Source organism: Notechis scutatus, chromosome 4, assembly GCF_049901735.1.
Source record: "Notechis scutatus isolate UNSWTSFEM ecotype Mainland chromosome 4, rNotScu1.2, whole genome shotgun sequence".
NCBI classification, from domain to species: domain Eukaryota; kingdom Metazoa; phylum Chordata; class Lepidosauria; order Squamata; family Elapidae; genus Notechis; species Notechis scutatus.
Window position 1 is genome coordinate 117099338 of NC_142012.1, and position 72089 is coordinate 117171426.

At 35.4% G+C, this 72089-nt stretch overlaps 1 protein-coding gene across 7 annotated transcripts; it reads left to right on the plus strand.

Moving 5' to 3' along the window:
* Positions 1 to 14703: 14703 nt before the first annotated feature.
* Positions 14704 to 44871, plus strand: GPAM (glycerol-3-phosphate acyltransferase, mitochondrial). Of its 7 annotated transcripts, none has more exons than XM_087964544.1 (22): positions 14704 to 14923; positions 15951 to 16047; positions 18571 to 18701; positions 20389 to 20511; positions 21003 to 21076; positions 23836 to 23949; positions 25172 to 25318; positions 25794 to 25890; positions 26823 to 26959; positions 27940 to 28039; positions 28701 to 28913; positions 29239 to 29352; positions 30336 to 30421; positions 31358 to 31473; positions 32065 to 32135; positions 34471 to 34735; positions 34875 to 35017; positions 36258 to 36335; positions 38903 to 39043; positions 40645 to 40834; positions 40947 to 41005; positions 42254 to 44871. In XM_087964544.1, exons 3-22 carry the CDS (start codon positions 18600 to 18602, stop codon positions 42368 to 42370), a joined length of 2487 nt encoding a protein of 828 aa, XP_087820670.1. In that variant the 5' UTR covers positions 14704 to 14923; positions 15951 to 16047; positions 18571 to 18599; the 3' UTR covers positions 42371 to 44871. The 7 variants fall into 7 exon arrangements, with proteins under 7 accessions (XP_087820670.1, XP_087820672.1, XP_026523610.1 ...); XM_087964546.1 differs by having other exon boundaries at positions 38906 to 39043; XM_026667825.2 differs by having other exon boundaries at positions 18597 to 18701.
* The last annotated feature ends 27218 nt before the right edge of the window (positions 44872 to 72089 follow it).

The window sequence follows — 72089 nt, forward strand, 5'->3', positions numbered from 1 at the left end:
GGATATTGGTAACTTGGTGTCTTATTTTATCAGCTTCATCTGTATTTAATTTAGTTAGGCTGGATTCTATTGCACATATGATGGATTCTGTGGGGATTTTTTGGGGTGCTATAGCATAATTGAATCCTTTGGTTAGAACATCTGTTTCTGTTTTGGTGAGTTCTCTGTTGGAAACGTTGTGCACTAATTGTTTCAGGTGTTGTTGTGAGTTGTTGGGGGTTTTCTTGTCATGTTCTAATTTCTTTAATTTTTTCAATAATTTTTCCTGTTTGTAAATGCCTTCAGAATCAGCTCTCCAAGTTGTAAGTTGTTTTATCTTGTCCCAAAGTAGAGGGTGGATTTGCTGCTCAGTTCCAGGTGTAGTGCTAGCAAATCTTTGTTTAACTGATCTAATCGGAATCTCTTATTGTGGAGCTCGTTCCATAGTAGAGCCATTTCAGTTCTTTTCAGGATACGTTTAGTGGCTGCTGTGCTTTGATGAAATGTTAATTTGAAGCAGGTTGGTGTAGTATTGTTGTCTCTGCAGCTGCGTAGGAATTGGAGGTCACATAGTATTCCTGCTCTTTTAATTTCCAGTTTCTTGTAGGTTTTGATCTGGCTGTTTATTTCCTCCCCGTAGAGGTTTGATATTTGTTTTCTTAAGCCAAAAAACAGACAGAAGATATCAGAGACACCCATCAAGCAGAACACAGCAAACTCCGAGACCAATAAACACAGACCAAGACTCCCAACCAATCAGGATGAAGAAAAAACCATTCTGGCACAGCAATAGGCTGCCCCAAATTTAAATCTGAAACCACTGTAAAAGCCTGACCCACAGACGGACACAATACAGAAGCCTGATGATGGCAGATGAGATTCTGCTGAAACGTTGCTACAACTTTAAAAGAACTACAATGACGTGGGAGAATACCCGAACCAAGCCGAACACCACACACACACACACACACACACACACACACACACACACACACATATATATATATATATATATATATATATATATATATATATATATATATATATATATATATATATATATGGTATTCAGCTTTGTTCGGGTATTTTCCCACATCATTGTAGTTGTGCTTTTAAAGTTGTAGCAACGTTTCGGCAGAATCTCATCTGCCATCATCAGGCTTCTGTATTGGGAAAATACCTGAACAAAGCTGAATACCATACATACATACACACACACATACATACATACATACATACATACATACATACATACATACATACACACACACACACACACACACACACACACACACACACATATATGTTTTCTTAAATTTCGCAGGTACTTACCTGTATGGTATTCAGCTTTGTTCGGGTATTTTCCCATGTCATTATAGTTGTGCTTTTAAAGTTGTAGCAACGTTTTGGCAGAATCTCATCTGCCATCATCAGGCTTCTGTATTGTGTTTGTCTGTGAGTCAGACTTTCACAGCCGTTTCTGTTTTAAATTTGGGGCTAGCCTACTGCTGTGCCAGAATAGTTTTTTCTTCATCCTGATTGGTTGGGAGTCTTGGTCTGTGTTTATTGGTCTTGGAGTTTGCTGTGTTCTGCTTGATTGGTGTTTCTAATATCTTCTGTCTGTTTTGTGGCTTTTTTTGTCTTGATTGGCTGGCAACATTGTGTTCCTGTATTGGAGGCTTTTAGTGCGGCTTGGCTCTGAGTAAATGGACGGCTATCACTTATTAGGAAGCTACGTTTTATATGGGTGCCTGGTTGGGGTGTGGAGATATTTTTGAGCTGGAGGTATCAGGGGGGATCTGTTTGTGCCCAGGTTTTTGCCTGGCTTGTGGTGTGGAGATATTTTTGTTTGTGAGTGCAGGCTTCCAAATAATTGACAGTCTGGTGGAATCATCTCTTCTGTTCATGCTTTCAGGTCTTTTTTCAATCTCTATGGCTTCTCTGATCATTCTGTAGCTGGGGTTTTCTGTAGTGGCTAGGGTTTTGGTGCCATTGAAGTCTATGCTATGACCTGTTGCTTTCATGTGTTGGACTAGTGAGGAAGTGTGTTCTAGCTTTTTTACTGCATTTTTGTGTTCATCCAGGCGGGTACTTATTCTTCTATTGGTCTGTCCAATGTGGCAGGGCATGATGCACAGGGGACTTCATATATACCTTGGTTTTCCAGGTCAATTTTATCTTTGGGGTTTCTTAGGATGACTGCTATTTTTCTGTCTGTTTTGAAGGCAGTCTTGATGTGATGCCTGTGTAGTATCTTACTGATTTTGTCTGTAGTACCTCTTATGTAGGGCAGATTCTGCCAAAACGTTGCTACAACTTTAAAAGCACAACTATAATGACGTGGGAAAATACCCGAACAAAAAAAGCTGAATAGCATACATGTAAGTACCCATGAAAACTTAAGAATATATGTATGTATGTATGTATGTATGTGTGTGTGTGTGTATATATATATATATATATATATATACATACATACATACACATACACACACACACACACACACACACACACACACACATTTTGTAGATTTTCATGGGTACAGGTATGCAGGTCTTGATGTGTTCGGATCTTTTCCCATGTAAGATTGAGAGCATCTTGGCAATGTTTTGGAGCTGCCATCTCGCTATATGTACTGGTGGGGAGGTTGGCTGAGTTGTCATTTCTTGATTGGTTGATGGAGTTGATCTGCAAACTGCAAATCTGCAAACATCAACTCCATCAACCAATCAAGAAATGACAACTCAGCCAACCTCTCCACCAGTATATATAGGGAGACAGCAGCTCTGATCACGCTTTGCTCGCACAAGCACGAAGCTGAAAGCATCAGCCTGAAGATGGCAAGTGGAACCTCATCGAAACGTTGCCAAGATGCTCTCAATCTTACATGGGAAAAGACCCGAACACACCAAGACCTGCATGTGTGTGTGTGTGTGTGTGTGTGTGTGTGTGTGTGTGGTATTTAGGTTTCTTTGGGTATTTTCCCACGTCTTAATATTTGTGTTTTTATTATAGCGACGTTTCGGCAGAATCTCATCTGCAATCCTCATGCTTGTGTATTGGGTTCTTTTTAATCTTGTGTGTCAGGCTTGGCAGCTGTTTTTTGTTTGAATTTGGTGCTAGCTTTCTGCTTTATTTGAATGTTTTTTCCTCATCCTGATTGGCTGGGAGTCTAGGTCTGTTTTTATTGGTCTTTGAGTTGCTGTGTTCTTGATTGGTTGGCAACATTGTGTTTTGTGCATTGGGGTTTCTTAGTGCAGCTTGGTTTCTTGTGAATGGCTGATAATTATTTATTAGGAAGCTAGGTTTTATTTGGGTAGGTGGCTGGGGCGTGTTTGGGCTGCAGGTATTGGGGGGGTCTGTTTGTGTCCAGGTGCTTGCCTGGATTGTGGTATAGAGATTTTTTGGTTTGTGAGTGCAGGCTTCCAGATGATTGATAGTCTGGTGGAGTCATCTCTTCTATTCATACTATTAGGACTTTTATCAATTTCTATGGCTTCTCTGATGATTCTAGCTGGGTTTTTTTTTATGGTAGCTAGGGTTTTGGTGTCAATATTCTCATTGTTCTAATACTTTCACACAATTGTTTTATACTAGGCATTGATTTTTTTTATCTAACAGGATACTTAAGAAATGATCTGCATTGGGGGTCTGCAGTTGGACTTTCAGATGTTTTGGATTATCTAATAAATATCATGGAGAGGAAATAATATTGGAAGGCACCAGACTGGCGGACAATAATTTCCTGAAGAAAACTGTCCATACATATGTTTAATTCATGAATGTTACACAGATTGTGAGTTACAGTACAAACTACTTGTTTGAATATTTGCATGAAGAGATTGTTAGTATTAGCAATATTGTTAAGACAGCAATATTATTAAGACATTTATTTAATGATATTTGTACACTGGTATTTGGGGTAAAAGAAGATAGTTGGTGATGCATTATTACATGTTTGTTTCTCCTGTTCAACAAATATTCACTACTTTAATAATTATATAGCAATCTGGACTTCCGGTTGCATCTCCTTCGAGGATGAATCTAAGACCGTGATCGTGCACGTCTTCAATCCATGTTGCACTTCAGGGCTCCAAATGGGGATAGAACCACCTTGGAAGGGTGGGGAAGAAGGGGGAGACCGCTTGTCAGGTCAAGGGGAGGCGCATCTCCCCTCCTTGGCTAGGTAAATTCCCCCTGAAGACAGGCTGCAATGGTGGTTATATATGGCCACCCTGAAGAAGGAGAGCTACCCGGAACAAAGATTGTGCAGGAATGCTGAAGAAGTGGACAATGTTGGAGACCAGGCAAAGTGAGCACAACATTTGAATACAATGTTTTAAATATTAAAACAATAATTTTAATATTTTTTAATTTAAAAATTTTAAAATATAAAGATTTTATAATCTTTATATTCTAAAGATTTTAAAATAAAGAGTCTTTTTAAAAAAAGATTGGAACAGTGGCGACCAGAGGAAGTGGTGGTGGTGGGGGAATGGAGACAAGTGAAAATGCTTTGGACAGTAAAAGAAGCAAATTGAAAGAGTGAAATATCTGTGTAAAATATCTGTTATATTAAATTATACAATTGTCACTAAATAGGCACATTTAAAAGCGAAACTTGAAGGTGCCAAAAGGAAAAAAATGTATAATAATTGGATCTACTGGAATCTTTTTTAATTTAAAAGTCTTAAAAGGGAAAGGAAAATGGAAAGAAAAGGTGGAACTCAGACATAATAGAGAGCGCCACCTAATAGTAAAGGAAAACTTTCGATAACTTTTTTTAAAAAAGTGTTTGGTTCCATAAAGACTGAATCTTGCTACAAAGTAAGAAGATTTTTTAAACAATATGACAAAAATCCTGAAAAGTGAATTTTATCATACTATGGAGGAAGAAGAAAGAAGTCTGAATTCTGGGAATATTTGGTGACTTTGAAGAAAATTTAAAACTCAACAGAAGGAATTTAACAACAAAATATATGAACACTTGACTATTTTGACCCTGGAAACATGAAACAGGATTTAACAGAAGCAGATGGTTAGAAGCTGGACTAAACTAACTATTGGATAACTGGACTGGATTTAATTATTGAAGAAAGAGCTAACAGAAAAATTAAATTTGAAAGAGATGCACAAAAATGGCAGAATACTTTGTGGAGTTAAAATTGGACCTAAGAAGCATAAGGGAAATGATATGGGAAAAAATAGAATTGTGCAATATTGCTTTGCAAATGCTAGAAATGGTATCATTGGAGAACAAAGACGAGAAAGGAGAACCAGAAGGGGAGGAGCTGATTAAAGAAGAGGCCAGCTTAAATAAACAAATGGAACAATGAACATCAAAATGGGGGGGGAGCATGGAAACTAAAAATTGGAGGTTTGAGGGGATAATTAAAGATAATTAAAGAGGGTTATGAAAGTCAAATGAAGAAAAAAGAAACAACAGAAAGGGGAAACATAGGAGAAGTTTCAAAAGAGGGAGAGGGATAAAAAATGGAGTCAGAAAGGGAGTGGAAAAATAAAAAACAAAGAAGCAAAGGGAACCTGAAATAAGGGAACGGACCAGAAGAGAAGGGGATATAGAAAGCTAAAAAGAATGAAAAGAAGACATATGGCTAGAAGACCTAGAGATAATGGGTGAATTGGGGGGAAAAGGTAATAGATAAAGAGGTAATAGATAAAGAGGTATAAGAATATAGATTGTAAAAAATGGAATGATTGGAACTGATGTTTTCATTTTTTATTTTAATTGTTTTGATTATTTTCCAAAAATTATTGCTAATATCATAAGAATGTTAATTACATTAAATGAAAAAAATATATAATTAAAATGAATCATGATACTAAAAAGATAAATATCAGTTCCTTTACTTACCTTAATGTACTTAATTAATGTATTCAAAAAATAAATGTTTTAGAACAAAGAAAAGAATACCATGTGGAATGCAACCTAAAATGTATATGTGACATGTAGTATTTAGCTGATAACTAAAAATGATTATGTTATAGTAATTCTTAGCATGAGATAAAGGGAAGTAAATTGAAGGATATATAAGATAAAAAGGTGGTGCACTCAAATGGGTAATTAAAGGGGAAATCTTTGAAATTATTAATACTAAGATGTAATTTATTGATTAAGGAAATAAGAAAATGTGATGAAATGGCAAATATGACAGATAAAAGCATAAGAATATAGTGAATATAGAATAAGAAATAAAGAATTTTAAGATATTATACAAAGAAGATAAGAGTATAATTAAAGAAAAATAGAATAAGTTATATGAATTAAAATTGGATAAAATAAAAGTTAAAATATAAGAATATTTTTGAAAATTTAGAGAAAATGGAAAATGTAATGATAGGATAAGAAATTAAATATGTAAGATAGATATGTAATTATGGTCATATTTGTATGGAAATGTAAAAACCTGGAAACACACTGTTCACTAAAAGCGATGTAAAAGATTAAAAATAAAAAACTTTTTGGAGAAAAAAATAATTATGTAGCAATCAGATTGGCTAGCGTCCTTTCCATAGAACAGACATAAACCACTTATTTACCTGAAAGCCATTGAGTAAGGATAATTTATTCAGACGCAATTACCAGCAGAGAAAGACTCTGCCAGTTTATCAAAATACTGTAAAGATAAGCTGTTATGAAGCTGCTGCTGCTTGCTAACTCCATATCTATGGCAGCTTTCCAGTCCTGCAGGAACCCTGTCCAGCAAAGACATTCAACAAGAGCAAACAGGCTTTAATATGCAGGCTGGCTGCCAGTCTGAGAAAATCTGTCAAATGAATGAATAGCACAAAGAGTCCATTTTTCCTCCTTTTATCCACTAAAATGCCTTTTAACTGAAAATTGGCACTTTAGAGAGATAGCAAGAATGATATAGATTATAAAAGAGCTGCATTTTGCTAAGACTAGGGACACTTATCAAATATTACTTATTTGACTGGAATGCTGCAGCAATATATATCATATATCTGATATTACCACATGAAGACAGAGATACTTCCTTATTTCATTTCTTCCAAAATATATTAATTTTTCTACCATCCTTCATTGTTATTTTCATTACTTAAAATAATTTTGGATTTATTGATTTCTTACTAAGATTTCTATGCTGTTCCATTTCAGGCTGGTTCTCAGTGGCTTACAAGAAAAGCCAATGCATTACAATCATTAAAAAGTAGATGAGGACCAGGCAAAGAAATTAGTGAGGCCAGGATAAAATGCCAATTCTTTACTGCTAATTTGATTAGTCGCCATGATTTAAAGTTTCCCTTTTTTTGAATAGTTTGGAGTGACTGTGATATATAATTCACATTAAACATTTTATTAGAAACACAGGTTAAACTTGGTTAATAATCCAAAAGAGTTATTGAGCTCCCGTTATAGACCGGAAGTTGCACAACTTGCCTTGTGGTGTAATCGGAACAATCTGGAACTAAACACACTCAAAACCGTACAAATGGTGATAGACTTTAGGAGAAACCCTCCTATACTATCACCTCTTACAATACTAGACAACACAGTATCAACAGTAGAGACCTTCACATTTCTAGGTTCTATCATATCACAAGACCTAAAATGGACACCTAACATCAAAAACGTCATCAAAAAGGCACAACAAAGAATGCTCTTTCTGTGCCAACTGAGAAAGCTCAAACTGCCCAAGGAGCTGCTGATACAGTTCTACAGAGGAATTATTGAGTCTGTCATCTGCACCTCTATAACTGTCTGGTTTGGTTCTGCAACCCAACAGGACAGACAAGACTTCAGAGGATAATTAGGACTGCAGAAAAAACAATTACTACCAACCTGCCTTCAATCGAGGACCTGTATACTGCACGAGTCAAAAAGAGGGCTGTGAAAATATTTACAAACTCCTCACATCCTGGACATAAACTGTTTCAACTCCTATAGAGCATATAAACGATGCTATAGAGCACTGCACACCAGAACAATGAGACACAAGGACACTTTTTTCCCGAATGCCATCACTCAACACTGTCAACTATTTACAAAGTCTGCACTACTATTACTACTAATCTTCTCATCACTCCTTATCACCCATTTCTTCCCTCTTGTGACTGTAACTTTGTCGCTTGTGTCCTTATGATTTATATTGACTGTTTCCTAGTATGATTTGATTGCTTATTGTACCCTATGACTATTATTAAGTATTGTACCTAATGATTCTTGATTCTTGACGAATGCATCTTTTTTTAAAATGTACACTGACAACATTTGCACCAAGACAAATTCTTTGTGTGTCCATTCACACTTGGCCAATAAAAATTTTTATTGTAGCCACTTGAGTCAAGAAATCTGGCCATCAGGGTCTATAATAGGGGTGTCAAACTTGCGGCCCATGGGATGGATGCATCATGTGCTGGCCACACCCACCACCATTTTACAAAGGGGAAAGAGTTGTGATACGTCATGTGATGACAACGTGATGCCACAAGTACAGTAACATTTTCACTATCTACTTTTTGAATTTGGCCTTCAACTCTGCAATAATTGTCTATCCTTGTTCATTCTGTTTTTAAAGTCAACTTCAATGATGAATATACACCTTCTGCAATGATGGAGATATTAAATACAATTTTAATATTAAATAGAAAAAATATTAAATATTAAATAGAAGCCAAGTCATACATTGGAGAAAACAAACAAGCCTAGTTTATTAGTCACTATTAGTTTGAAAATTTAAGTAATCTCTTATGAATTTACGGTTCCTGCTGACCTGGACTGATCTCTAATCATCATGAATCAGGCATTCATTCAGCAAGTGCTTTATTGGAGAGCTTTAGGAAGGAAAATGGGGTGCTTAGATCTGGAAACAGCAAAGGACCCACCCGCGGTGCCTCTGCCAATCAAAACGAAGCTTGGAATGCAGCCCTCCTGAGCTCCATTTTGGTGGCAGAGAGTTGTAGGAGCCATCCTAGCTGAAAATGGAGCTCGGGAGCCCGTTTTCACTGATAAGAGTGCTTGGGTCCCCACAGGTGCCCCCAAACACCAGTGATGTCAAGTTGGCCATACCCACCTTGGCCATGCCCACCCCGGCCCCTTGAGGTCAAACACAATCCTGATGCAGCCCTCAATGAAATCGAGTTTAACATCCCTGCTATAGAACAATGTTTTTTAAACTTCCAACTTTAAGATATACGGACTCCAATTTCTAGAATTCCCTGGACAGCATGAGAAATTCTGGGAGTTTAGTTAGCACATCTTAACATTGAAAATACTGCTATAGAATATCAGGAGAATCAGGAGGAACTTATGTTTTTTTCTTTTTAAAATCTGTTTTGGGAATTGGCCCTGGATTCACATGATCGGAAAAGAAAAAAAATTTACTGAACAAACATTAAAATCAAGTGCAGCAGGAAGTCTGGCAGCCCCCAAGGAGTTAATTTTTAAGATAGTAAGGTTAGTTGATTCCTATTTCAGATGAGCTCAATGGAAAAGAATGAAGTTGATTTGTTTTGTATACTTGTGTAGATGAATTTATTAAGGCTTTTTGTTTTGTTTTTTTACAAGAATAATATTTAAATTCTAGACATATATAAATGTACCTATTGCGTTTATAAATGTTTATGCACTGGCCCAATGCTATTCAATCTAACAGATTAGATTATGAAATAATAGATATATTTACCATAATTGAGCCAAATTAACAAAAGTGGTGTTAAATTTACATTACTGTTCTGCTGTTCACTCCTAAAAGCAAAGCTGTTTATTCAATACAAAGTATTAAAGATCAGAATACAAATAAAGTACTACATTAATTAAAAATACAGTATGAATGCATAAATAAATAAAAAGGATGCTGTACTTAAGTAAGTGAGTGACAATTTCATAGTACAATCTAGTAGTACGTTCTGTTAACACAAGGTTCTGATTGTGGTGCAAATCACTAATAAGTAAATCATCTAGAACTTAGTAGAAGTGATCTCCTTCTTTTCGTTTTGTTTCATTTTTCAGTTACAAGAAGGATAATGAAATAATTGAACCGTTATAATACGTACTTATAATCAAAGAAATACCGAACAGCTTTATCAGACAATAAAATATTTAACAATCCACAAAGGTCCACAATCAACAATGTTGATGTTGGAACTTTTGGTTGCATAAATGGGACTGTTTGTACTTTGGCAAGGATACAATGATGCCTTTGTTGATTAGCTCGGCATTCTTCATTTTCCTCCACTGTATGGTTTTTTTTAAAAAAAATTCTGTTATATCCCATAGTTCTATAAATCCATACTTCTTTTCCCCATGTAGCAACAGTTCTGTTGCAATTCCAAACACAAATTGCTAATTTGTAGGAGAAGGCTTTAATAGAGATACAGGAAAGATATAAGTAAAAATCTTCACTGAAAACATTCTACAAAAAAATCTTTATAATATTTTGTGGTCCATAGGTTTATGCATCAATATATTAGAATTGCTTCTATTGCTCACTATGTCAATAATGGAAACCTTGCTATTAATTCCAATACAAACAGATTATAGCCTCTGCTAAATAGCATCAAAGGACAATGCAGCTGAATTTCTTAAAAAAGAAATTATACAGTTGAAGCAGACTTCTCTTTAGGAATACTCTAAAACCGTACTCATTTGTTTGATACCATAGCAACATCACACACAAGAAACAATCTTAGAATACAAAATTGAGAGCTGTCTATATACAATAAGGAATCGCTTGTCCAATACTTTAGTTGATTTCATTTGTTTTGAAGTATGGCATTTCTAGCAAACCACTTCAAAATAAAAACATTCTCCCAAGAGTTTTTTTTAAGCTACCAAAAGGAATTCAACATAACAAAATCAGAGTCCTGGAAAACATAAAAAAGCAATCATTTAGTGTCCTCAAAATGAGTAGAATAACATTATTTCCATAATAACAATAAATATGAATTTAAACTTTGAACTTTAAAATCTGGTACAGCAGGAAGTCTGTCATCATCTAGGAGTCTTTAAGAAAGTAGTATTTGTAGGAACTTTGTTGATTCCTAGTTCAGAGGAGCCCAATCTCTAAGGAAATGAAGTTGATTTGTTTTTGTATAATGATTCATTACACTTTTAATATGTAATTTGAATCATCTTCTAATATGGCTATATCTTTTTCTAAAGCCCATTATCCTGTCTCTTATTAATGACCAACAATTTTGGAAGAATTCAAATGTCTGTGTTTCTTGTTATTTATGTAACCCCACCAAGATTCACTGAAATTGGAAGTGAAAGAAATATCTGCTTTATGAGATTACAAGAGGAAAGAGTAAAATGTGTAATTAGGTGAAATAATGAATTTATCCACACTTAAACTTGGATTGGGTGTGGTATAGAGTCTGTAATGCCTGACTTGCTTATATTTCAGACCAACTTGGTTTTCAACAAAAATACTCCGGTGTTTTCGGAAATCCTTCAAATATCATGATATACTAGATGCCTAGAATGGACCTCTGAGTGGGCCCATCATTCTTATAAAATGTGGATGATGGTCAACACCATCATCATGAAAACTGATCAGTCCATGACAAGGGACACAAGTAAATATTCCCTAATATCAGATTGTATATGCTCTGCTCTGACATAAATGCCAAGTCCAACATGATCTGAAAGAAATTAAAAATTGAAATGGTGATTATGAGACTGATTCCCAAGTAAGGGATGTTAAAATAATCTAGAACTAGCAGCTTAGGTGAATTTATAACTGCCCATTCAGTGATACTAAACAGCTTAAGGATGTTGCCCATGTATTTGTGAGAAATGGTACAGTAACAGCATTCCCAACATGTTCCTTAGAGTCAAGTCACATATAGCCATTTGCAGATAAGTGATCTTTCTAACTTACAAGACCTGGAAGAAAGATATGGAAGCTACTTAGAACTGAGTGAAAATAATGATGAAAAATGCCAGTCTCTGGAGCTATGCTTATGGTAAACGTGAAAGAGATATTTGATAAAGTGAAATGTGTCTGAATGAAAAAATTACAGAATGATTAATGGTAGAAAGATACCATCTAATGTACCTAAGGAGCAAAAGGTAGTACTATATGATTAAAATGTCTGATGACAGAAAGAGTGCTGTTATTGCTTCCCTATACAAAAGTAGCAGGAAGGAATGCAAAAATCCCAAAGGTGTTTTTTTCAAGAGGCAACTGGACTTCTGGTTTTTCCTTGAAGACATTTCGCTTCTCATCCAAGCTTCTTCGGATCTCATTGGATTGTGGGGAATGGAAGGATTTATATTCCTTGCAAATAGTCATTTGCATTCTTTTAGAAAGTCATTGAGGCACCACTTGGAGGTTTATATGTGTCCTCAGGGTCATCTGAATAGTGCAAATGGGTGTGGAGCCTTCTTGGAACTGTTGAAAGGACTGTTGTAGACTGCAGATAGATGATATTGTATCCCTTCCCATCTGTTGAGAAGGGCTGTTCAATTTTGACATAGATAGCCTCTTTGACCCCTCTTTCACAACCATGTTAAATGTATCTGGAAAGGTGTTTGGCTTCCAAATGAAAGGTTATGAGAGATTGAGCAACATTTGGACTTTGGCTTGATGGAAAGTACACAGACCAAATTTCTGTCCTTTGGGTCACTGGGAAAAGTTTTACTGCAAAAAAAAAGTCATACTTTGTATGTACGTTTGTATAGAGAAAGTGCATGATAAGTAAGCAGGTCTGAATTGTGCTATATTTTGTAAATAGAAAATATGACTTGAATGCTGTATGCTAAATTCACTGATGGAAATAACAATGTCGTAAAGTAAGAGGAACACTCAGCAAATAGTTCAACGTTAAGTGAGAAGTGAAACAAAGTTGGGTGGTACCATTTTCTGCAATTCTGCATAATAGTGCATATCCTGCATGACAGATATAAAAATGGTACTAGAAAATCCATTTTCCCAGTAGGAATCTTCCATTCACATGCACATGTAAACATATTAAGTACAGACACTGAAACAAGAAATACTTTCACAAGGATGTTTCACACACATCTTTGAGCTGGGTTTAACTTGAGGATTAGTTCATTCTAATTTCTGTATTATCTATCACAATGAAAAAAACAATACTTCTGAAAAGGAAAAGGAAAGCTGAGAAAGCAATGTTAGATTTAGATCCTTGAAAGAGTGAGGCAAGACATTTAGAAAATAAAGACAATGCAAGAACTTCTCTACGGAAGCAAAGATGGTTTGCAACAGTGGTGGGATTCAATTTTTTTTTTACTACAGGTTCTATGGGCGTGGCTTGGTGGGCATGGTAGGAGAAGAATACTGTAAAGTCTCCAGTCAGAGGTGGTATTTGCCGGTTCTCCGAACTACTCAAAATTTCCGCTACTGGAACTGGTCCAGAACTGGTCAGAACCTGCTGAATACAGGAAATGCAAGCACGGAGAAATATGGAGATAAATTGTGGATGGTGTTGGTATATGGTGCTGCATTTCCTTTAAAAAAATCTTTTTATCTTTATTTTATTTGCTTACTATTGCTTTTTCCTTTTTTGTGTTTTACACAATATTGCTTCCCTCAAAAGGAAACAGGGTGATAGGAATACATAAACTTCAATGAGGTGATTAGTCTGTCAGAACTGATTGGACAATGATCTGCTTAGTATGGATGTGCATATACTGTATCTCCGAATCCAGCAGCAAAAGCTATTTGATAGAACTTACAACCGAAGGTGAAAAGTGAAATGTGGTTTGTCTGCTTATGGCTTAGCATGATGTAGAAACCCAACTAGAACTGTTGATAAGCAGTTTGTGGCTTAGTAGTGTATGCAAAAACAGCTAAAAATGAAAATCAATATACAACATTCACTCTTTGTATTTATTGCATTTTCAGCAAAAGAGCACCAAACTTCCACCTAAACAAATGACAGGGCAAAGTTTTTTGTCCTTTTCTAGACAACTCGGTACACAAATCAGAGAAATTATATAAGTTAACAGTACAAGTAGCAAGATAAGTCCAAAGAGACATCAAAGCAGCCCTTGTCTTTTCTTGCTTCTCTCTCTCTTCCCACACCCTGGTTCATATTAGTTGTTATTGGAGGTGCCTGGGATTGTCCAGGGAATCTTGGTTTGATGAGCTTTTTCAATTTGAGCCTTTCAGGTTTTGTTGCAGGGCAGAGAAAGATCAGATTATTATCTGACTTTCTCTTTCCACCAAGAGCTGCTAAACGGCAGCTATCTTAATACATATTATCATTAGGCACATTAGGCACAATTTTTAAAATCTTAAAAATGTGCACACACCTATACACTTTTTTTTTTTTGCTTCAGCACTCACTATGGTGCCCTTCTAACACAACTTTGTAGAATAATCGGAGACTGCCTTTGTCCTGGAATAAAGCAATTTTTCCAATTCCTTTTACACCTAAAATTGACCACTGCTCTGCACAGCGGAAAAATGTGATGATTTCCGAGTTTCCCTTCAAGTCGGGCTCACCACCCAATCTCCCCAACCGCTTGATTTCACCAGCCAGGCCTGATGGCAACCCAAGACACCTAGAAGACACCACCCAGGTGGCCACGGGGCACCTTTTCACAGCATGCAGAGGCGCTCCACAGCTCGCTGACTAGAGCGCAGCCCGGCCTCTTCCCTGCTCGCCGGCGCCTGGCGCTCAGGAAATCGCGTCAGCATCTGCCCTCCTTGTTGGGGCGGCGTGAAAAAGTCAGCCTGCCCGCTAGTTTGCTAGCAAGGTCTCGCTGTGCTGCAGCTGGCGTCGGAGCCGCGTTGATGAAGGGCGAGCGTCTGCCCGCGCCGCGTCCGCCTGTTTTCCCCAAAGGGTCGGAGATCGGAAGGTCAAGGGATAGAGGATCCGGCGCATCGGGAGTTTTTGGAGAAATTTCGGCTACATATTTCGAAAGGACATCTTTAAAGCCTTTCCCGAAGTTGATCCTCCGCTGGTATCGTCGCTGGAAAAAAGAAAGTAATTGGAGGGGGGGCGGCTGGGATTGGGACCACTGTGTTGATGGTGGCTCTAGGAGAACTAGGCTGTTTATAAAATATTTAGACGGGAATTATTTTGAGGCAAAAAAAAAGAGAGGTTGCAGTCGGTCACCGTCCGTAAGTAGCAGTATTTTTGCTGCTGCAATCTTGGCTGAGCAACTCATAAATCAACCGTAAGATTAACGTGGGACAAACCCTTGTACGCACTAATTACAATGGGAGGTATTTTAGGAACTAGCTTTTGAAAAAAGGAGCGCATAGCATACCGAACTTGGCTCTAGGCCCATGCTTGAATGAGATAGCAAGTGAAATGAACACAGCGTGAAAGAAATGCAGACTAATCTGACTGATAAACGTGTTCCCTCCCTCCTTTCTTTTGCAACATATTGTGAAGAGGTGAATGGGAATATCGAGAAACAGCATGGTACTACAAAAAGTATTTTTCAGATTTATCCCTGAGCCCATGGACAATTAGAAGAAGTCACTGCATGGTGGAAAGTTCCTACATGTGAAAAGTGATTGTGCAGTTATTTGTATATGTTGTGTTGTGTGAAGCAAGCTAGTATATGGAAATACTTTATCATTCTCTTAACTACAGCAATCTGGCTGACGAATCTGCATTAAATTCAAAGCAGGTCCTAATAAATACCCATTTTCCTTTTTTAGATAGGCTGCTTATTTTCTCCCTTTTCTTTCAGTCTTTCACTTGCATTCCATTGATGTACTTAACTAACTCTGTGTGAAAGTCTCTTCTGTCATTCAGCCAATTTGGCTTAGATTGCTAATGTTCCCTTGGTGATTAGTTTGAACAAAATCTCTTTGGCAGTAGCCTTCTCTTGTACAGGGACACCCAACATTTGATACTGGTGTTTAATACAGTAGTTGATCTGTTATTTATAGAAGAAAGTTTAAAGTGACTATATACTTTCCTAGCACTGCTTGTTCATGCTATTGCATATAAATTATCTAAGCACATTCTGAAGGAGATGCCTTTTTTCTTCTTCTAGTATTTTGTAAAAATTGAAGCTTCAGCAATTTGCAGCCCAGCCTCGTGTTCATATAATTGGAAATAAATCTAATTAATTCAGTGACATTTACTCCCAGGTAAGTTTATCCAAAGATCCAGTCTTACAGGCTATTGCTTCTATGGACACTTTGTTCTATTTTATCTTTCAGCAGTTGAGGTATGTATGTTATCAGATAAGCAATTAACATGCTGTCTTGGTGGTTTGGAAATTTTAATCCTTGATATCTAAAAAGCATAGAATTGAATATGCTTGAGTTGCATGATATTTTATTGCCAGAATACTTGAATGCTCCAAATAATCGAAGCATTCAGTTACAAAATCCGGCAATAACAAAAATGTTTAGGAATTCCAGTGTAAGTACTGCAGTAATATCATGGTTTTAAGTTTTCCCATTTCTGTTTCTATATCTGTATCTTTTTCTATTTTCCTATCTCCAGTTTCTGGAACAGTTCCAAATAAGATTTTATTTAAGATTCAAGTTTACATTCTATAGCAGTTAGACTTGGTCAAATCACCATCAGAGATTCTAGTAGGTGTTAGTTATGATTTGTCCCAAAGGTGACAAGGTAATACTTGCTGTAGAAAAAGTAAATATGGTGTTTTTCAATTGGAAACTAGACCATGAATTCATCCTATTCTAGATGAAGTTTCTCATAAAAGTACAGCCTGGGATAATTCTTTGATTCTCAGTGAGATTCCCTAGATTCCCAGGTGAGAAAGAACACGTTTATATGCCAGCTATGATTCTCCTTAGCCAATTGAATTTGACAGTGGTTGTCCATACTGTGGTCACATCCTTTCTGGACAATTTAAATTTATGTGGGACTACTTTTGAAAATGTTTTGAAGCACTAATTGATGTAAATGTGACTGTTGAAATATTGCATTAGTTGTCAAAAGTGTTCAAAACTGTACATACTGTACAGCATGATCATCTGAAAGACTATGTCTTCTGCTAGAAACCTGTTTGAATGCTTTGATTTACAATAAATATGATCTACTGCTTTCCATAGTCAGTATCAAAGATTCTCAAAGTTTCTCAGTTAATGGAGTACTTATATCTCATTATGTTTTTGTACAATATTTTACTTTCAAATATTAAGTATTTCATAGTACCCCTGTAAATTTGTTAAAAAAAAAAACAGCATCACAGTTTGGGAATTACAGGTTTCTATATTAGACAAAAGGAGAGGCCTTTCTTCCTCATAGTCCCCAGCTATGGAATATCAAGTCTGCATCTCTTCATTCTTAGTCCAACATCTTAGTCACAATATCACATTAGTTTTCTTAGGAGATTATGCTTAAAGCTCTTTGAAGAGCAGCCAGGATTCATCACTTCTTTTAAAATATCTCTCATTCCTGAAGCTTTAAAATCCTTGTATGTTGTATTTTTGTATTTTGCAGTTGCTTTCAGCTATCATAGTATATTCAGTGTAATTAGAACGGCAAGGAACAAAATTATTCTCTCCTGAAAACTGTTCCCTATAATTTCCTGAGTCCCTGAAGAAACTTCTGGCTGTATCTTGGGAAAATGCATGATATTGAGCTTTCCCACTCTGAACAAATACATTTGTTTATGTCTTCGTGTTTTTTTATATATGCATAGTATAGATGAGAAGCTCATTCGTTTTTAACAAAAAGTGCTTATGGTTAGAAAAAAAACCCGTATTTTTCCTTATACTTGTTTTACTGACTGTATAGTGTACTAACCCATGTTTAACTACCTTTATTTGCCTACATTCATACAATGTAAAAAAAACCCTTAACATTTACAATGATTTTTAAGCATACTGCAGTTGTTAATTTATTAAGGACTTGCAGTCTTTCACATCTCATCTGTATAACTAATCTGCCTTCTCTTCTTTCTCACCCTTCCTATGCTTTATTCCAATTTAAGTCTTACATCAGTCTTGCTACTCTATGCATTTTATAAAGAGAGCTGCTCATGAAAACTTTTGCCTTTCAAAAAATTTGGTAGTCAAAAAAGGTGCTACTACATTCCTTCTGATTGTAGACTCACACAATGTGCTGAAATAAATTGGCTGTGCAAAACACACTGAGTAGCTAACCAGACATTTTATCCTTGCTTGATTTGAGAACATAGTGTCTGTTCCAGCTTTCGGAAGTCTGATTGACTTCAACTGTATTTGCCTAGAAGCTTATGCAACAAAGAAGTGTATATTAGAAAGAAACTGGTCTAAATTCCTTTCATTCATATCTTATAATAATTAAACATGCATTTACTTTCTGAGTATCAATGGAACAAAAATTTAATTTCCTCTGATCAAAACCAATTCTGGTAATTATGAGCAACCTGTAGATAAATTTGAAGTATAATTATATTTTTTTCTGTAATAAGTTACCGTATCCTGAATGGACAACTGAAAGAGCAAGTTATAGTTATATGCTGGACTATATAGTTATATAGTTGCATCTTTTTAATTGCCAATTGTAGTTGTACCATGCACTTTCTTAATTTGGAAGTAAAGTCTATGGATGTGCCAAGGATTTCAGCTTTAGAACGACATTTAGGATAAGTGAATTTGGTTATTTACAAATACACTTAATTCTTTAATATTGAAATTATTTTCTTCTTTTAGCTCATGAGCCTGAATTTATATTGTAGATCATGGATGATACCGCATTGTCACTTGGAACAATAGATGTTTCCTATTTGTCATCTTCAGCAGAATGCACTGTCACAAGATGTAAACATTCCAGTGAAGAATGGGTAAGCAAAATGCATGTTTGTTCAGTGCTTCTGGCTTCTTAAGATAAAATGCTAGTGTCCTTTTGAAAGGTGAAAAAGTAACATAGAGTTATACTTTAAAAAATTAAGAATGTTATGTACGGATAGTCTTTGCTTACCAAACACTTGTTCAGCAATTATTCAAAATTGCCACAGTGCTGAAAAACTGGTACTTGTGATTGGTCTTCTAAGTTCTGACCACTTCAGCATACCCGTAGTCACATGATTGTGCTTGGAAAACAGTTGCTTGGCAAACAGTTCACTTGATGTTGCATCAGCCTGCAGTCACTTAACTAGTATTTCTGATTTTCCCAATTGGCTTACACAAGCAAAGTCAGTGGGGAAGCCGACAGAGAAGTTTCTCTAATAGTCCAGTAAGTTCCTTCAGGCTCCCTATGCTCTCACCCTTCTGTACCATCTATCTTGCAGCTTTCCTGCATGTGCACGTTCCTTCACTATCCAGCCCTGCAACTTTCTGTGCTTGTGTACAACTTGTGCTAGGCCTCACAAATTATCCCTTGGTTCCCAACTTACAGCCTTTGCCAGCCCTTCTAGGGTTCCCTCACTCCCCTGGAATTCCCCGGAGCACCCCTAGGCTTCTTACCTGGGACTTCTGCCACTTCCACCTTAATGACCCCTGTATCTTGAGATTACAATGCAGCTGGGATAGCTGGGACTGCAATTGCTAAGCAATGCAGCCACATGATATTGTGTTTTATGACTGTATCCCTTAGCAACAGCAATCCCAGTCTCAATTGCCATTTTAACCCAAGGACTATCTGTAGTACATTTAGATAGTTTTGTACACAGTTCATAGGGCAGAATAAAATTGATAAAAAATAATACAGTACTGTAACCTAGCATCACTTTCATTCAAAAGATATCTATAGAAAAAGTTCAGATTCATATTACAATAAATAGTACAGAATTATATTATTTCAGATTTATTCCTATAGCAGTTCCAGAAATGTACAGGTAATCCTCAACTTAAGACTGAAATTATCCCCAGATTTATGATCATAAGTCATGGCAGTCATTAAGTAGGCCATACCCGATTTTGTGACCCTTTTTTCAGTGGCCATTAAGTGAACGCTGCGCTAATTAAATGAATGTTGTAGTCATTAAACAAACATGTGGTTGTTAAATGAATCTATTTTACTATTTTACCATCCATTTTATCCAATGGGTATTTTTACCAGAAATAAATTCTGGCAAAAAATCCCATCAAACATCACAATCACATAATCACAATATGCTGCAAATGGCCATAAATGCAAACTGGTTGCCAAGCACCCAAAATACAGTCGTGAGTGCATGTGAGTACAGTTGGTGGAACTCCAGAACTGGATCATAAGTACTTTCTGGGGGGCTGTCATATTGGAATGATTCAGTATCAAATATACAGATTTCATATAATTTAAAGGAGGAAAATATTTTGACAGTATAATTGATCTAGATTACTTTAGGTAAATATCTGTATATTTGTGAGTCCATGAATGTGTTTAATTACTTTCAATAACTGAATTTGGTTATTTGTTTAAGCAGAACAAATAAATCAATTGTTCTTAACTTTAGCTAGTTCATTTATAGAAAGTAACCTGAAAGAAATTCAGAACTGTCAGTTTTTATGTGCTATATTTATATTTTCTTTACTGTCATTATTTTCCAGGGAGAATGCAATTCTAGGCCTACTGTTTTCCGATCAGCCACTTTAAAATGGAAAGAGACTCTTCTGGGCAGGAATAGGCCATTTGTGGGACGCTGTTGTTACGTATGCACACCTCAAAGCTGGGTGAATGGAATTATATTAGTAACAAACTGAACTGTAATTTTCATGTAATGGTAATTAAATAGCCAGGAGGCAATTAAATTAAGAAGTAGCTATGTACTTAACTTGTATAGCTTAGTTTCAGATTTTGCCTGGTGGAAGTAGAATAATATTTGATGCTTCTGTATTAATGAAATACTATAAAACAGGGCCCAGTGATTTGTTCAGGAAAAATGACGATGCTTAGATTTTTCTTCATTGTTATTTTTCTGTATAGACTGCCCAGAATTGCTGGTGTACAAATTTAACAAATAAGGCATATGTTTTTCAGATAGCTGAGATTTTTTTGTGAGACTTTGGCAAGTCTAAACTTTGGCAAATTTTGAGCTATAGATGATTTATATGGAGTGGGGACAGGTTTCTCCCCTTTAGAAGAAATATACAGGAAAATTCAATAGTTATTGTGAACTGCTATTAGTAATAAATTAACATATGGATATATTTTTCACTTTCAGGACAAGCTTTTTAATACTAGTATCCCTTCTTTGGGTCTGCGAAATGTCATCTATATTAATGAGACACATACACGGTAAATACCTTTTTTTCAGTATAGTTAATATTGTGATTTATTAAAAAGGATGTTGTAGTTATCTGGAAAACGAGTACAAAGGTTAAATATTAACGTTGGTTTTGCTGAATTGAACCTGAAGAGCAATGACATTTTGGGTTTCAGTGCAAAGGACTTTATTCAAGGCTTCATTATTCATCAACTCTGTTCTTAGAAAACTAGTGTTAATATGAATAATTTAATGAGGCTAGCTTTCAACCAAAAAATTGAAATCTGCACACTGGCTGAGCTTGGAGGGCACCTTTTAAAAAAAATTACTTTAAAAAAAAACTAATTCTGCAATATGGTAGTGCAACAATTTGTATAAGTGCTCATGAAAACAGGTACTAGTTTCATTGGGCAGAATGAAGCTACATAATAATATTTTCTCGTAAAACTGTGGTGGAATCAGTGGTAAAGGAGAGGGGGAATAAAGAGACATTCCAAGGATGGAGCTAATTTAGAGAAGGAAATACCTGAGATCAAATCTTTAATACCGTATCTGCCATTTCCCATACTTGATCTGGCGAGATTCTTGTAAATAGGTGTTTGACAATAAAAGAAGTGCCTTCACCTGTTCAAGGAGTTGTTCTAGTTGTTCCTTATTTGCGCATAATAAAACATATGCATGAGAATCAAAATAAATGTACATATTATGTAACATATTTTCTGGCACAAGCCAAAATTTTGTGTTGTCATCTATCTACCTTAACTTTTATATTTAAAAAGTGCAAAAGGGCAAGGAGAATTTCAAGTTTGTCAGGGATAGAAAATCCTTTGGTACCTTTAAGTCTATTACATTGGGCATGAATTTGAATGAACAAGAATTTACTTGTCAGATGCACATTTGTAAAGCTAATTTCAAGTTTAATTGTTTACATAATTCATGCTGAAAGTAGATATTAAATATCAGATACTTATAAACTTCAGATTGAAAAAAGATAGTTAATGTACAGATAGTCCCCAACTTATAACTGTAATGGAGCCTGCCATTATGATTGTAAATCATGATGGTCATAAAATGAAACCCACATCTCCAAACAATTTTATAACCTTTTTTTTGCAAGAGTCATTAAGTGACTGCCACAGTCATTAAAGTAGTGGCTGGTTTTGCCAAAATCCAGAAGTAAAAACTAATAAAACATGATGAGTGGGATGTAACAATCATGAATTAGCTGGATGTCCAGTATCCCACATGTGGTCACATGATCTCAAAGGGGTGTGATTGTTGGAACTTCAGGACCATATTGTAAGTACACCCAGGGAGGTCTTTTTACTTTGAATAGTTGCTAAGTGACTAATGTAAATCTAGGACTACCTGTATTCCTTTGGCAGCACATAAAAGAACAGATACTATTCTCCATTAATTGTCTTATGTAAATATATGCACATAGTAAATTAAGACAAAAAAGAACACATTGTTCATATGTTTTATCTAATCTATCTTAATGTCTTTCCATCAAAGCTCCTATATTTCTTAGCCAAAGAAACTAAGCTTCATGCTGCATTTCATGTATTGAACTCCCAAAATCTGTTTACAAATTGACTCCTGATTATTATAACTTTCAAAGACTATAATTTAATTTGTTTAGTGCAACTTAATTCTGACCAGGCATGTGATGGATTGCACAACAGTTTTAACAGTTTAATGATGTTGCAATGCAACCTTCGCATTTCTGTTAATCTGTATTACAAAATACGTTTGTCATTTTAAAATATTAACAGCAATATTGGAACTCCAAAGAACAACTAATTTATTCTCATTACTTCTTTTGGTGCTTTAATACCTCATAGTTTAGTAGAATAATTTTAAACAATGTTTTTAACTTAGAAGCAGACATAGACATGGATATAGAAAGCCATGTATACCTAAAGAAGAGATCTTGTTAACTTTTGTTTTTCTAGTATTGTTCTTTCCTGACATGGCTTGACTTATCTGCTACTTTATACTATTGCATTGTATAATGTTGTTTTTCTTTATTCTTTATATGCCACTTAAAGTTGCCTGATAAATAAAGGTGCAAATTGGCATTCCTTTCCCATTTAATCTCAGAATTGTTATTTCCTCTATAAATTCATCGTTGACATCGTTGGTGTCTTCCACCTTCAAATGCTCACCCAAAATGATTTGCTAGCTTTATTAAATTTACATCATGTGTATTTGAACGAATGAGCCAAACCATGTTAGATCAAGATGAAGGGATGAATCAATTTTATTCGGTTCCATAGATCTCTTAAACAGTTTCTATTATTATCTGCACATAGTACCAAATAGTTTTGAATTTAGAGTTGCAGAAAAACTCAAGTATTATTATTATTTATTTTGGTTTCTTAGGCTGTGAAAATCTTGGGTTAATTTTCATTTTGCTTGCAGATTTGTTCTGAGCAAGATGGCCCAGTTAAGAAAGAAAAGAAGAACTAAAATAAACAAAACTCTTCGTTTAGTATGTTCTACCTATATTTATGTGCAAGGCTGAATTAACAAGTAATTAATATTAACAAGGATTTAAGATGAACATATTTCAGCCAAGAATTTGCCTCATGTACTGCATTTCTATCTGTTTTCCCCCCCAGTTACTTCTGCTATGATACTGTTAAACAGATCAACTCAAAGTGACTTCTACTAATTTTATTAGTGGGAATGATATGATATAATATGATATGATATGATATTTTAGTAGTCATTTGAAGTATAACTTTCTAATAATGGGTCTCTTTAAATTCCTCCACAATATTTATAGGTATAGAGGTTGGCTTGCTCGGCGGTTTTGTTATACTCTTTTCGTGCAAGAGCGGGATGTTCAAAAGAGCATGTTTGCAAATAATGTAATGGAAAATGTACTGAATAATAACCGGTAAGATGAAGATAATAGTGATTATTGTAATTGAAAAGTTCTTATTTATAAATAATAAATGTTCAACTTATGGGAAGTCCCCAAAAATGTTTTTTTTTTCTTATACAGCAGGAATTCTGGATTTTAAAAGCAATTATTTTGAATTTCTTCCTATGTATGTATACAAGCTATAACATCTTAAATCCTGTTTACAAAGAGTCTTCATTATATCCTTGTGTCTAGCTGTGGGCCATCAATTACTTAGAGGCATCTTCAGTAGCATGCAACTTTTGGGGAATGCAGCCATACTTTTGTCTAACATTGTGCAGGTTATATTTCAAAAAGAAATGGGTAGAATTCAATGGAATCAGAATAAAGGCTAAAATTCATTTTATTTACACATACATTTAATTAAAATAAAGTATAGTTAATATGATCACTCTTTAGTCATAAAATTATTGTTTAATTTTGCCTTAAGTAATATTAAAAATTGCAATTGTGTTATAACAAACAGAAGTCTGGTTTCTGCACCTAAGGCTGTAAAGGAAGTTGGGTTGTATAATTCTCCCTTACAAATTGTAAAGATTGTATGATTATGTAGATTCACATATCAGCATATGTAAATATATGCAGTTTTATACCTTATAACCTTGAAGTGTCATCTATATAATACCGGAAGTCTTCAGCTTATGAACCACAATTGAGCCCAACATTTCTGTTGTTAAGTGGAACATTTGTTAAGTGAGTTTTGCATCATTTTATGACCTTTCTTGCCATAGTTATTAAAGTGAATCACTGTAGTTGATAAGTTAGTAATCCAGTTGTTAAGTGAATCTGGCTTCCCCATTGATTTTGCTTGTCCAAAGGTTGCAAAAGGTGATCACACGACCCTGGAACACAGCAACGGTCATAAATATGAAACAACTGGCAAGCACCTGAATTTTGATCACATGATCATGGGGATGCAGCAAACGTCGTAACTCTGAAAAACGTAATAACTTTTTTTTGGTGCCATTGTAACTTTGAACAGTCACTAAATGAACTGTTGTAACTTGATGACTAGCTGTATTTTTAAGTGAAAAAATCATGAATATTCCAATTACAGAGTACCGCAGTGTATAGTTAATTAGAATAATGATGGGGATATTTTTAATATCTGAGTTTTGGGTATTGAAGATATATGATCTGAAGTAGTTGAAATCTACAATAAATCTTCAATTCACTTTATATTTGTAACATTTAGAGTGCAGAATGCTATTATACAGGAGGCTTCAGAATTAGCTGTAAATGGTGCTGATCAGCTGGAATCTAGAAATATTAACAGAATCAAGAAGAAAGCTAGAAGGATCCTTCAAGAAATGGTAGCAAATGTCTCTCCTTCTCTGATTAGGTAATAATACTAAGTTTTGTTTGTGAGGTCTGTGTATACTCAATATTGCTTATAGCCACAGAGATATTTGTTATTTCTTATCTAATATTGTTTTGTCATTGTTGCAAAATGAATAAAACTCATTCTCTGCCCTTGAAGAATTCTTTCATATATTAATGTATCAAAACTATTTTTTCAATGGGACAAGGGAATATGTTCTCAATAAGTGTCATTTTATCAGCCCAACATTACACTCTGTTCAGAATTATGTGGAATTAAAATTTATTTGTATGTTATATTTTTTACAGCTGATAGTAGTCTATCAACTATTGTTTAAACTATCTTAATAAAATTTTCACACTCATTTAACACTCTTTTGGTTCATCATGAATGATGTGATTGTTTCTGTTTTGAACATGAACAGTGACTAATATATTTGTATCTATCAATTGTTTGTATAAAACTGATTACATAGTATCTTATATTTTTCTTTCAGGTTAACAGGTTGGGTTTTATTGAAATTATTTAATAGCTTTTTTTGGAATATTCAGATTCATAAAGGCCAACTAGAGATGGTGAAAGCAGCAACTGAGGTAATAAAAATAATTAAGGCAATGTATGCAATCGTACTGCAGCATTTTTATTTTTATACTATACTAAATATCTAGTTATTTTCAGATTCAATCTGTAAAATATTCAGAAAAAAATTATCTTTACTTTTCTTTCCTGAAAAAGTCACCTTTGATAAAAGGGTATAAAAAGTAAAATTTTTACATCCAGCAGAATCTGATTTGAAGTGTTAGTCTTAAATTTCAGTACATAATCACTTAATTGCTTATTTAATAAATACAAATAATGCTTTAAATGTTGCTGCCAGAAGATTTTTTGTATAGTAAATTGTGTTAATGCATTCTATGTCTTCCTCAATGTTTATAAGGAGAAATGCAAAAATTAGGTTTTATAATCTTTTTTCAATTTCCAGTATCATTTTGGTTTCTGAAGATTGTTGAATTTATTATTGGGGCTGAATCTGAATTACTGGCCAAGATATATTGTAGTATATTGTCAATGAATGATGTATGTTTGGAATAACATCCACTTGAAATTTCATAATTGTGGACTATTTAAGTGATAGTTTACTATCAAGTAGTTATCTATTTTTTATTTAATATATTTTTGCCATTAATTTCCAGATTATTTAATTTTAAAAGTATTGAAGTATTGTTCAAAGTTTACATTGCTATATAATCAAAATACAAACTACAGTATATGTTTCAAGTCCACCTTAGATTACACATAGTATGATACAAATAAAGCAGTTGTATTTAATTGCTATAAACATTGCTGAAAATCTATTGCCTGTGAAATATATATCCTTTCTATTTCATTCAGTCCATCTTCCTTTCTCTCCTATTGACAATGCAAGTATTACCAAAAGAAAAAAAGAAACACAGTGAAAGTGTAGTAGATTGATATGTTAAAATTATATTTTGATATTGAACTCTTTTTTTTCTTCTTCATACAGCTAAATTTGCCTCTTGTCTTCTTACCTGTTCACAAATCTCACATTGACTACCTACTTCTCACATTCATTCTTTTCTGCCACAATATCAAGGCACCCTACATTGCAGCCGGAAATAATCTGAATATTCCTATTTTCAGGTAAACAGTATTAGTTCTTTTACTATGTTAATGTCAGCCAATTTTGTTCCCTTACCTGACCAAGATGAATTATCAAGAAGCTACCTAAATGTGTAGCATGCATTGACTATAAGAATATACATATTATACATAGTCAACAACTTTTACCTTAATTTGGTAAATAAATAGAACTGAGATTTCAATTGTAGTGGTCTTATTCTGAAATTCTGATAACATTTTAACATATAAAAAATCCAGAATTTTAACATTGTCCATATTCACATTACTGCACATGAAATTCCTGTGTCAGGAAGGAATGAGAGTTTATTTTTACAAATCATACTAAATAGAATGAAAAAATGTATTGTATCTGTACTTCAAGAACTAGTAAATTCTTCCATGATAGACAGAATAGTCGACTTCTAATATAGGAATATATAAAATAGAAGTTGAATATATAAAAATATTTGTACGGCATAAAGTTTTATATTATAATTACCAATTCTTAACTATTGAACTCTCTCTCATTTATCTCACGTTTTAAAAAATAATCGACTATTCCTAGCTAAATAGAACTGTAATACTTCAAAAGAAAAGTTTTTTTAAAAAAAACCTTAAGATATATTTTGTATACTTAACATGTATCTTTAAATGAAATGTTTCTTCAGAACTATAAGAATCAACACTTGCATTTAAACACGTTTTAACATATATTTATAATGTAACCACATTTTCCTCAATAAAAACATTAAGAAAAAACATATCAAGAAAAAAGTGAACACTTGTAAATGTTTTTTGATGCATAATGCTAGGAGCAATTAATTTGAAAGCATCTAAAGAGTTTATAATCACATGCTCAACTAATATTTATTAGTTTTTTTTCCTCTCATATTATGAAAATAATATGCATTTGTATTTTTTAATCTGATATAACCTTTGTCAAATTTGCCTTCTTTCCCTTTTAATTAAAGAGGCATGCATATTTTATTTCCTATCCTTAGCACCTTAATTCACAAACTTGGAGGTTTTTTTATTAGAAGAAAATTAGATGAGAGACCTGATGGCCGAAAAGATATTTTGTACAGAATGTTACTGCATGTGGTAAGTACATTTAAAAAAAAAAACAGTTTATTTCTGCAAATTTGATAATAAGACCTGTGTACCATTTCAGTGCACAATGCATATTTAAATTTGTAGCAAAGTTCAAAATTTAAATCAGTATCATTTCACTTTATATGGTAAATGAGGTAGAGTTCCTTTCAGGGCTAAGTCCAGATAATACAAAAGATCCACTATGGTAGAAAGGCTTCTGCCAAGAAAAGTGGAAAACTTGTACTTTTATGTATTTCTAGAAACTGTGATGACTTCATGGATCACTGTAATGTTCTATGCATGTCAGTAGTGGTATGTGTCACCTGAAGAAATTTATATACTTTAGTTAAATGTTGAAACTGCATCTCTAACATCTATGCAACTATATGCTCTTAATTGTGGGCACTATTGTTAGTAGACACCAAGTTACTTGTGACCTTTCAGTAATAATTATCCCATGCAACTTTATGTCATTCCAAGAAAAGTAGAATTGTATTGTATAGATGTGGGCATATTGTTGTTTAAATGATTAGAAATCTTGTTCCGCTCAGAGTTCAAGTTCCAAATTTGAACAGTGCTCATGGTAGTTGCCCACCTTATAAACAATGCAAAGAATATTTGAAACAATGCAAAGAACTTGTGTCTGATCTTGTTGCTATTCTCTTTTCAGCATGTTGAAGAGTTGCTTCGACAGCAGCAATTCTTAGAGATATTTCTGGAGGGGACACGGTCCAGGAGTGGCAAAGTAGCCTGTGCAAGGGCAGGTCTTTTATCAGTGGTGGTGGATGCTCTGTGTTCAAATGCTGCTCCTGACGTGCTAATTATACCTGTGGGAATCTCCTATGACAGAATAATTGAAGGTCACTATGCTGGTGAGCAGCTGGTAAGAGGTGCTATTGTATGCTTAACGTATTTATAAATTTAGAGTTACTATTGACAATTCTGCTAATAAACTATAGTTTTAAGACAGGTTAATTTTCATCTGTACTTAATATGCCACAAAATAAAATCATGCAGAAAAAAAATCATTCAGGGAAAAATGTTTAAAACTATATGTTCATTTAGTGAAAGCAACAATATAACAACTTCACATGATTTGGAGGACCAATGAATTAGATTTAGTTTTATTTTTGAATAAGAACAGACATAATTGATGTATTAATGTAATATGATTTTCCCCCTCTCTTTTTCTTTTCAATGTCTTTCAGGGAAAGCCCAAGAAGAATGAAAGCCTATGGAGTGTAGCCCGAGGGGTCTTTCGAATGTTACGAAAGAATTATGGATGTGTTAGAGTAGATTTTGCTCAGCCATTTTCTTTAAAAGTAAGCTTATCTTTTAAGACTAAAATTCCATTGAGAAGCTGTGAAAAAGATATTTTAAACTATTCATATTTCAATAGAAACAATATTTCAAGTTTTTACTTCATGCACAATGGTATTGCTCAAACAAAAGAGTTTTGTAGCTGAAATCTCATGCTAGAAAATGGATTCTTACACATTAACAAAGTTCTGAATATGAGATGCTATGGCTTCAAGCTATTAATCAAAGAAAACAACAGTAGTACCAATAATAACTGGAGCAAATGGAGCATCACTTGAGCACCTTGAACCCCTTCAGCATTGACAATTTTACTTACTGTTGGTCAATTGCAAAAGGCAGCTTTATCTGGATCACTTTACATCCTTCACGATATCTTTAACACTATCAAACAATATCTGCCTATTCACAGATCCTTGGGAAGGACTTGATAAGTGGATGAAATTAGCTAATTCAGTGCAAACATCTGGCTGATTTTAACCACCAACAAAAACAACAACAATAATATACTTGGAACAGCTTACATTCTTTGATGATATATTAATATTATTAAACAGCAACATCTGACTGACCAAAGACTGAGAGATCAAGGTTGGAAAAAGCTAGTAGAGCTTCTTTTTTTTTTGAAGCAATGATGCAAGAAATTTCACTTAGAAATATCTAAAAAATTCATTATTATCTTTTCAGTTTGGTTGTCATTTATTTTAGATCAGGGATATCAAACTCGCGGCCCATGGGCCGGATGCATCACACACTGGCCACACCTACACCCTATTTAGCTAAGGGAAAAAAGTTGGGATGCATCATGTGACGACAGGAGTTTGACACCCCTGCTTTAGATTCTAGAGGTAATAAAGGCACTTCAAAAATTACATGTTTTTAGTATATTATATTATTGGCTAATAGTCAGTATTTGCTACTATGCCAGTCTCTGAAAATCCTTTTGCTAATCAGTAAGATAGTTGTTATAAATGTTATGTTTTTACAGGAATATTTAGATTGCCAAAATCAAAAACCTTTGCCTGTTCCTCTTTCTTTGGAGCATACTCTGTTACCAGCTGTACTGTCTTCAAGGTAAGATGGAACTGGGGATTTTCTATCAATGATGAACAAGCAACAATCAAATATACAATCAAAGTTCTTTTTCAAAGTCCAGTTCATCAAGCTTTAACACATATCTAAGGATTCATGATCAAAATGTTTTCTGTGAATTTCCTTTGAATAAGTTAGAAATCTGTTTAGATAACAAATCCATCATTTTTAATTGAATATTATCATACTTAATTATGCATACAATTAACTAGTACATTTCAAAAATGTGCAGTCCAAGTAGTTAATACTTTGCATTCTAGCTGTATGTTTAGCAATTATAGCGTAAATATATCTTGAATTTTGGGTGTTTGATCGGATTTGACTAAGTTTGAGCTAGGCTATTGAAATTTTTTGGGGAAAAACTTAAGTAATTGATTTTCTGGAATTATGTATCAGCTACTTAACAGCTTAAAACTTGGGGAATTTTATGTATTTTTTCCATATGATCAAGAAAAAAAAGATTTTGAAGAATTGTTATAAGATAGGAAAGTTGTAAAATGTATCATTACTTCAAAGTAATTATTTCTTCAGGATATTAAAATCTTAAGATAAAGCATGATTTACTATTTTGCAATACAACGTGGATACTACCTTGGGCATCCAGACAGTTTCTTTCTTAATACAATGTGATTCCATGAAGCAAGCAGTTGTAGGAAAACTCTGTCAGACTTAGATCTATAATTTAATCAGGGAAGTGTGGTTGATGTTTTGGTAAAGGATAGACTTGCCCTAAAGTAATTTCCAAAATCTGTTCTTGTAAGACAAAATCTGTTCTTATCTGCAAGTTCAGTGCTGTCTCCCTCGCAAATATAGTCTTTAGCACTGGGAACTGCAACTCTTAAATATGTTTAGGTCTTACGATGACATAATTCATAAGTACAGTTTATATAGTACATCCATTCTGTTATTTATCTTCAGGCCTAACTACATAGTGGGAGAAAGTTCAGAAACTGCCCTTCCTGATTCCAAGGATTTATCTTGTGAACCACTGAGAAGACAATTAATAGCTAACTTGGCAGAGCACGTAATGTTCAGTAAGTATTTGTTGTGGAGTTCATTCTGCATTTTCTCTGTCACATCGAACTTTCTAAATAACAGGGCTTTCCTCATTCTGCATCATTCTTTTTTTGTCTTAAAATTGCACAGTTTTTAATCTGAGATGTCATTTTGAATAAGTCTCTTTATTACAGTCACTGTATTTACTGGATTTTAGAATATTACATAAAATTATAGATTGCCTTTCCTAGAGTGGTGTAATGCCTTCTGGATTGCACCAATATAGGTATCATGTCATATCTACTTATAAAAGGTTAATGTGTGAATAGCGTAATCTTACTTTTCTTAAACTATTTAACCTAATATTTCAGAGTTCAGCTCATTCAAATAAAGTCTACGGTATCTAGATTTGTATGATATAAAAGAAGCACAATTACTAAAACTTAAAGTTTATTTTTGATCAATAGATGGTTTTTTGTGCTGCCTTAATGAAAATGGAAAAAGTCTTTCTGTATAATAATAATACTTAATTCAGCCAGACTGACATTTTATAACTGTTGCTTTCTGAGCCTTTCAGTTGCAATCCAAAATGCCAGTATAGCTTTAATCTGTTTTGTTTTTGCTTTTAGCTGCCAACAAATCATGTGCTGTGATGTCAACACACATTGTTGCCTGTTTGCTGCTCTACCGACACAGACAGGTAAGGCTACTGTGCTTTTGCATTCACTGAATAGACTTGCAAAGGGTCAACAATGCTGAAAACATGCTCTATACCAGTGGTTCTTAACCTTTTTGAAAGAATCGCCCCCTTGAGCCATTGAGGAAGTTATCATCGCCCCCCCTCCCCCAACATAACCTCTCAATCACAACACAGGGAAATAATTCTTCAATTTATGCAAACACGTTTTTTGTTTTCTTTAAAATCGTCATCAAGACATATCGATGCAAATAATTTATTTCCAGTCTTTTTCCCATATCTCAACTGTGTGAAAAATTCTGATGCCACCCATCACTTTACTCCCAAACTTCGTGATACATGTATTTCATTATTATCTTATTTATTCGACACTTAAATGCAATGACCACTGAAAACAAAATTCAATTGCAAGAAAATGAAATGCCCCAAAAACCCAGTAACATTTAATAATTTAATTACAAGTGAATTTTAAGATGCAAAAAGAAATATAAAAAGGGTATAAGAACAAACCGCAATGCAGGAACTAAGATTTTCAAGATGAAAACTCTGAAACTAAATTAAGATTCAAGGAAAATATATATTCATGCGCACTGTAAAAAGGGTTAAAAAGACACAAAGAAAATTTTTACAGAAAGAAAGCAACAAAAATCAGAGCGACAAATTTAATGGGTAGAGTGATAGAGGCTGCTGCGCAATCCACATGAAGATGAGTGATGCGTATTCACATATGTGTGAAGCCAGCTGAAGGAACATTTTAAAACACAGTTCAATCCACTAATAGCGGACGATCTGGTGCTTTTGTACAACAGATATACAGCGGTTTACTGTACGAAAAAAGTCTCAAAAGTGTCCCCAAAACTTCTCGCTCCATCACTCCATATTGCCCCTCTTCTGTTCCTTCGCCCCCGCGCTGCCCCTTTTGGTTCCATCGCCCGCCTAAAAAATGAAATCGCCCCCTGGGGGGCAATATCGCCCAGATTAAGAACCACTGCTCTATACTTTCGTTTCCCTATTTCATCTTATTTAGTTTGTTGAAGAATAGGGTGCATTTATAAGCTATGTGTAAACTGACTGTTAATTTATTCCTATTCTCAGAAATAAGGAAGGAAACTACACATATTTAGAAACATCCCTTATCCAGCTCCAAGCTGTACTGTACTAGATGAATGTATCATCTCCTTCCTGAAAAAACTGCTGGTTCATTGTAGTCCATCACACCAGCATCCTTCTGTGGGCATCATCTCTCACACAAACCAACAAAATATAACTACCCATCCCCTCAGTATGTTGCTTCAGGCCATAATTCTTAAGTATCATAAATGTTATTTCAGTATTTCCTAGGATTATAACCCTCATTCCTTGAAAATTATTCGAAGCAATCCTACTAATGCATCAATGTAATCAATATATGCATACTGTTGAATCTTTTTTGTTTTGTTTACTAGGGCTTTTCTATTATCCTGAATCAATCAATCTATCTATCTATCTATCTATCTATCTATCTATCTATCTATCTATCTATCTATCTATCTATCTATTGTCTGCTGCATATTACTCTTCCTTTTCAAATGATTTATAAATAAGTTATGGGTGGAAGTGAGATATCTTAAATAAAACTATCATAAAAATCAGTGGCTAAAACAATAGCAATAACACTTAGACTTATATACTGCTTTACAGTGCTTTACAGCCTTCTCTGAGCGGTTTACAGAGTTAGCATATTGCCCCCAACAATTTTGGGTCCTCATTTTACCTACCTCGGAAGGATGGAATGCTGAGTCAACCTTGAGCCTAGTGAGATTTGAACTGCCAAATTGCAAGCACCAGCAGTCAGCAGAAGTAGCCTGAAGTACTGCACTCCAACCACTACGCCACCGTGGCTCATACAATACTTGTTTTTCTTTTAATGACCCTGTAATTCCTTGCATTGGAGTGGAGTCAGGGAGACTGAATGAAGCTGAGCATTTCCTGGCTGGATGCCCTTCCTGACCACCACAGGGAGCTTGCAACAGATTTCTTTGTGCCCAGAGAAAAGAGAAATATCTGCTGCTAAACTCAGCCTCCTGATATTGAGGAAAGAGTTCCATCTCTAGGCCACCACGGCGTTCAGCTAAAAACAATAAATACATATTTTAAAAAAACTGTTTATTTTAAGAAAACAAAACTAAAACAAATACGCCAATTTAAATGGTATATAACGGAATATTTCTTGCTCTTCTGACCTTAGCAAATAGGAACATCTTCAGTGGTTTCTGAAAGAAAAATGTGGGCAAACAAGCTTTTTTCTGACTTATATAATTGGAGAGCTGTTATTTATTTACTTCAATACTTTGTTTAGGGAATTGATCTTTCTAAACTGGTGGAAGATTTCTTTTCGATGAAGGAGGAGGTCTTGGCTCGGGACTATGACTTGGGATTTTCAGGGAATTCTGAAGATGTTGTCATGCACGCTATCCATTTGTTGGGAAACTGCATAACCATCACAAACACCAGTCGGAATAATGAGTTCTTCATCACTCCCACCACAACTGTTCCTGCTGTCTTTGAACTCAGCTTTTATAGCAATGGGATACTGCATGTCTTCTTCAAAGAGGCTGTCATCGGTATGTTCTAAAACTGTCCTTACTCTGATGCCTGAAATACTCCCTGCCTAATGTCGCTGTTACTATTTAAGAGGTTGTGTTTGACATATAATGCAGTAACTTAGGAATAACTTTGAATATATCTTCTCTTTTGCTTCAGCATGTAGTCTTCATGCTTTACTGAACAAAAGGCATAGAAATGGTATCAGTGGGATTCTACCCAATGTGGTTAGTCAAGAACAACTGGTCCGAAAAGCTGCCAGCCTCTGTTATTTGCTGTGTTATGAAGGAACTGTTTCATTGGTAAGTGTTGGGTACAGATTCATTTGACACATATTCTGTTGCTACCATCATATCATTTGTATTATGCTACAGTACTGTGGGTCAAATGGAGGTGTACTCGAGTTCTTAAAAAGAGGAAATGAAGAAGGGACAAGACAACAGGTAGCTGCAAGCTGTAGCATTTTCCCTTTATATAGAGAAGTGACAGGCAAGTTCTCTCTGTATATATCACACACACACACATTATGTCTAAAATGTGACTAGAAAAAAGAGCATTATTGACAAAGGCAATAAATATAGAACAATTTATTTTACAGCTTAAACCATTTTAAATGGCACTTAAAATGAAGCTAGAAAATATTTCAAAGCATTTTTTCTCATTTTTACATACAATTATTATATATAAAATATACATCCTTTAAAATAAAAAGCTCATAATAATAAATAAGATTCTTTATTTATTGATAATGATTGATAATGTTGTATTCTGAATCCAGTACTATTGCTTCCGGTATTACATGGAGAAGTACCAAGTGGATTTTTTTTTTTAAAAAAAGTAACATCTTACCCTGTTCAGCAAACTATGGTTATTAATTCCTGATAGAGGAACTGTTCAGTGAATGATCTTCCAGCAGACTCGAGGCAATTTAGACCTAATGGTCTACAAAGTTAAAAACTAATCCATTCTACATTAGAATATTTAACCATGTTGGAATTTGAAGTGTGAAGGATATATCAAGCATTAAAGCTGATAATATAACACAAGGCAGATTGGAACAAGCTGTGTAAAACAATATACAGCACTAGTTGAAATAATACATAATAACACGTATTGAAATATGTATGACTAATAATTTTTCTGGAATAGCTTTTGGGATGAAACGTGGACAAAGAAATTTTCAAATATGGGAGAAAGGTTCTTTCTAGTTCTGTAATTGTTTATTTTCCTCCTTTCAGTTTTCAATTACGGTAGAATTAAAACAAGTGCATTACCTGTGTTTCCTCTGAAATAGGAAAATACTTGCAAATACATCCTCAGATCTGATCTACACATTTACTTTACTATCTGTTTCAGACAAATAGTTATTGACTTGAAGTAGCTGCAGAGGAAATTAACAATTTCTTTTCTTGAATTCATCTTTTTTTTAATAAGAAATTGTTGTTCATTTTATGCAAGACTATTCAAAAGCAGCAATAATAGAGAAAAATAGCACAACAAAAGATAATAATCATGATTGATCATATTTGTTTTCCTATTCAGCCCTGTCAGCTGTTAGGTCAAGTGTGCCATGAAGCAATTGAACAGTTCATACAATATGGAGTTCTTTTAGTAGCAGAGGTAAGATTTTGATGATGTTTTTTATGTATCTAGATATTTATGGGCCTTGAACTATAAATCTCCCAACTTTTTATACTCATTTCACTGCAGAAAAACTTTTAAGAATTCTTCTTCAGGCCAAATAAGTTTTGATGCTTAGTTTTGTATATATAATGTTATTGATATCAGGAAAATTAATTCTAATAAAAATAATATAAAGGAATAAAAAAGATTTAAGAAATAAAAGAGAAAAAATGCAAGGAAATAAAATTGAAGAAAAATGGAAAAGAACAAATATTCTTTACATCCAGGAGTGAAATTCAAATTTTTAACAACCAGTTCTGTGGGTATGACTTAGGTGGTGGGCATGGCTTGGTGGTCATGTGACTGGGTGGAAATGGCTTGGTGATCATGTTATTGGCTGGGCATGGCCAACTCAATATTACTCACATCGAGGCACGCATCACCTCGCCTGGCCTCTCATGACTGTGGGGATGTGTGAAAATGGTCATCAGTCACTTTTTTCAGTCCATTGTAACTTTGAATGGTCACTCCACACAAGCAAAGTACCAGCAAAGGAGGGGAAAAAAACTCCAGAGAAGTTCCAGAGACAGGAAGTCTAATCCTGCCAAGAAGGGTTAACGGAGAGGCAGATTCCGTAAGCAACACCAGAATGTTTCCTTCCTGCCTTCCTTACAGGATTAGGCCAGTAATTTCTTCTAACAACCAGTTCTCCAAACTGCTTAGAATGTTAACAACCGGTTCTAGCGAATAGGTGCGAACTGGTAGAATCCCACCCCTGTTCACATTGGTTATAAATATAAAAAATAAGATGGGATTGGATGGGTTAAGAAAAGAAAAAAGAAAAGAAAAATTTTGTTTTCAATTGAATATTGATTTTTAAAATCTGTATCAAAGTGTATTCAGAATTTTTGGTAGTTAGAATGTTCAGCATTCTACTATTTTAGTAAAAGTACTGCTTATTAATTAATATTTATTAATAGTTACATAAATATCATCATATATCTGCAGGGAATTAAAAATTTAGTTGGCTATTAAATCTATCACTTTTTTCCCAACATGCTTGTTTGACTCAGTTCCTTTAGACTCAGGAGTTGAAATCAGACATTTACTTTTTCATTGATTATTGTTAAATTGTTGCATTGCATATTTTTATTTGTTCATTAACTTCAGCATGCATAATGAAAAAGGTTAATTAACTTCATTATTACTATTAATCATTTAGATTAAAGCATTCCACTTTTCTAGTTTAAGGACACTATCCTTATACTGATAGAAGAAAAACTAGATATAAATTACTTTTGTGTGAAGGAGAATTTGTTAAACATAAAGGTTAACCATTAAAGATTTTCTTTCCCTTCCTAGGGGATCAGGTATAGCTATTTAGCAAGACAATTTTATGAATGACATAATTTTTGGTGGCAGTGTTGAAAGACCTCTTTCTCTCCTAATGCTTGGTTAATAAGCAAGTGTTGAAGCAGGAGGAAGATTATTTTTGCTTTCACATTATAACCTGATGACTGCCTGATGAACCTTCTCAGCATCTTCTAATGTTTATACTTTTATTCGGCCATCATCTACCAATATTCTTAGTTTAGATGAAATTTGGAACTGAAATATGAATATACAGTAGTTTTGTATCTTGCTGATTTTAAAGGAACTATTCTTAAAGAGATCTCAGTAAGTAGATAGGTACCATTTTCTTTTTTTTCCAAGCTGTATTTACTTATACTTTCAGAATGAAGAAATATAATTATATATTAGATTAAGTATGTGTATGCATGCATATGTTTCTGTTAGATAGACAACTAAAAGATAGACAACTAAAAGTTCAACAATAAAAAATGTAGTAGTCAGCACACTAGAAGGAACTAAACTAATTTTGGAAAAGGATAAAAAGCTTAGGCAAGAAATCCTCAACAGGTTAAAAGAAAAGCATATATGAACTCTGTGTTCCTGATTTATTAATTATATTTATTAAGTATTAATTATATAGGTTCAAATTTAAAGCATTCCTTGTGTGTGCAATACAGAATTCTCCAGGAGATGAAATTATCAAATTAAGAAACTCAAACACTAATGTTTATATTTGTGCAAATTGCTGTAGAGGAAATTATTTAAAACTCTGGAATTCTGAAAAATCTGAAAATGCCTCAGGTGTTTTATAACCTAACACATGAAATATGCTTGAATCATGTTTCTATAGTGATGAAGTTGAATTGGTTCCATTTCTATGAAATTCAGTAGCAGAGACTTTCTGCAAACTGAAAGTTTCCAGTGATAGATAACACCTAGATTTTAATTTTAAGGGAAGTGTCTTTAGCAATTAGCTTTATTTTCAGTGTAAAGCATAATAGTGATAATAATGCAAGCCAATCTTTGTCATTAATTGCGCAATGTTGATCCAGCATAAGTTTATAAATGAGACACAGGATTTCTTTGGAAATGAATAGTTGGATCTTCCTTTGCTAACACCTGAAATAACTACAGAAAAACCCTAGAATGAAAAGCAATAATTCATAATGAAAAAAAACATAATTCTTATAGTTCTGTTTTTCTATTCTAAGCAGGAAGAACAGGAAGATATTAGTTCTCGGCTTACGGAGCAAAACTGGGAAAAGAGTATTCCGGAGCCATTGTCTTGGAAAAGTGATGAGGAGGATGAAGACAGTGACTTTGGTGAAGAACAACGAGATTGCTACTTGAAGGTACTAAGTAGATTTGTAGGATCAAGTCCTGTGTGTCTATATGTGTCTGTGTATAATTGTTACATAGCATAAAATGGATTAAAAGAAAAGAAGGAAGAAAAAATTGCAAGAAATGAAAAAGATTGTTTCTAAGAAATAAGCCCAGATTTCTTTTAAGCAGATTTTGAGATACTATGATGTGTTGCTGAATAACAACTTATAGCAATGCAACAATTGTTCTAATCATGGCTGGGTGAACAATCCAAAAGACAAAAGGAAGAGCCACGGCGCTTGCAACGGCAGCAGCGGCTCCTTGGTTTTGCCTTTCCCTTCCCGGGAGGCAACGCGGACTGGGAGCCGCGTGAGCTGCACCGGGCGGTAGCAACTCCTGACAGCCCCAGCCGGATACCTGAGCGGAGCTCCGGGCGGTGCGAGCGGAGGCCGCTTGAGCGGCAGGAAAGGACAGCTGGGCCAGCCACAGACCAGCCTCCGTGCAACACGCCGCCGCCCGGCCCCGGCAAGGGAAAGCAGGCAGGCACTCCCGGGCGCGCGGCAGGGGGTCTCTTTGGCCGGCCCGATTTTTTTCAGAGCGGAATATCATGCCTGGCGCCCGCGAGTTAAAACGAAGCCGGAAAGTTGCTGGGAAGTTGCTCGGGTGCTGGGAGCAGGCTTTTAAAGTGCCGCCCGAGCAGGACCGCCGAGCCGGGAAGCGGGCACCAAGGCAGGGCAAGGCTCCACCAGCAGCGGCCTAGCTTTAGGTGGCTCCAAGCAGCCCGCCCTGCCCGCTGGGTGGAACCCTTCCCGCTCCTCGGCGGGAAGACGCTCCAGCCTGCAAGCTTTGCCTTTGCAAAGTTTAAGCCTGGAAGCCCCGGAAAAAGGGGGATCGGCGGGGACTCACCTTCGGAGAGGTCGCACTCGAAGGTGATTTCGAACTCCCAGCCGAGGCCTTTGCAAATTTCTTTTCTTTCCTACCCCTAGATCGCTCCACACTGTTTTGCAGCTTTGGGGGCCACGCGGCACAGGGCAATACGCCATACCCAGCGATTTTTTTTCAGGGGCAGGCCAGATTGGACAGACCAATGGCAGTGATTTTTTTTCAGGGGCGGGCCACATTGGACAGACCAACGGGCCGGATGTGGCCCCCGGGCCGTAGTTTGCCCACCCCTGTACTATGATGTGTTGCTGAATAACAACTTATAGCAATGCAACAATTGTTCTAATCATGGCTGGGTGAACAATCCAAAAGACAAAGCAAGCAAACAAACAAAACAGTAAAGCAGTAATGGAGTTTTAGTTGAATTTCCTTTTTAAAAAAAGTTCTTGCTTTATATGTCCATGGATTGATTAGATGCTGGCCCAGGAAAACAAAAATTAAGACATAGAAATAAACAAGGAACTCACAAAGCAAACCATATTTTCTGTTTATATCATGTGCTAAACCAGATAAGCTAACAACAAACTCTAGTTTTAAACAATAGTTTACCACCTGAGATAAACCATAATTTATTCCCTGCCCTGCCCTCCTGCAATCTGATAATGTCTGGGTTTTAGTGTATGGGTTTAGCATTATGTAGATATATTGTTGCATTATCCTCTTAGTGATTGTTGTTTTATTATTATAGGTGAGTCAGTCACAGGAACACCAGCAATATATCTCCTTCCTGCAGAAGCTGCTAGGGCCATTACTGGAGGCATATAGTTCAGCCGCCATCTTCATCCATAATTTCAGTGGACCTGTCAGGGAAACAGACTGTCTTCAAAAATTACACAAATACTTAGTATCAAGAACAGAAAAGAATGTTGCAGTGTATGGTATGTCAAATAGTTATTTCTGTAGAAGTATTGGAATTATGATTTAATCATATTGTTTTAGACAGTGGCTTTTTAAATCTGTAAATTAACAATATTACTGTTATATTCACAGCTGAGAGTGCCACCTATTGTCTTGCAAAAAATGCAGTTAAAGTGTTTAAAGACATGGGGGTAAGTCTAGATAGCTATTGCTTCATAATAATTATAGCAAACCTAAACATTAGTCCTTAGCATGTAATACAATGTATGTGATCAACTTTACAAATTTGTTATTTAGTGTGTCTCTGTGTGTGTCTCTGTGTGTATATTTATATAGTTTTATCAAGAATAAAAAGCAAAACGGAAAAACAAAAAAACATGCATCCAATATTTGTTGCTTAGTTTTTTAATGTTTTCATTCTTAATCTGAGATTACAGCATAAAATCAAAGGGCAGCAATCTTCAGATAGTATGGGTTTTTCTAAAATAAACCATCCCAAATTTTGGCAGCATTTGAGAAATTTGAAATTTTTGTGAGCTCTTGCATGATCTTGCATAGGAGCGTCTGCTGTTTAAAAAAGCTCATGCAGAAAAACTAACATCTCATTAAATGTGATGATCTTGTAACACTTTGTGCTTTTCATTTTTAAAAAATTAATTTTGAAGCATGTAGACACATGTTGCTCTGAGTATCATGTTCTAACTTCTGGACTCTGCTAATTCAAGAAATTAACTCAAATTATCTAAATTATACTATGTCAAATTATTACTGTGCCTGTGAATATGTTTGTTAGATTAAATGGCCATGTATTTGGAAAATATTCAGCAATTAATCTAACAGGATAAAAAATGAAATGGTTTTTTTTAACGATAGAATGTAGAAAACTTTTAAACACGTATAGCTAAATGATAACTGTGTTAAAATAAGGATTTGCTTATCCAATATTGTCTCCGATTACAACTTCTTTTGCTATTACAATCAGACCAAGAACAGGATCCAATCTATGTTGGTCACTGGGACCAAGGTTTATTCTTCCAAGCCTTCGGGCTTGTGCTGGAGCTCAACCACAGGGCAGTTCTCTCTCTTCAGAATGTTATATTCATATTCCAGAATATGACCTATTCTGGAGAGACAGAATTTCCACGATGATGGGCTCTAGCATGATTTGAAAGCTTGGAAGGATAAACCTTTGGCCCAGTCACCGACTCATTAGATCTGCAACATTATCCTGGGACACATATCTTTTCCCTCATTTGCAAGGCCACGAGCAGGTCACAGTTATTTGATTTACCTTTGACAAGAGCTGATATTTTGGCTCTCAAACTGAACCAGAATCGTTGATTGTCTGTGTTACCTATATAGAATCAATGCATATTATGATTGTTAACAAATATGCAATGTGCCTAGAAGTTTTTATGGAAAATCTGTTTTTCTTGCAGGTATTTAAGGAGACAAAACAGAAGAGAGAGAACATTTTGGAACTAAGCAATACTTTTCTACCTCATTGTAATCGGCAAAAACTACTGGAATTTATTCTGAGTTTTATTGTACTTTAGAATATCTCCCAACTTCTCCTAATAGACTTGAACAATGCAATGCAACGCTTCAGGATTTGGTTCTGCTTCCACTGTATCAGTAGTGCTATTTTTGGCAAGGCCTTATCTGACCCAAGCCATAAGAAGACAAGTGCCTTCTTACATATGCACATATGGGACTACAATATTTAGAATTCAAACACATTGCTAGTATCCAACATATTCAGTCAATGTTTGCACAAACCCCTGAGTTTCTCCATAAATTTGTATCAAGTATTACGGTTTTTACATTGCAAAATACTACATGTACTTCAAAACTAATGACTGACAAATGCACCTATCTGCCAGATTTGAACTGCATAAAATATTTTGATTACTATGTGAACTTTACAAAAGCTCTGTCAGTATAACTACTTCATTGTATTCAGTACTGTAAATGAATGGTTTTTAGGAAAATTGAATGGGGGGAGGTGTCAGAAAGGACATATAATATTTTATTCTACTAATATAATGGTAACATAGTAAACAATAATAGCAAAGTGGTCACCAGGATCTAATTAAAATTAGTTGAACAGAAAACAGCCTGCACAAAGTGTGATCCAAGTAACAAAATATGAGTATAAAATGTATCAATCTTTCTAACATAAGAATTCAAAATTGATTAAATTGGTGTACTAAAGAAATAGATGACACAAATTTATCCCCCAAAGTTCTAAAAGCTTTTCCTGATGAGCATTTAAATTTTAGTACTCATGTTTTCCTTGCAAGCACTTGGAAGTCAGATGTAAGTTTGGCTTAAGCTATGCCAGTGGTGCTTTTGCAAAAGCAGCTGGACTTCTGAAGAATTGAAGAAGCTTCTTGAATGAAGAGCAAAATGTTTTCAAGGAGAAACCAAGAAAATCCAGTTGCCTTTTGGAAAAGCCCCTTTGGGACAACCATGACCTGGATGATTGAGAATCTCCATAGATATCTGGCTTAAATTGATGAAATAACCTAATAAATACATTATCTCATTCTAATCTTGATTGATTTTGAATGGAAGATGTTTTGCTATCATAAAGTTTTACAAGCTATATTGCTGAAACGAGTGATTTGAACTATGAGATTATGATGATAGCATAAATTGCAAGCAATGTATTCTTGGTAATCTTATAGAAGGCAATAACTTCCAAGCTGCATTACAAAATGAGCTCTACAGACTCATACACGGTATATCAGGAAAAGCAATAACAAGACATTTATTTTTAGGAGAGATACCTTGTTGCCTTAGCCCTTGAAGAAACTTTGTCACTGAAGTATTAATAGTATTTCTCAAATTCATTTTTTCATTTCTTATCTGGAGTTGAGAAATAGTTTGATTATGAAAATCCATGTTTGCTTCCTTTATTAAAAAAAAAAAAACATGCCTGAGTACTCCTCCACATTTATGAAGCTTGGATTTTCTATAAATGTATTTATGAATTAAAACATTAGGATGTTTTTCGGTATTATCCTGCAGTTCTGAATGATGGGAACAACTATGCAAATTTGTCATCATAAAACAGGTGCTTTAAAACATATTAAGATAAATATTTGAACCAAAGTTGCATCTGATCAATAACAGCAATAGTCAGAAACCCTGACTTAATTTGTTGCTTTTATGGCAGGATAGCAACTGAAATGAAATTCACTTGTTCTATTAGTCATAACTATATGGGGCAATTATTTTCTTGTTGCTTGTTTGAACTATTCATGAAACCTGAATGTATTTTGAATAGCAATTTTTAAAGACTGATTCCAATTAAGGTCAGATAATAAGTGCTTGTAAATAAATAACTTCCTGTAGTTTCACTGTAGTTCAGTAAACATCCATTGTATTAGTAGAATTAAGATTATGTATTAGTAAAATAGACCCAAGCAATATATTATAAATGACATTTTGCTCATTTTAATTAAAATGTGTCTAATTTAAAGAAATGAGGGGCTAGGAATTAGTTTGGACAATAGAAACTAATTGCTAGTTATCATTTCATGGGGGTAACTTATTAACATTATTAAAATGTTTAGCTAATAGCAGTGTTCATTTGAATTGAAGAGATATGCAATGTATTGTAACTACTGAATATGAAAATAGGGTTTAAGTGTTATAAACAGAGACTTTGATTGTACAGAAACGTCAATCTGAATGTTGTTCACTGGCAGAAGTCTGTGGCATGGATGTAGCATGCACCTAGCAATACACCTAGCTTGGCATTTCCATGAAGGTAAAGTACAGATCCTTACTGGAAAGCTGCTAAATAGAATGCTTCTTTTGTAGGATATTATTTTCAAATCTCATGTTCATCTTCTAAGGCAGAATCTACATTTTTCAATCCTAAAATAATGTATGGTTCCTAATTCTGGTTGTAGAACATCCAAAATAGATACTGAAATGTATTATGTTGACAACTTACTGAAAATAATATAAATAATATGGTGATCTGAAGGACAACATTCTATGTATATTTGTTTGTTGTGTTGAATGATTAAAATTACTTTTCAGATCTCCAGTGATTTTCTAAGATTACACAATTGTTAACAACACTAATATATTCTTAAGCAAATGTAATTTATCCAATTGTCTCCATACACACACACACACACACACACACACACACACACACACATTGGATAGATAGATAGATAGATAGATAGATAGATAGATAGATAGATAGATATTTTTCCTAAGTTTTTGCGGGTACTTACATGTATGGTATTCAGCTTTGTTTGGGTATTTTCCCATGTCATTATAGTTGTGCTTTTAAAGTTGTAGCAACGTTTCGGCAGCATCTCATCTGCCATCATCACGCTTCTTATTGTGTTCGTCTGACGAACGAACGTTCGTAGCCACAGGACATGAGATTGACTTTAAAAATACCAGAACTATCGCCAAAACCAAACACTTCAACAACAGAATAATCAGAGAAGCCATAGAGATAGAAAAACGCCCACACAACATGAATAAACAAGATGATACCTCCCAGCCATTTGGAAACCCGCCCTCATTAACAAATGAGTACCTAACATGAAGAATGACACCAGACCCACACCCACAAGGGCCACACAAGATGCTACGACCACACTTCCACGTAGAAAGCAGACTCACACCCACACAGAAGATGAGACACGACCACGGACCAGAAGCCGTACCACAGCTGCATCACTACCTGCTTCAAACCCATTCAACCCATACATGAAGTGAACTGACGCCCACCGTGATGACCACGACCACGAACGCAAAGACAAACAGGATCACAGCTCACCAGCTCAATTCCCCCAGCAACTAAGACTAACCTGAGCACAACCAAGCCCCCACCTGAACAGAACACACCCCCAGTCAATCAGAGCACAGCCAACCCCCTACTCAATCAGAACACAGCCAAGCCCCCACCCAATCAAGTCACATCCCCACTAGCAGTTAAAAGGAAGAAGCAGCTGCAAGCTCACATTACTCTGAGAAGCACAAAGCCGAAGACACAAGCCTGAAGATGAATGAGACTTCATCGAAACGTCGCCTAGATACTTCCAATTTTACGCGGGAGAAAACCCGAATAACCAAAGATCCACATACAAATATCCGCAAAAACCTCAGAAAACAAATATTGCACCTCTACGGGGAGGAAACCCACCATCTGACCAGGACTTATGAAAAACTTGAAGTCCAAAGAGCTTCCATTTTATGTGACCTTGCATTCCTACACAACTGCTGAGATCAAAATTTAATCCTCATAAGCTTCCAATTGAAATTCCACACCAACACAGCAGCCACCAAACGCATCCTAAAAAGAACAGAATTGGCCCTAATTAGAAATGAACTTCACACAAAAATATTCCTCCAAGACCAAATCAACAAAGATCTCCTCACACTTCACCTCAGACTCAGCAACAAGATTCACTCCGCACTTTGGGACAAATCCAAACAACTCGCTTTCTGGAGAGCCGAAACAGACCAACCTCAAGACAAACACACACACCAACAAACTCAGAAAACTACAACAATGCCAGAAACAAACTCCTCCCCCCTCACAGCCACACATGAAATAAACAGTGCACAACATCTCAGACAAGATCCTCACCGAAGCTGAAACCAATGTCCTTTCGAAAGGATTCAACTTTGCTGTCGCTCCCAAACACATCCGCACAAAAACCATCATATGTGGAGTTGAAACCAGCCTGACCAAAACCAACCCTGATGATGCTAACAGAATCAGACTCGAAATCACCAACATCCTCTGCACTAGCAAACCACCCAAAAGCAACTTATCCAAAGAAGAACAAACTGCACTACTTAACCTGAAAGAAGACACCAGCACAATAATCTTGCCAGCAGACAAGGGCAACACGACAGTGGCTATGAACACATCTGACTACCAAACCAAGTTAACCAACCTACTCCAAGATCCCACATACAAACCCCAAAACACAGACCCCACCACCTACCTAGAAAAAACCACCAGATCCAAAATAAAAGCCTCCCCCATCAGCGAAGAAATCCAGCAGAGAATCATACCCAGAGAGAAATCATCCAGATGCCCTAAGCTTTATGGTCTCCCCAAGATACACAAAGAAGGAACCCCACTTAGACCAATAGTCAGCTCCATAGGCTCACCTCTACAAAACCTAGCCAAATTTCTCGCCAAACAACTACAGCCCTATTCAGAATCCATCAAGTCACACGTAAGAAACTCATTCCAGTTCATCGAGATCATAAAGAAACAAAACTTACAACCCAGCGACCTACTAGTGAGCTTGGATGTCATATCCCTCTTCACCCAAGTGCATATAAAAGAAGCCTTGACAGCCATCCAAAACAAATACAACCCCCCAAGCACATCCTAGATCTGACCAACCACTGCCTATCCAATATATACTTCACCTACAACGGACAAAAATACAAACAAATAGAAGGAGCACCCATGGGATCACCCCTCTCACCTGTCATCACAAACCTCTACATGGAACACTATCTTATCTAAGTCTTATCTAAGCTTGAGACAGCTGATGATAATCTGTTAGAAAAATTGCTATCTGTTAGAAGAACAAGAAAATACAATTCACTAAATAGTTAATCACAGTTCACTCTTTTACTGTAAAGTTGGGAAGTATTGGGCTATCTCGGGTTTCAAACTCAACATTATCACGGCGGCGTCATGTGATGTATCAAGACTTTTTCTCCCTTTGCTAAACCGGGCATGGCCTGCACATGATGTATCCAGCCCATGGGCCAGGAGTTTGACAGCCCCGGTCTATTTAAATACATTATGCATTATACAACACTGCTCAATGATAGTTGAGATTCAAGTACAGGTAGTCCTCAATTTATAACAATTTACTTAGTGACCATTCAACATTTTTCACATTTATGACTCTTGCAGCACCCCATGATGACATGATCAATATTCAGATACTTAGCAACTAACTCATATTTATGATGGTTGCAGTATCCTGGTGTCATATGACCACAAGCAAAGTCAATGGGGAAGCCAGATACATTTAACAACTGTTACTAAATTTACTGTAGTAAGAAAGGTCGTAAAATGGGATAAAACTCACTTAAATGTCTTAGCAATAGAAATTTGGGGCTTAATTGTGGTCGTAACTCGAGAACGACCTGTAAAGCCCTAAATATCCAAGACTTTAGGGCAGGTTAAGGTCATTGCTGACAATACAATTTAATAGCAGATCATGTGCCCTGCAATCCTGTTTTAATTGCTTTCCATTTGTCTATGGGAGTTGAGCTTTACTGACCAATTTAGCATTAAACTGTCTTAAGCCAATGGATTAGTTTAGATGGTAGTTCATGAATTAGACTATTTAAGTCACATCAAAAGTTATTTAAGTCACTGGTCAGCATGTTGAAAATGTACTTACAGCTCAGCTGAAGTATGGCTGTGTACTTCTAGGGAAGAAACATTGCTCGTCAGAGGTTTTCAAAGAGAAAGTGGGTAGTTACTACTGTTGTTAGTTGCAAAGTCATGTCCATTGTGACCCCATGGACAACATTCCTCCAGGCCTTGTCCTCTATCCTCCAGTGTCTCTTTAAGCTCACACCTACTGCTGCAGTGATTATCCAACCACCTCATTCTCTGTCGTCCCCTTCTTTTGCCCTCAACCTTTCCCAGCATTAGGCTTTTCTCCAGTGAGTCACTTCTATAGAATAATGGAATTCCAATTTTGAGCAAGAGGTTTGGATGAGATGATTACAAGGTTTTCTCTGTCTTGTAGTCTATATTAAGAAAATTGATATTGTCAGTCTGATGATTCTAACTTGGAAAAGCAAAAAAATTTTTTTGAAATGAAATATTTTTGAAAGTTTGGGCTGAAATTAGTGTTCAGATTGAGCTTTATATTATGTAATTGCTGTTACAAAACCTTTGAGGGTGCATCCAAGTTTTGGATTATCGTACAAAAATTGTAAGTAGCTTGGTATGGAAAAATTCCTTGGGTCTTTTCACCAGGCTATTTTTGGATGATTCTTATATTACGTTTATGTATCATTTTCACATATAAGCCATGAGAAAATCTTTGACTGCTTAAAGGGTGCCCTGAAAGGTCTGATTAAGCATAAACCATAAATTTCTTCTTTCTGTTCCAACTGTGATTGTTTATCAATAACTGATTTGGATTTGGAAGCCTTTGGCTACATCCATCAAGTTATAATTAATTGGAAAAGAGAGACATAAGCAGTAATGAAAGCACCATTACTGACTATGTGTCAGTCAAGCTTAATTTTTATTGATAGTAGAGATACTGCTAGGCTCCTTTCTATGTAAATATCTAGTATTTTGCAAAATCATTGGAAGTCAAAATTTAAAAAAATATTCAGTATTTGTGAAATTCAATTTGTCTCCTAACATCATTTTATTAACCAGGATTATGTTTGGTTTCTCATTGAAGGAAATACAGTAGTAGCATTATCATACTGGAACTTTTATTCTGGGAAATGTCAAAAATTGCACAATATTGAAAATGTTGAATTTTGAAAATTATTATCATTTTCAGGCTACATTAGGCTGGGTGAAGTACATTTTATACTGCCCATCCAGCAAAGGTGCCATCAAGAGTTTGTAAAAGTAACACAAAACACTACAAAATAATAAAAAAATAATAGTACTGATAACATTTTTTTTTAAATGGCAGTAGAAATTGATAAAATCATTACAGGCCTGCTAACTATAAAGGTCTTTCTTATCTGAATATATGTTGTACAGCTGGAGATATAAATGACCACTACAGAGTGGTAGCTCCAGATAAAAGCTCTCAATATTATAATCATTGGGAAAGGACATATGGGAATTGTCTGCCTTTAAATCAGCCTGAAAAATGGAGCTGAAGATTCAAAGATGCTATTTCCAATGAAAAAAATCCATTGCTCATTACACTAAATAGACTGTTTACATTGCTTTCAGAGATCTTTATAAAGGCTATTAGGCTGTCTATAGCCATGGAAAGTCATACTTATCCTTTAAAGTTATTAATCTTTGCCACTGGGAGTGCATGAGGGATATGCGAAATGCTAAATATATGGTCATGCCTGAAAGCATGCAACCTTATTCACACTAATTTAAACAAAGGTTAAGCTGAGCATTTCTTACCTTCTCATGCTTTCTCTTGAAGCATGAGAAGCATCTAGAGTGGAAATCATGTTCATCTATTAGATATCCAGATTGTAATGGTTCTCAAAGTGTAAGGAAGCTTTTCCAATGGAAACATTCAAATCACATTTATGTTGGAAGTGTTAAGGCACTTCTGAGTTGAAAGGATTAGTTGGTGACATCACCGTTTTCCAGGCAATGTCCAGTTGAAGGCTCCTTTCATGTTCCAAACAGGAGTGGAGTAAATAACAGCAACTCACCCCTCCCATGGCAACATTCAGGTCTCAAACACTGGTTTGCTGCTTGTGAACCCAGTGTCCTAATCACGCAAGCCACCATGCTCCTTAAAAGTCCCTTTGAAAGAATGTGATGTGGGCATATACACTCTTCAGTGCCTATAGAAGTTTTGAGTTACAGATCCAAAGCCACATGTGCTTCCCAAGTCATCAAATTGGCCTTCATAAAATTATCACTATTATTTCCATTTTGATAGAACAGGAAATTATAAACCTATTAATAATCACCAAATTTAGTGAATATATTTAAATAATTTTTACATTTCATTAGATTAAATTTAGGGACAGATGTTCATACCAACAGGTTTCATGGTATTATGAATCATGCTTTATCAAAAATTGCAGGGAAATTATAAAAGCACATTTCTCCGAAAGCTGTTACATTTTTTTTGTTTTTATATTGAGATGTTAGAAGCACATAAACAAAAAAAATAAGAGAGAACTTATGTAACATTGAAGACAAACTTTTAAGGGACTTATAATAAGAAGCTATAATCCTGGCAAGAATTAAAATGGAATATAAAACCAATAAACCAACATTCATTGTTGGTCCAGCAACTAAACAATGCAAGTCAGAATTTCTGGCGTCTTGCCAGCTATGAAGGGCAAGTATGAGAATGTCATTGCCTAATTGGAAGTAGTGCCAGACTACTTGCTAAAGAAGAGCTTGGACTTCCAACAGGACCCCCACACTGCCTCTTTAAGGATTGAGGTAGAACTTCCTTCCATTGCTGTTGGGCTACATAAGAAACTAAAAAGCTTTCAAATTTTCTGTCTTGCCAAGCTTTGTTTTCTCTATCACAAAGATGGGAATCAATCATTAAAATTTGTCACCTATTTTCTAAATGTATTCCCTACCCCTCTTGGGAGAACTTACGTTTTGAAATATAGAAAATAGTAGAGATTGGCTTTTTGAAGGGATGCAAATAAAGATGGTATTGCAGTACAATAATCTATTTTTAAAAATTTTGATATTATTATAATAGCCAACATCCATTTATCTTGAAAATATCAGCAGGGAGAGATAAAAAAGGAATAGGTTAGAATTTTGTAATATAAACTTTAGGCAGTTAAAGTCAAAGTGGATGAAAGGAACTTGAAATGCAAGTGATTTAAACAAATGAAAGTGTCTTTTAGAGGTGTGTCCCATTTCTTTATGTATAGGGTTGTCTTTCTATAACAGAAGATATGCCATTTACTGTATGAATCACCATCAACCTTTTGTAAAACATATGGAAAGACAATGCCTGACAGTTTTCAAAGTCACAGGAGAAGATTATAACTCCATACCTCTCATTAAGCTGAGTGGCTGATTTAAAAATTGGAACTATTATCCTTTCCTCATGGAACATGCAAAATTAGATGATTCTTTCTATTATTAGATGAAAGCAGACAGGGAGTTGGATTGCCAACACTGCTGTAGAGAAGATACAAGATAAACTACAACCTACTTCTTAGTAAGCTAGAAAAAAGTGGAATAGATAGCACCACTACTAGATAGACTGGCAACTGGCTGGCAAACCATACTCAACAAGTAGTCCTTAACGGGTCTAAGTCTACATGGAGGGAAGTAAGCAGTGGGGTGCCACAAGGTTCAGTCTTAGGGGAGGAAGAAGGTGGAGCCTCCTTGCTGACAGACCGTAGATCGTGACTCTCTGCGGCTATGGTCCGTGCTCTTTTGTTGAGAGCCCCGATCATTATGATTAGGGGCTGAAGCTGCCTTGGAGGGGCAGCGGAGTAACAGGAAGCCACAAGCCAGATTGAGGGGAGCCGCATCTCCCCCTCCCCGGGCTTGGTCTTTTTTCCCCCAAAGACGACTGCAGCAGTGGTTTAAAATGGCCACCCCGAAGAGGAGGACTCAGCTGGATTAAGATTTGTGCAGGAGGGAAGAAAGAGGTGGATAACATCTGAACCAGGACAACTGGGCAATACAACTAAACAAAAGTACCCCGGGATTAAGGTAACATGGAATTTTTAAGAAAAGAAAAGTGAGCGGCGAAATTACAAAGGGACAGGGGAAAAAAAAGAAAATATTTTTGACAGCTAAGCGGGGCTTCGAACTGGGAAAGGAAGAAGCTGGAACTAAAGATTTAACTAAATTGGACTAAAATATTTTGGGAATAAACAGGCATAAAATAAAGCTGGACTTAAGATTGTCAAAAAATAATAATAATAAAGTTTACAAATTGGAGACTGGACTGTGCTGGAATATTGAGGTTCAAAAAACCCTAAATAAAAAAATAGGGGAAAAAGGTGAAGACTTTGTATCATGGAGAGTGCCACCTTTTGACAAAAAGGGAAAGCATCCTGTTTCTGAATGAACTTGTATGTAACATTGATATAACATTAAAGAAATATTGAAACAAAGTAAGAATCTTAAAAAGTGAAAGCAGAACCAGAATAAAGAAAAAAGCAAGGAAAAACTGACTGTGGGATTGATTGATATTTTTGGTATAGACCCCGGGCTGGAATAATTGAGAACTTTAGAAAATTGAAAGAAGAAGGAAAGTAAAAGTGTTTTTTTGTGGACTTTAACGATCAAAAAATATAAGAGTGTGTAATGATGATATCTCTTTGGGAATTAAAAAATGCAACTTAAAAATATGAGAGAATTACTACAGGAAAGAGGTGAATCACTTTGCTCTGTGTTAGAAAAAATGGAAATGGCAATTGAAGAACAAGAAGAAAGAGCTTCAGAGGAGGAGTCGACTCAAGGAGAACACATTTTGAATAGACAATTAACACAAAGAACACTACAAAGAAGTGGGAAAAGAAGGAAGGTTAAAAAGTTGAGATTTAAGAAGGCAATCAAAAGGGTGAATACCTGTGAAGTCAGGAAAGGCAGAAAGATCCAGCAGAAAAGGGGAAAGGAAGATATTAAGAAAGAGAGGGATATAAGCTGGAATGAGAAAAGATATGGGGAAAAGAGGGGGAGGAGAAGCAGTAAGAAACAGGTGCATGAAATAAAGAAATACGGAAATAGTAAAATGTTGAAAAGAAATGGTTTTTTCAGAGATAATGGTTGATGAATTAAAAAGGGGATTCTGTAGAGTGACAAGGGGTAATAAGAATATTTCTGCAATTAAAAATATTTAGAAAATAGGGTAATATAGATACTGATAACTCTTATTAAAAATCAGGGGGGGGGGAATATGCTGTGGAATCCACGTGAAAAGATGTAATGATTATTATTGTAACTTCTTAAAAATAATGGTTTATTGGGAATCAAGATGAGGGAATAAAGGTATATTTTAATCATTGAGGTGTCACACTCAAAACAGTAAAAGGGGAGAAACCTATACTTGTTTTTTATTTTTAGTGTTAAAATTTGTATTAATCTAGAATTTATAAAAAGAATGTGTAATGGAAAGAATATGACACACTAAAGAACCAACTAAATTAATAAGTTAATATAGACTATTAAAAGCAAGGAGAGACATTGGTAATTTATTATTATTATTATTATTATTATTATTATTATTATTATTATTATTATTATTATTATTATTATTATTATTAGGCAAACACATATTGTTTATTTTTATTTTTAAAATAAATATTAAAGGATTATATTTGAAATAATTGAAATGAAACAAAAAGATGTTTCGATTGAGATTAATGAAAGAGGCTAGAATTAATGTGTTTGTTTCTCTCCTTACTGAAAATTTGGAATGGAAAAGGTAATAATAGAATTAAGTATGCATATATGAATGTATAATTGCTGTCATATTTGTATGTAAAGGTGATGACCTGGAAACATGTTGTCCACTAAAAAGAGATTTTTGTTTTTAATGTGAAAAACTGAATGAAGTTTGTTTTAAAAAAAAGGTTCAGTCTTAGGACCAGTACTCTTCAATATCTTCATTAACGACTTAGATGAGGGAATAGAAGGGGAATTTACCAAATTTGCAGATGATACTAAGCTGGCAGGAATAGCTAACACCCAAGAAGATAGGCTCAAGATCCAGATGGATATTGACAGACTAGAACACTGGGCCGTATCTCACAAAATGAAAAAGCAGTAACTGTGAGAGGGATCTTGGAGTCTTAGTGGACAACCAGCTAAATATGAGCCAGCAGTGTGCAGCAGCAGCCAAAAAAGCTAATGCAATCCTAAGTTGTATTAACAGAGGGATACAATCAAGATCAAGGGAAGTACTAATACCACTCTATAAAGCCTTAGTAAGACCACACCTAGAGTACTGCATCCAGTTTTGCTCACCACATTATAAAAAAGATGTTGATACTCTAGAAAAAGTACAGAGAAGAGCAACCAGGATGATTAGGGGACTGGAGACTAAAACATACAACGAACGGTTACAGGAACTGGGCTTGGCTAGTTTAGTAAAGAGAAGGACCAGGGGACACATGATAGATATTTGAGGGGCTGCCACAGGGAGGAAGGGGTCAAGCTATTTTCTAAAGTGCCTGTAGGCCAGACAAGGAATAATGGATGGAGACTGAACAAGGAGAGATTTAACCTGGAAATAAGGAGAAACTTTCTGACAGTGAGAACAATTAACCAATGGAACAGCTTGCCCTCGGAAGTTGTGGGAGCGCCATCAGTTGAGACTTTCAAGAAGAGATTGGACTGCCATTTGTCAGAAATAGTGTAGGGTCTCCTACTTGGGTGGGGGGTTGACCTACAAGGTCCCTTCCAACTCTGATTACCGTATATGCCGGCGTATAAGACGACCCGGCGTATAAGACGACCCCCCAACATTTCCACTCAAAATATAGTTTGTTATATACTCCCCCTCTTCCGCACGCCTTCCACTTTTGCACTTTTTTTTTTGAGGCACTTTTGTCTACCGTGGAACGAATCTCGTGAAGCTGAAAGGAGCAGCCAGCCTTCTCCCAGCTCCCAAGGAAGCGAGGCTCGCACCGCCCGGGCTCCGCTGAGGTATCCGGCTGGGGCTGTCAGGAGTTGTTACCGCTGGCGCGGCTCCGGCAGCTCCAGTCCGCGTTGCCTCGGGAAGGAAAGGCAAAAAGGAAGAGCCGCGGCGGCGCTTTGCAATGGCAGCAGCGGCTCCTGGTTTTGCCTTTCCCTTCCCGAGGCAACGCGGACTGGATCTGCGCGAGCCGCGCCAGCGGTAACAACTCCTGACAGCCCCAGCCGATACCTCAGCGGAGCTCGGGCGGTGCGAGCCTCGTTTCCTTGGGAGCTGGGAGAAGGCTGGCTGCTCCTTTCGGCTTCACGGGATTCGCTTCCACGGTGCGCAAAGTGCCTCAGCCGCGGGCAGCCGCAGTGCTTCCCAATTACTATTTGCCGGCGTATAAGACGACCCGGCATATAAGACGACCCCCCCAATTGGAGGCATCTTTTTCAGGGCAAAAAAGTCATCTTATACGCCGGCAAATACGGTATATGTTATTTGTTATATGATTGTTTCTTGATAAGCTTTAAAATATATGTCTTGAATATGTAAAGAATGACTTCCAATGAGGTGCAAAATAACTTGTTCTTGAAGGGAGGTCACTGGCTGTCCATTAGTGTGCCTGCCAAATGTTATTTCTCAGCAAGGTTTATTTATTACTGACTATGCTTTTTGTGTGTTCCTATTACATAAATATGCTGATTGCCTGAAAATTTATCATCCTTCCCATTTTTGTTATTTGCATCTGGATCGAGCCTGAGTGTGTATATGTGAATGAGACAGAGACAGATAGATACTATATTACTGTATATGACAGAATTAACAGACTTAATAAGCTGCTATGACTGAGGAGTAATGGATTTTTGAGATAACATGAAACTTGACAAAACAGCAAAGTTGAAAACCTGAATTTTGAATTATTTTTGTTAGAATACCATCACATTAATTTCTTATATGCCTGACAAAAGTCCTCTAGGCTGTTCTTGAGGCAGCAATAACTCTTTATTTATTTATTTTAAATTATTAATTTAGAACAGTCCAAAAGACTGAGTCCATAGTAGACTTGCTGGGGAAAAACAGTCTCAGAGGAGCTATGCAGCAGCTCTGGCCACAATACATGCATTTCAAGCAGCCTTCCCCGATCTGGAGTAGCTAAAGGATTATGGAAATTGAAGTCTAGTGCATCTGAAAGGCTACAATGGAGAGGGACGCTATAAAATATCTCAAATTTCAAAACTGGGAAACATTACACATGGCTGAATTATTGATTTAGGATAATTTTTCAATGCAGATTAAATAATAATAATGAACTATTCAATGCTGAATGCCATGGATGATTTTTCTATGTATACTTTTATTGAGTTGCTATACCTTTATTGAATCACATTGCTTGCCTGAAATTTTAGCATATATAGGTTTATGCTGCACATGGTTCTTTTACCTTATAGTCTTTTAAATTAATAAACAAAACGTCCTTCTACCTGGGGGACTATATTATTACTTTAGTTCCAGATTCTTTGAGAGACATTTTGAAACGTTGTTCTCTTTAATGCTGGCAATGAAATATATACTCCCCAAAGTTCCTTAATAAAGAATGTGCAGGCAGCATAAAACCATTTACTGAATAATTATAGCTCTTAAATTAATAAACAAAATGTCTTTCTACATGGGGGACTATATTATTGCTTTAGTTCTTAAATTTAATAGAACTGTATTTCTCATTTCTCTGTACTCCACCAGGAATCAAATATATTTGTAGGTTACAAAAATTAATCAGATAAACAGCTAGAATTTCAGCTATTTTCTATCTCCACTTAATATCACTTGAAGTAACTTAATTCATTGTTTTTATTTAATGCTTCATGAGGTTAATATTTTTGTTGATTTGTATTTGCTTTCTATGTGACAATCTTATCCTATTTTTTTAAAATATATTTTTATTAAGTTTCTTTTGTTACATCGTAAAACATGATATCAACAACGTTCTTGGCATCTATACAGGTTTTTGGTTTAAATATCATTATATTACATTTTTCTACTACTAAATAATAGCTTTAACTATAATTACTTTTCTTATATCTTTATATAATTTTACAAAATTTTGTTTTACTTTCTTAAGGATTGTTTTAATTAAAATTTTGGTCTCACTTCTTAGTTCTGTTTGTTAGCCATTTATACCAATTATTCCAAATTGAAAGGAATTCAGAGTAGTCTTTTTCTTTCAATTTCATTGTTGACATATTCATCTCAGCACTTTCTGTTACTTTGTGTATTATTAGTTCTTCATTAGGGGTATTTGGTGTTTTCCATACCTGTGCAAAGGCAGCTGTTGTAATATGTAACAGTAAGTATTTTACTTCTTTCGGTTATCTTTCTTTGATTATTCCCAAAAGGAAGGTTTACGGTCTAAGCTCAATCTGGTACCCAGTGACCAATTTTTGTAACCAATTTTTAATTTTTAATTTGAATCCAGTAAGTCCTGGCCTTGGGGCATAACCACCACATGTGATAAAATGTACCATCAACTTTTTTACATTTCCAACATTTGGGACTCATGTTGGGATAGTTTTTTGCCAATCTCGTTGGAACTAAACACCATCTATAAAACATTTTATACATATTTTCTTTGTATGCTGCAGATACTGTTAATTTATAATTTATGTTCCATATTTTCTCCCATTCCTCTAATTCTATAGTGTTTCCAAAATTCTATGCCCATGAAATCATTGTGCTTTTGACTATTTCCTCTTCCATTTTGAAATCTAATAAATATTTGTATAGTTTAGTTATAAGTTTTTGTTCCGGTCCCATTAATATTTTATCTAATCAGTTCTGCCCTTTGTCAAATCCAAAATCTTTTAAATCTTTTTAATATTTATTTTGAATTTGCAAATATGGCCACCAGTCGATTATGATTCCATTTTCCTTCAGTTCTTGGTTTGATTTTAATTTCCCTTGACTATCTAATAATTCTTCATAGCTTACCATTTTCCGTAGGTCTAATCTATTTGGATGGATTATGGCTTCCATGGTTGACAGCCATCATGGGATTTCCATATAGTGTGTGCCTTTGATTTTTTTTCCAAGTTGTAATCAATGAATCTCTTATTAAGTGTTGATTGAAATAAGTATGTACATTACTGTTGTTATCCCACAAAAATGCATGCCAATCTTTTTATGTATGTAAAATGGAAGAGGATTTTATGTTTTTATGTTTTTGTATGTTTATGTTTGTGTTCAGGAGGTCATGTCCTTCTAATGTTAAGATTCTCTTGTCTCTTAATTTAACCTAATCCTTAATCCAACTCAACACCACTGCCTGGTAATAAAGCTCCCATTCTGGTAGTCCAAAACCGCCTCTGCTCCTGTCGTCTTGTAATAATTTCATTTTGATACATGGCCGCTTGCCCAACCAGATAAACTTGTATGTCATTTTATTTAGTTCTATAAAGAAAGATTTCCCTAATTTAATTGGGATCATTTGGAATAAATATATTAGTTTTGGTAGAGTATTCATTTTCAATGTTGCTATTCTTCCTAATATAGACAGTTTCAATTTGGCCCATAATTCCAATTCTTTTCTGATTTGCTTAATCAGATTAACATAATTGTCCTCTTTTAATGATGAGCATCTGGGTGATATCCAAATTCCCAGGTATTTCACCTTTTTTACTATTTGCAGTCCCATTGTATTTTCTAATTCTACTTTCTGTTTTGTTGTACAGTTTTTGACTATCACTTTAGTTTTATGACAGAATTAACAGACTTAATGCCACTGTCAAACTCTTTCTCGGGCTTCCTCACACCTTCGTCTTCCCCTCCAGGGAAAAATATATTTTAAACTTGTTAGTAACTTAAAAGATGGTAAAAAATCTTTGAGCAGATTAAATGTAACATAGTAAGAACTTTGCTTCTGCCAAGATGGCTGCTGAAAGGTAGGAACTTTTCTTTCTCCAAGTGATGAGCTGCTAATTTTTCTGCCAAAGCTGGTTCTTTGACAGTGCTGCTCCCTGGATTTGAACAGAATGATCCAAGACAGCTTTCGGATGGCCTGCCTGGGCAGGCGAGTCTTGAAGTTTCCAGTTCTCACTGGGAGTGGTCGGAAAGTCATGGACATCCATTTTTCCTCTCAGCAGTGCCTAGATTTTAACTTCACTTTTTGGAGCTTTCTTTTTTTTTGCTTTTTATCTTTAAAACTTGCCCTGCTGATTTATTTTAACCTCCTGCTTGACTTTATCTGTTCTTTTTTCTTCTCCTTTGATTTATGTTGTTCTGAACAGCTTTTGCTTTTTCATAAGGAAAAAAAAACTGGTAAAAAAAACTAGAGAAAACATAGCATAGCTGAGCAGTACCAGCATAGCTCAGTGCATTGGTGGGGATTCAAAAACTTTTACTACAGGTTCTGTGGGCATAGCTTGGTGTGTGTGGCCATGTGACTGGGCGGGCATAGCTTTTTTTTTTTTTTTTTGCAGCTCCACCCATTTTGGGAGCTTCTGAGAAGCCTCGGGGGCGTTTTGCTCCTCTAAGGCTCATGTGGGGCTCAGGAAGAAAAGGAACAGAGCATGGGAGGGGCATGCAGCACCTCTCCAAGCTCTGTTTTGGGAGCTTCCTAGTCTCAGAAGAGCCTCAAGGGGGCGTTTTTGCTGGGGCTCTGGAAGGCAAAAAATGGAGTGGGGCTGAGGTTCTCCCTCCATTTTTTTCCTTTCTGAGTCTCAGCAAGAGGAATCCCAGCACAGCTGATCTTATCTACAGCTGATTATCGGGAGGGAAAAAAAGAAAAAAATACCTTAGGCAAATGTCAGGCAGGTGGGTGGGGTGAGCGAGCATCAGGTGGGAGGGTGACTGGATGGGGGGGCGTGGCCAGCCAGAACTTACTACCAGTTCGGTGACCCACGCCAAATTCTTGCTACCGGTTCGCCCGATCCGGTACGAACCAGCTGAATACAACCACTGGCTCAGTGGTTTTATGACAGAAGTACAAACTTCTGCACCAGTTAAAACAGGGAAATGATTATAATTGTATTTTGTGGTTCATGCGCCAAATGGCCAAATTAGCATTTGAACTGGATTGCCAAGTAATACAGCAAAATCTATTTAGTAAATACATAGCAGTTCGTTATCTCCTTGAAAATTTGTGGCCAATGGGATTAAATTTATTGCCTTTTTATTGCATTAATTTTTAATTCTATGGCTTCTACCATGCAGAGTTCAGGGTAATTTATAAGATTCCTCCCAGTAAACTATGTTAAGTTAAATGTTGGTTGAGCTCAAGGTTGTTTAGTGAGGGTTATGGTTGAAATGATAGTTTAACCTTTGTCCCCCTGTTTTTAGACCAACTAGGAGTCTAAAACAAAAGCAAATGATGTGATGTTGTACAATAACTGTGTATATGCATATCCATGTATAAACACTGAGTCAGTAACCCATGCAATGTTACCCTTAACATTGTATCACTCATACAGACTGACTCTTATAAATCCGATTGTAAGAAATGTTGGCTGTCTTTCTGATTAAGAGATTACAGTCTTACTTCTGTAAGGCCTGACTTGGAAAATCACTACAAATATTAGCAAATTTTTAGCAATAGCTATGGCTTGTAGAAATTGATTGATATCGCCGTTTGTTTCTGATTTAATTTTTTCTGTATTTAAATGTTCCACCTGTCTTTTATTGGTTTGGGCAATAAATAAATAATCAGAGTCTTAAAAAGAACAAAGTTCTTTTTTTTAAAGATAATTTTTAGACTTTACAAAAAAAGAATTTTAATTATCTCACCTTTTAGTATTTTTATAAATAACTCAAATCAGGAAACATAACTTCTACCCTCAAAACGATTCTATAAAGCTTTGCACATCAGAACAACAAGATACAAGGACACTTTTTTCCTGAATGCCATCACTCTGCTAAACAACTAATTCCTACAACACTGTTAAATTAACTACTAAGATTGTATTACTATTCTTCTTCTCATCCTTACTAGTGCTTATCTCTTCCCACTTATGGCTATATACATGTTGCTTGTATCTTTATAACTTATATTGTTTTTATTGTTTTCTAGTGTGATTTGATTGCTTATTAGTATCCTAGGACTATCACTAAGTGTTGTATCTTATAATTCTTCACACACACACACACACACACACACACACACACACACACACACACACACACACACATTACACTGAGAGCATATGCACCAAAGACAAATTCCTTGTGTGTCCAATCACATTTGGCCAATAAAGAATTCTATTCTATTCTATTCTATTCTATTCTATTCTATTCTATTCTATTCTATTCTATTCTATTCTATTCTATTCTATTCTATATCTAACACTCCTTTCTTCTTTCTCTTCATTTTCTCAAACAATAGTCCTGTGAGATCAATTGGACTGAGAGAGAGTGACTAGTCTAAAAACACCTGCATATCTTTCTAAGGTGGGACTCCTGGTTTCTAGCCTAACCACAACACTATCAAAATACTTCAAGTGACATATCACTATAGGCTTTGAAGGGTATGGCACTTAGAGTTATTGCTAAAAAGTGATAATGCTGAAAGTGGTTTGTGACCTTTTCATTTAGCACAGGTAGTTCATCTGCTATATTAGGCACAATTAGTTAAAAGAATTTCATAGCAAGACATATATGCTAATGGATATGTTATAATACTTTGTCCATCTTTTTCAGCAACTAAAAGATGAGTTACAGCAGTGTACTACAAGATTTGCCTACATTTTATTAATGCTTCTGTGCCTGTCTTTATTAAGAAATCTTATTGAAATTCTGTAGCAGATTTTATCATTATGTTTCTGGCTCAAAGGTGCAGAAAATTATCCTTAAACAGAAAATGACATATACAATTCTAATTATATAATAGCTCTTTAACATGAGAATAATAAGAAAGAGTTGGACTTCTAAAAAAGAGCATAAACTGAATTAGGAACTCTTTGAGCAGTGGTTCTCAATCTTTTCTTCACCATGGACCTCCTTTAAATACCTTTTGAAGCCACGGACCATGGTCACGGACCACCAATACTTAACTCAAGATTTAAAGCACCAGACTGTATCAGATATTTTTGACCTCTGTGATGACATTGTGGGCCCCCAGGGGTCCATGGACCACAATTGAGAATCACTGTCTTTTAGGGTTCTTTTTAAAGAATAAATCCTGTCACAGATGGGAAGTGGTAGAAGAACCATCAAAGTGGTAAGAAGAGAGGTGTGAGAGATTTGGGAAATGGAGCAGGCTGAGGAACTGTGAAGCCTAAAGAAATAAAGATGTAAACATGGAACTGAGTTTTCAGAAATAAACCACTTTATAATCAATCTAGTATATATTTGAACACAGTGGTGAAAAGAACAAGAAGTTTTGAACAAGTATTAAAAATAGCAAGACTGACTTTACATTAGAGAATAATGTGGAGGAAGAATATAATTAAACCCTCTGAATTTAGAAACAAGCAATTTTGTGCCTTCTGCATGTTTTAAATGTATATGTGTGAATATCCATTTGAAAAAAAAATAGTGAAAAACCATAAAACAATAACAGAAATAAAATTTATGCTTATAAATATATTATTACACATGTTCTGTATAAGTGTGCCTGGAGGGAAAACTGAATTAAGAGATTAGTAATGTTCTAAATAAAGAACAGTGAGAATGATCAACAAAGAAGGGAGAGAGATTCAATTCTTATCTCTTTCTCTGTTCCAGTGACATCTTATGATGGGTAATCTATGAAGTGGTAAAGAGACTGGATCACTGGATTTGGACGTTAAATTTCAATTTCAATAAGTATGGAGATTACCAGGTCCTAAACTTGTTTGCTATTACTGCATATTGAAATCCTTCCTGTTTCTTTCAACTGATCAATGATGAATATATCCCTTCTGGTCTACTTTATAACCTTAACATAACTTGATACCTCAACTATACCAACAAATGCTCTTTTGTCCTTTGGTTCAGCAATCCAATTCTTGGTTTTCTCCATGGGAGGAAAAATAAGCCATAAAATCGCACTGAAGGAAAACATCAGTTTTTCACATAGTCACCAATAATCTGAATTGTACATGTCAAGGTAGGAATGAGAGATTATGGTGTAAAATATGGACTTTTGAACTTTTTATTCCTATTAGACTTGTAATAAAATGTTATTGTAATGGCTCAGGGAAAAGTTTGTTTTCTGCTAGGTTCAAACAATCTTTTATCCTTTCTCCAGGAAGTCCTAAAGACAGGATTCCTTCCAGTGTTACAACATATAGTATTTAATATTATTTACTGTGAACATGGGTTACATGAGGCACTTCCCATACTAAAGAATAAACAGACACAAACTAGAAAGAGAGAGGAAAATGTTTCTATATTAAATAAGTGGTATTAGCTACACATAGAAATTAAAATATCCCTGGGATTGGGGGTTTGATGACTTAATAAACTTTTTAATGTTGTAATATTTTAATGTTTTAATGAACCCTTGTTTTGGTGACCCACCCAGACTGGATCTTACAACCAAGAAAGTTTCTGGAAACGCATTGCTGATACTTTCAGCTCAGTTTTATTTTCACCACAAGATGGCACTGCAAGTACATGCTCAGCCATGGTTCTAGCTTCCACAAAACAGGACTAGCTATAGACAAAAAAGTCCCACTTACTGGTAAATTCCCTTTTTTTAAAAAAAATGTGTCCTTTTTTTCTTGCTTTTCTTGCCTTTATTAATTTTGGCAGATATGCCATTAAGAGGAAGACAAGAGAAATCAAACCATCTTCTTGAAACGTTAATATTTGTGGAATAAACAAGCTATAAGTAACAAGCAGTTTGCACTATGTTTACTGGACAAGTTGGAAGATAAAAATGTTACAGTAAAGCTAATTTTTGATTCTTTTCCTTGTTTTTAATGAGACATTTTAATTCAAGGTTCTTAACTGAACATTTTAATCTCTGTCTTCTGCTGTCAGGCTTGTAGCATTGCCTCAGTCATTGAGTTTATTCTACTTTCTCAAAGACATAATAGTTACATTCCTATAATTTCAATTTTAATAAATATGTTGTCCTATAGAGTTTGTGCTCAGAACTTTCTATCTGCTGCTAATTTTGCTCCTTGCCAGAAAATATTGAGTAAAATTGAAGAACTGTGTTTCAAAGCTATATGAACAAGCAAATTTAGCTAGAAAGAAAGGAAATAGTTGTAGCCATATTCATGATGAGGCCTGAGAATGTTTTGGTGGCCAGAGACTGCATTTCTTTCTTTTTAAATTATATTTCAACTTTACTTGTACAATTCAAGGCAGCCTACATAGTATTTCATCTTCAAACCTTGTCTACAACAATCACAATCATCACCCTTACTTAATCAATATGCGATGACCCAGGGTGGGATACAAACAAACACAGTCACAGAAAACAGGTGAAGCCCCTTTTATTCCTTCACTTTGCTTCCAAGCTCCGTATATTCTTGATGGAAGACAAAAAACTCCCACACAAACAGTTACAAGAAGAAGGAAAAAAGAAACACAAACCAGGCAAGATAGGGGCTGGAGGGCATCCACAGATAACAGAACACACACTGGGAAGGACGCCAAACTCAGAAAGGAACCATAAATTAGAGATATTTCCACGCTTTGTTTCCAGCGTTTGCTCGTAAGCAGGTCCGTCCTCTTATTCAGTTGTCACAGCTGCAGCCCATGAAGATCAACGCCCTCTCCTCCTGAGTAGACCACGTCTCTCCCTTATCCTTTCTTCCCTGTGTGACCTAGGATGGAGAGGGGATGGGCCTGGGTCCTCCTCTGACTGCTCAGCCTGCCTCTGCCCTTCCCCAGCCTCCTCCACAATCTCTGGAGCCACACTTACACTCCCTGTTACCAGTTCCTCCTCTCCCTCACAGTCAGTCTCCACCAAGGGCATGACACAATAAGTGAGTTACTGACCCAAAGTCAACAGGTAGCTTTGTGCTTAAGGGAAGAGAAAAAATTGAAATTTAATATTTGCTCAGAACCACGGTTGTACCAGTTAGGGCTAGAATTAACTTGTCTTGTCTTTTCTTTTCTTTTTTCCTTTCCTTTCTTTTCCTTTCCTTTCCTTTTTCTGTTCAATGGACTCCATTAACTTTCCAACCCCAATATCTGGGAAAACAACAGGGTTTTAAGGCTTTCTAGAATGTCAGCAAGTGAGGGATATATCTCAAGATCAAAGACACTGAAGATTAGATATAAGAATCTTTACTCAGGATTTAGTAAATACAAGCAGCATCAGCAGACAAACGTACCGATTTCTGGGAACTGGAGTGGTTGTTTTCAGTGGAGAACTTTTGAACAGTGATAGTTCTTAAATTGCACCAAGTATGTCAATCATCAACAAGAACATTGTTGTTGTGCAAGAACCTTGCATATATCCTCTGTTCTTTTGTACCTTCAGCCCACATGATCTAGGGCTAGCAAAAAGGCCAGATCTAGTTTCTCATCTTCTAAGATCAAAATCAGCTTTTATATGGAGTGGAAGCTTGAAGCTTAAAACAAACATCAATGCTAGAACAAACACAATCACAGCATTTGAGATGTATCTTGGATATGGATAAAAGGACTTCAGCTGCCACAGCTATAATTGAATTGGGAATTTATAGAATTTGGTCTAATTATTGATCCAAAATTAACGCTGTGGAAATGAACAAACTCCCAAAATTATGTCTCTTAATTTTAATTCAAAATTTCAATTAAAGACCTCTTGGATTGTACAATTGTCAAATTACATTAGGATCTGTAGTCTTCTTCTGTCTTATACAATTGGAGAACAAGCTAAAAAGTTTGTTGCACAAAGAACCATGGATATAAGGAACAAAAAAAATTAGAGCCATCCTCAGTAAGACTAGAAAGGCAGACAATGAAGATTTTTCAAATTGCCATATATCCAAACACATCTTAGGGTAACATTTATATCCTGAGGTGCTTAGGGATTTCTAAATATATATTGCATTCAGCTGGTTAAATATGTACAAGATTTGTAAGAGTATCAATTTAACCAAGTTCCTTCCAATGAATGCACTTGCATTCATTCCAGAGATAGAAGATATAATACATATAATATTTTATGTCAAGAAAGAGAGATCTTGGTCCATGTATTAAACAAACTACCTATTGGGACACATATTAAAACAACGTATTTTATATATGGTTGGAATTCAAATCATGGTCCTTTGTTTGAATAAATCAGTTACATTGTATACATGCACCTGATGGAGTAAATTGTATAGGTGATGTAGAAATATTCTTTATTCTTTTTATCTAATCTATTTCTGTTAGGAATGATAGTCACCTAACAGTTGGGCTGGCAATATATAAACCAGAATAGTTATTTAATACTGTTGTATCTTTAAGAGAATGCTGTAACTGTGATTCGCTGAGATTCCTCCAACGGCAAAACCTCCAAAGATGGAGCCAGAAACCTGGTTTGCTCTCTTCTTGCATTTCCCTATTGCCTTTTGCCTGATTGTTGTTCTGCTGGAATTGCTGTGAGTCTTGCAAACTGTTAGCAAACTCTGTTTAGACCAACTGAGAGAGAAACAACAACAAGAAGAGGATTTGTTTTTAACTGCCTATACTGTTAGGAAATGTTATTCTTGTGGGGCTAGGGGACATATAGCTAGATTCTGTAAGAAGGGAAAATGACAGAATACTGATAATCACCAGAAGGCCAAGAAGAATGTTAGTTTAGCTATGTCTAGCAATTCAACTGTAAACCATGATTTGTGGGTTGTTGATAGTGGAGCATCGCAGTGCATTACTAGAAATAGAGAGAGGTTTGTAAAGATGTCTACGAGTAAGCAACATGTATCATTGGCAAATGGATGGAAGATGAAAGCATCTGGTGAAGGTACTGCATATTGTTCATGTGTAAATGAGCATTTGCCTATGTTATATGTTACCTAAACTGAAATTTAATTTGTTATCAGTAAGGGCTTTAGTTAATATTGGTTACGTAGTAACCTTTAGGGTAGATAACTGTATAATAGAGAAAGGGTAAAAGTGTTACTGCTACTTTAGAGAATGATTTTATGTTATACATAATGACCAATTGCAGATGGCTAACTTGGTTTATAACAATGTTAAGCCACATGACGAATGTATGCATTTACTGCATAGATGTCTGGGGCACATTAACTTCAAAATGCTGAAACAAACTGTCGAATTGTCAGAGAGAGTAAAATTAAAACCCTGTAGCAAGTACTTAAACTGTAATGCCTGTAATCAGGAGAAAAGCAAGGTTACTCCAGCAAACAGACTAAATGGGTTTAAGACTAAAGAACCTTTAGAGGTTGTTTTTGCTGACATAATTGGTCCTAAGAAACCCAGTTTGGGAGGTGCCTGCTATGTTTTGAATATAATGGACCATTATTCACGATACGGTTTCTGCTATCTAATTAAAAACAAAACAGAAATGTTCCAACATTTCTTTAATTGGCTAAGATTTGCAGAAAGGAAAATGAGACATAAGGTAATTACTTTAGTTACAGATAATGGGACTGAGTTTATTAATAATAGATTCCAAATGATGTTGAAATTGGCTGGTATCGAGCATAAGTGTTCTGCACCTTACAGGCGACAACATAATTTGTTTATAGGACTTAGTTTTTGGATTATCCCTGGACTGATTGTTTTGAATACAACTGCTTTAACCGTTTATGATTTGGACTGTTGTTGGACTTTGTTTATCCAATTTACAGGAAGTAAAACCTACATTTTACTATTCAGTGTATCTGTATGCTGGTTGTGTGTTATTCCTCACCGCTCTCACTATGTTTCCCTGAATGCACTCATTCTCCTAACGGGGAATACCTCAACAATTTCCTTTATTCCATAGGTTTTATTAATGTTCTGCATTTATATTCTGTATTTTGATAAGGCCTATTTTGAACAAAGTACAAAAGTTCAATTGTTAATCTCTCATAACTCTAGTTTCTTGATCATTTCAGCCATAAGTGCCTGATTGCTAGTCTTACCTTGTGGCTGCTATTTGCCCAGGGCATTATAAGCAACTTCTTCCATCTCTGATTCTGGCCATCTCAGGGAGTCTGGTTCCTGAAGACAGATACTATGGCAGCAAAGATCGCTTTCTAGTTTCCATTAAATGACAGTCCATGATTTAGAATCTTCACCTTTGATTTGTAACTTTAAAAAGAATCCTGTTCTGATTGAGTCTTTTGACTTTGATATCTGGGGCTACCTATGATAGTAAAAATGATAGTAAGAAACAATGATACCTGGGCTACTATTTAAGCAAGTAACACCAGGAAGAATCCTAACAATAGTTGAAAATGTTTGAGTTTTGTATAGTTCTGTTTGGGGGTGTTGTGCTGTGAAATTCCAGATGTTCATGATATTTTTATTTGGATTTTTAAAAATGATTCATGACTTTTAATGTGTAAGCTGCTCAGGGTCATGTTGCCTCTAAGGTCTATTAAAATGAATAATAAACAAACAAATAAGACTTGTCTCCAGTTGCTAAACAGATACAGACATTTATATTAAAAAAATATTTCTGGAAGTCATTAACTTAATATGTCATGTTGGTCACTATAATCTTTTTTAGGTTGCAAACCAAGTTCATGGAAAATATTTATATTCAGATGCACTGCAAAGCCAAGACATCTATTGCTGGTGATAAATAGCCGGCCAGGAATACTGTCGCATACTAATTGGGTTGGTCTTTGCAGTAAACTAGTTTGATTGTGATGGAGTTCTTATGTTGAATGGAAACAAAGGACAATTTCTCATTAATGACAATATCATAAAGATGGTATAGATCCCATAGATACTGATAACTTGATAATGCATGGTAAGTACACAGTAGGACTTTGCTCATCATTTTAAAGAGATGCTTCAAATATGCAAGAATATGTATGAAGCACCTCAGTTCAAATAATTGAAACAGCTACATCTTGAACTTCCAGTTTGAAGGGCTTCAGCAACAGACAGAAATCCGTGATCGTGTGTGGTTTCTGTCTGGGCTCGCTGCTGGAGCGCCCCTAGCTGGCTGGTTTTGGGGCTAAGCTACCCCGTAGAGGTGGTGAAGAGGGGGGAGACCTCCAGCAGGGTCGAGGAGAGCCGCATCTCTCCTCCTCAGCTGGTCATTACTCCCTTTCCTGAAGGCGGTTGCAGCGGTGGTCAGAAATGGCCACCACAAAAAAAAATTCGACCGGAAAAGAATGTGCAGCAGGAAGATAAGAAGTGAAAGTTTTGGCTGACCGGGTTAAATTGTAAAAGCAACAACTAAGGTACCCTGGAATTTAAACTTACAAAAAATAACATCGCTCCCAAAGAAGAGTCGGAAGCAATGAAGGAAAGTGAAAAGGGAAAGGTTTGCCTCCCCCCCCCTTCTCTCTCCTTCCCTATACTGACAACTAAGAGACTTAAATAAGAAATCGGAAAAATCCGCTTTGACATCAATAGGCAATTAAGCTGAAAATAAAACAAAATGCCAAAGGGATAATAAAGATTTCTGGACATTAAAAACTTTCTTTTTCATAAGCAGGAAGGGAGAGTAAAAGAATAAGGGCAGGATCTGGAAGAGGGAGGAGACTGCCTGGAATTAAAAAGAAACTAAAGTAAAACTTCAACAAGACTTCTAAAAGATACATTTTAACTGAAACTTTGCAACTAAATAATAACCCCAGGAAGAGAAAGTGAAAAAAAAGAGCAAAAAAAAAACCAGCTTGTGTGTATTTGGATTATTTGGTGATCTTTAGATTTTTGGTTATTATATTTGAATGACTAAAATCAATCGGGTGGTTGTTTAAAAATTTATAAAATGGCACCACTTGTGGATGAATTGAAAATGGAACTTAAAAAGTACAAAGAAGATGCATAAGAAGGGAAGGGTTCTTTTGGGTTCGTTTTTCAATTCTTAGAAATGGAGATTTGGAACTATGAGAAACAACAAGAAAAGACTGTAAAACAAGAAGACTGGGACAAAGAAAAAGCCATCTTGAATGAACAAGTAATTCTATGTGGGGAAGAAAAAGGAAAGTGGGGAAAGATAATGGAGAATTTAAGATTTAAAAAAACAACCAAAGAAAAGAAAAATAATTCAAAAAATAAGTATAATACTGGAAAGCAACAGAAAAGGGGAATACAGAAGAGAAATAGAGGTAGAGAGACAAGGAGGTAAAAGGGGGAGAGAGAAGGAGAGAGGGAAGAAGGAAAGGAAAAGAAGTTACAAAGGACCAGAGCAAGATATAGAGAAACAGGACCTATTTAGAGATAATGGGTGAAAATCTAACTGAAAAAGGGATTCTGTAAAGGTACATAAGATTGTATTGTTATATTAGTAATAGAAATAACTTTAGAAAATTGGAAACAACGTATGATTAAAATGAGGGATAAAATAGTTAGTGTAATTTAGTGAAATGTTTGTAAATAAAGTAAGTAAAATAAAATAAATGAGAAAATTGAATTAGGAAGGAACGGGAACATTTTAATTAGTTAATGTTTTATAAAATATAAGTGAAGAGGGGGGGAATTAACTATGGAAAGCTTATAATTGTTCCCATAGAAGTATGATATTTAATTGAAATGTAATGTTAAATATGTTAAGACTTTAATGAATATTAATATTAATGATAGAATTGAATTGGAATGGAATATTGTTTTAATTATATACATTTATATATATATATCCTTTTTTAAGAATACAGTGTGTATTTTAAGAATGTACCAAGCAGAATCCGAATGGAAGTTATGTATTATATTGAATGTTACAACTTTAGGGAAAAGATATAAAGGCGTCATACTCCAATCAGTAACTACAGGAGAAATTTTGTTTAATGAGAAAAGATAATAGATAATTGAAACAGGACAGACAAAAAATATAAATACAATGATTTGAATTGAGATGAGATAATTAAAATAAAATTGAGAAAATTAAAAGAGGGGAGAAGCTATGCAGAAAATGTAAAATAGTAATAAGATATGGAATAGAATATAAAAATGAGCATGAACCTGAATGTTTGTCTGTACGAAGAAATGTAACCCGGGATTACGCTGCTTTCAAAAAAGATGTTTTATTTGTATTTTTTTTCTCTTTGTGAAAACTCAAATAAAATTTACAAAAAAAAAAAAGAAAAAAAAGAAACAGCTCCATCTTTTTACAGGTTTATACCTGTGCTTCATAACAAAGGACTAGTTGCTGTCTATGTGCTTTTGTAAGTAGTGACATTTTTCTTTTGAATTATTTATACAATTCCACTCTCATGCCAATTATTTTTCTCTTATTTTTCATTCTCTGCCTTCAGTTTTTCATTGGTTTCATTTTGGTTTTTAATTTATTTCTTGACCTTATTGATTGATTGCTATGAATTACTCTTTGAGCTGGTTTATTGGGTTATCCTAAGACTCCTGGTTGCTAGCTCAAGTGAGATAGCTGCCCACAGTCCAGTCATAACTAATGCTGTGCTATGTGCTCTTGTAAAGCTGCTCTATCCCTGTTCTTATAAAGCTGGAGCACCAAAATGAGAAATATGTTACCCCTAAGGAATAAACTGATGTGTTAGTGGGGTGGACTGAAGGATAAGCAACCCTGTTCAAATCTGATTAAATCAAGACTAAAAACATTATGTTTCCTAAAACTACTGTCATGGTTATAAAATGTATTTTTACATTTTTTTTACTGGAAAATATTGCTCAAGTATAAATAGAATGTCATGTATAAAGAAAGGTTGTGTTTGCTTTTATTGCAGCTGTGAAACTGCTAGCTTTGAAATATGGCCTGGACACAGAGAAAACATTTCTGGAATACACTTTTGCCAGAATTGAAAGCTAATTTTTTTTGTGCAAAGATTACAAAAGGCCAGATAATGAAACACCTTGAGACAAACCACTGAATTAATATATTAAGATACATTTTTTCACAGCCTGTGATCTCTGTTAAGTCTGTCACTTTCTATTTTATCTGATCATGTATAAAATAGAT

Coding starts and splice junctions, on each gene's coding strand:
- GPAM (XM_087964544.1), top strand. CDS start 18,600: ATGGATGATACCGCATTGTCACTTGGAACAATAGATGTTTCCTATTTG. Junction 23,950..25,171: donor AATGTACTGAATAATAACCG/GTAAGATGAAGA, acceptor TGTAACATTTAG/AGTGCAGAATGCTATTATAC. Junction 36,336..38,902: donor GAGTTCTTTTAGTAGCAGAG/GTAAGATTTTGA, acceptor TTCTATTCTAAG/CAGGAAGAACAGGAAGATAT.